General features: G+C 46.4%; 1 protein-coding gene and 3 long non-coding RNA genes across 4 annotated transcripts; 2 read left to right on the top strand and 2 right to left on the bottom strand.

Annotated features, from left to right (window-relative positions):
- Window positions 1-22,822: 22,822 nt before the first annotated feature.
- On the bottom strand, window positions 22,823-33,129 carry Gm39283 (predicted gene, 39283). Its single transcript, NR_168709.1, has 2 exons — window positions 32,787-33,129; window positions 22,823-24,737 (listed from the first exon to the last, which is right to left on the bottom strand). It is a non-coding gene; the product is annotated as a predicted gene, 39283 (long non-coding RNA).
- A 5,815-nt stretch (window positions 33,130-38,944) lies between these two features.
- Window positions 38,945-43,490, top strand: Gm39282. Its single transcript, XR_879357.2, has 3 exons — window positions 38,945-39,046; window positions 39,662-39,861; window positions 43,359-43,490. It is a non-coding gene; the product is annotated as a predicted gene, 39282 (long non-coding RNA).
- Window positions 43,491-45,321: 1,831 nt separating this feature from the next.
- Window positions 45,322-48,869, bottom strand: Map10 (microtubule-associated protein 10). The gene has a single exon (NM_028908.3). The coding sequence runs from the start codon at window positions 48,815-48,817 to the stop codon at window positions 46,142-46,144; it is 2,676 nt and encodes an 891-aa protein (NP_083184.1). The 5' UTR covers window positions 48,818-48,869; the 3' UTR covers window positions 45,322-46,141.
- A 2,694-nt stretch (window positions 48,870-51,563) lies between these two features.
- Window positions 51,564-60,978, top strand: Gm30871. The gene is made up of 5 exons (XR_388203.2): window positions 51,564-51,761; window positions 53,516-53,870; window positions 54,986-55,055; window positions 57,081-57,210; window positions 57,767-60,978. It is a non-coding gene; the product is annotated as a predicted gene, 30871 (long non-coding RNA).
- Window positions 60,979-71,830: the final 10,852 nt, after the last annotated feature.

The raw sequence follows: 71,830 nt of genomic DNA, 5'->3' as shown, positions 1-71,830 counted from the left end.
GCTGACCCACACTGTCTACCTACCACAGTCCTGGGAATGATGTGACCTCATTACACCCTATAAGAAGAGACACTGTCTGCCTGTCTAGGGTTAGAAGGCTTGATCCCCAAATCTTCTTTGTCTCTCTCTGTTTTGGGGGCTTTCGGTTTTGTGACACAGTGCTCAGCGATGTGATTCCAATTTGCACGTACTTAACGAGATACAGAGGCTATTCGGGGTGAAACTTCCAAGCCTTGACCCTCAGCATTCCAATTTGCACAATAAATTCCTGATAAAATTTCAAGCTTAAGAAATCACTTAAAGAATTTATGCTGCCCATTAGCTCAGTTCTGTCTGGGTGCTCTGCTCCCTCCCCGTGCCCTTGTCACAGTCCCTCATCTTGTCACAGACTTTCCTGGTCACTTAAGTTCTGCCCCGGCTCCGGTGTGACCTTGGCAAGCCCGGGTACCTCCAAGCATCTCACATTTCCCTGTCTCTAAAGTGATGGTATACTTTGCCACGCTGGGATTCCTGAGGATATAGTCATCTCTTCAAACTGCTGAGCAAGATGTAAGTACCCCTAGAGTGTCAAATGACCAGGGCTCAGCTTGTCTCTCCGTGGGGGCCGCTGCCAGCTCCCTGTCCCTTTTAATGGACACAAACCATGGAGATGCATTTTTACCAGCTTTGGGTTTCCTCTAGGCTCAGAAGCAGTATGTGAACTTCTGTGGATGGGCAGTTCAGGACCATGTGGCAGCTTGCACGCAGTGTCTCTGCCTATTCACCCTGCTGACCACTTCCGGCTTGCCCAGGTTCTCCTGGGTCCTCACTTTCTTAGGAATCCCTCCCTTTACCTCACTAGGGAAGGGAGCCCCTTATGCTTGGCAGGAGTTCATTTGACAGTGACCCTTGAGCTCCTTCACTTTCTCTTACCTTGCTCCCTCCTTGACAGGAAGAGATGTCTGACTCAAGGGAGAGTAAAGCCTCCTGGGAGGTCTCACCAGACAAGAAGAAAGAAAACATTGAATTTCTCCAGCGCAGGACGTGGACTTTCCATCCCGTCTCCCCAGACTCTCTTTTCCTCCCATAGAAAGCTTTTTACAGGCCAGGATATGACTCAGTCATTGAGCACCTACCTACCTAGCACACACAAGACCCTGGGTTCTACCCCCATTGCCAAAACAACAACAGAACAAATCACATCACAATGACCTGGGGCTACAGTCCTTGCCTGAAAGCACGAACCCTGAGTCTGATCCGCAGAACCCATGAGAGAAGCTAAGTATGGTGATATGCACGTGCTGGGGAGGCAGAAATAGGGAGTTCCTGGGCCTCACTGGACAGTCACCCTAGCCCCATCAGGAAATTCCAGGCCAGTAAGAGGCCTGCCTCAAAAAACAGGGTGGACAGCCCCCGAGGAATGGTGCCCAAATTATCCTCTGACCTCCACATGCACGCTCACACATGGCCTTCATCACTATTTCTTAAGGTTCTATTTACATTTAGTGCATCAGCAGATACATACTACGAGCAGTTTCCCCATATCTTACAATGAATCCACTTGTTTGTGTACAGGGAGGGCAACCTGTATAGGCATAAAGAATCCGGCTTGTTTTTATGCCTTCCCAGATTCTAACCAGGAGCCCCTCTCAAGATGCTCACTTCAAAGCAAGGACTGGCCTTTTGAACAGCAGCTACCATAAGCCCGATAGGGTGGCCCCACAATGCAGCCCAACATCAGTGAATGTGGAAATGAGCATGCTTACGCCCTTGTTATGGCCCAGTGCTTCCAGGGCCTGTGGAGAGCTCCGGAGAGCTCCTGACAGCTTCCTGATGCTTTGATGTACCCCATGACAAATGCACGGTGGGCTCTGTGCCCCGGTTCAAAGTTAAGCAGTCCTATTTAATTGGAGCAAAGGCCACTTTACAGGAGAACTGAACAGGAACCACATCACAGTGACCCCTGAGTGGCAGCCAATACCCATGAGCCTCGTGACAGGCACATTGGCTAATGATCCCCCGGCCTCACTGTGAGCATGCAGATAGATGTGTCTGCAAAGGGGGAATTGTGTTTGCCAGAGGCTTCAGGTCTGGACTTTCTCTTTAGCTCTTATTAGATAAGAGCTCAGAAACTGAAGGAACAAAACATCCACGTCCTGCCTCCCAGGTGCCCCACATTCCCACAGGGCCAGATTGTTTCCTGGCTCCCTTCGGCTTCCTGGAGATGAGCTCTGTCTTGGTCCCTCTCTCAGAGGGTTAGCAGAGCCCCTGTCACAATGGCCAGACTGTGTGCACTGGGCCCATTCCCTCTGGCTGGCATTTACTGTCTCCATGTGGAGCAGAGCCAGGTGTCAGAGCTTTCAGCTTAGCCCCTGGGCGGCTGTAATTGTCTATGGTCCTGGGGCAGTTGCTGTTCTGCCAATCTCGTGGGATGTTGCTTTTGTAAAACCCAGCAGATAGGTTGGGGAGATGGCTAAGTCAGTTAAGTGCTTGCTAACCTCGATCCCCAGGCAAACATAACAGAGCCATGTGTGATGCTGTCTGTCTATTCTCCCAGCACCAAGGAGACATGAGGACCTCTGAGGAGTGGAGGTGGGATTTCTGTGGCCAGCCATTCTCTCCAAACCAGTGAGCTTCAGGTCCCAGTGAAAGACCCTTCCTCAGAATACAAGGTGAATGGCTAAGAAAGAGTTCCCATGGGACATTGACCTTGAACCCACACGTATGTACATGTATGTGTTTGTATACCAAAATATATATACATAAATACGCACACTTCTGCAGGGGTTTCTCCAGCCCTTGCATCTGAGGTTTTTCTCGTAAGAATATTGCTAGGGATTTAAAAAAAATGCCAGTAAGTATCAGCTTCCCTTGCCTTAAGACCTAAGGTTCAGTCTTTGGTACCCTATAATGTAATGATTTAAAAACAGCAAGCTTGGCACCTACACGCCACTGTTGGCTGTCTCCGACAAACTTGAAGCTGTTTCAGAATCACAGTTTAAAAGTGGCTATCAGGGCTGAAGAGATGGCTCGGCAATTAGCACTGGCTGCTTTTTCAGTGGACCCAGGTCTCATTTCCCAGAACCTGCATGGTTGTGCATGAACATCTGCAACTCAAATTTCAGCGGGTCTCATGCTCTCTCTCATCGGCGTCCATGTGCACTAGGCGTGCATGCGGTGCTCATTCATATATACCGTCGTCAAAACTCTCACCTGCATAAAATAAAAACAAATTAGAAGGGGCTATTGTTTTCTTCCTTCTTTTCTCCCACCCCCTTTCTTTTAGTTTTAAGAGACAGGGTTTCTCTGTGTAGCCCCTGGCTGTGCTAGAGCTCACTCTGTAGACTAGGCTGGCCTTGAACTCAGAGATCTGCCTGCCACTGCCTCCCAAGTGCTGGGATTAAAGGTGTGTGCCATCATCATCATCCAACAGAGGAGCTCTTCTTAATCATAGAGTTGCCTCATATTCCTTGTTTAGACCCAAAGGTGGAGACATTGAAAAGAGCTTCTTTTGAGTGATAGAGAAAGCAAACAAGGGCTTGAGGGGTGCTAATTTGTCCTCTTGAAGCAAATAAAATATATAACTGTTTAGAAGTGCTACAAAGGGAAAAAAAACCATGGAGATGGTACATGGTACTGGAAAGCACTTTTCACTTATTAAAAGCCATTTAATCTGCTAATGAGAGAGCTGTGTGGTGGCTGTCCCTGTGACTGACAAAGCAAGGGGAAGGGGGACCTAACAGGTGCCACTGTTGCCTAGAATAACAAATTAAGCACCAGGACAAAGGGGAAAGCCAAACATTTTTTGAATTTACCATAGAAAGGGTTTTCTTCCTCCTGCCCTTCTTGGGACATGCCTTTCCCATTCAGGTTCATTCAAAATTAAGTTGTACTTTTCCTCCCCTTAAATTCTGATTCTATTCCCCAGATGGCCACACAGAGCTATTCATCTGGCTGCCACAGTTCCTGGTGAGGTTGCCTTTGCCAAGATGCACAAGGCACCAGGTACAACTTATTAACCGGACTCCAGCGTCTCAGCCTCCAGGTTCTGATGAAGAGCAGCTGGATGTGATCTTAGGAACTCATTGGCTGAGTGTCCCTGCAACCATACAGCAGCAGAGGTGAGGTGTCATCCACATACTGAAAAGTGCCACCTTCTCACCCACCGTCTGCCTCTCACCCAATCTGGTGCTAGGAAGCATCAGGTGCTGGGAGATTGTGTCCCCTGAGTCTCTATGCAGCGAAAGGCAGGATGATTAGTTTGGAAATAAAGGAGGCCCTCCTGGGTCTGACTTTTCTCTTGCTCCCCTTTGGACATTATTAACTAATTGGAGCTACAGTCCCTTCATGAGAAGCTGCTTGTCATAACGAATGTACTCTACCTAAGTCCAGCCTCCTTGTGTGCTATCTGTGAGGTGCTTTTTGATGGATGTTTGAATCTCTGCTAGTGCTCCTTTCTCCAGCTGCAAGCCTGCAACAATGTATCTAAAATGTCTCCTCTTAGAGGATAGAATTCTTCAGATAAGATGAAGTAACCTACCAGCCCAGACTTTTCCTAATATCTAAACTCAGTTGCAGATCAAACTTCTACCCTCTCTCCTGTCTGTCTCTCCTGCTAATGGAGGCTGCATCTATTCCAGTTGTGCTATGCAGTCTTTCCCATAAGAGCCATCCCCTCGCCTGTAAACTCTTTCTCAGGAGAGAGCAACACTGCAGGTCTTCTTTCATGGCTGCTAGTGAGACTCCCTCCTGAGCCAGACCCAGTACCAACAACCATGGTTTCCATGCCGTCTGGAACCTATACACGACTAGACTACCTCTCCTGGGGCAGGAAGCTGGAATGGAAGGGTAGATGCTTGAACAAAAGAAATGAGGAAGAGATTGGTGTGCCTTCACTACAAACGTCTTTACCAGCACACACATCTGGACAACTGGGAATAGAAGTGATGCTTTCTATCACCTGACTGTCCCCAAACTTGGCTTCCTCCAGTCCATTGAAGAATATTAGAGAAAGATCCTGGTTTTACATATCTGAGGGACCCTGGCTCCGCTCTGCTCCACATTCAGGATTCTGTGTACTGACAAATGATGTGCTGAATGAAGCCACATGACCTCTTTGCCCATGTCAGTAGCAACCTGATTTGCTAATGGTCTACATGAGTCATAGTGGCCCCGGAACCAGCTAGACACAAATAGGCCTTCAGGAAGCTTCTGTCCAGGAGGAGGACATAAGGTGGGAGTCTCCAGGGAAACAGGACGAGTCAGGACATGTTTAATAGTAAGAAACTCACATCTGCTGGCAGTGCCCAGGCCACAGTCTCACCTGCTTGCTATGGTTGAGGAAGGGTGGTAGGCCAGTGACAAAATGCCTGACAAGACCCAACTTAAGAAAGAGAAAGTTTGTTTTAGCTCACAGTTCAAGTGTATCACGGTAGGAATAATATGGCTGCGGAAGTGTGAGGCACCTGATCCCATGGCGTCTGCAGCTACGAAGCAGAGAGAGATGAATGCTGGTGTTCAGCGCATTTGATTCTTTGTATTGAGACCAGGACCTCAATCTATGGGGTGTTGACCCCACAGTTAGGTTCAAGAAATTCCCTCCCAGTCTTGCCCTGACAGAGGCCTGTCTCCTGAAAGAGCCTGTTGAGTTGGCGGGATTAACCATCATTGGTGGTTTGTTTGCAAAGTACTCAGTTCATTTGGGAATTTACATTGAGTGTAGCATCCACATTGTAACTAGCTGGCTCTGCAGTGCTGCGAACTGCTCACAATCTCAAGGTTTCATGCTGGCCTGGGTCCCTCCTCTGGAAGCATGAGGTGAGGTGGCCAGACACTGCCCACTTCAGGGTTACAGTTAGGTGCCCAACTCGGAAGGGCTCCCAGGTATCACAAGACTCTGTCTGTCCCCTCTGGGGAGAGGCAACATTTCACTTCCTACCACCTGCTTTTCCTGACAACTCAACAAGAAGAGGCAAAGCCAGCCCCGCCTTCCCATCCTCCTAAGAGAGTGTCTAGTACTGGGGCCACTGCCACCATCCTTCAGCGACACAGAACACCAGCCTCTTCCACTTCTTCAGGGCGTACTCCAAGCCTGCCTTGCCATCTTGGGGCTGCATCCAGTGTCATGGACGGAGCATCTCCAAGTTCTCCACTTGTCCAGAATGCAGGTGGCCATTGCTGGACAACCCAGCCCCTCCCGAGTTATTCCTAATATAGATTATATATTGGCTCTGACCCTCCGGAGAACCCTGCTGATGCAGGGGCTGGCTGAGAAAGAGGGAAAGCTTCTACATGAGGAGGGAGAGGAGGCCAGGTCTGTGCTATGAGTGGATGAAGCACGCATAAGCCCTTAGATGGATTGCCCTGTTTCTAAACCACAACACCCAAAGCCCCTCAGATCCAGGGAAACTGGGAGAGCTGGCTAACCTGCCTCCCTCCCTGTTCCAGGAACTTCCTATTAGCCCAGAAATTTGCTCTGCCAGCAGATTCCAGGTCCTTCCCACTAGAGCCTTTGCTCTAGGCTTTCTGCAGAATCTGAACCAGCAGCTTGAGTGTCTTCTAAGCTCTTTTCTTTTCTTTTTTAGATGTATTTATTTATTATATATAAGTACACTGTTGCTGTCTTCAGACACACCAGAAGAGGGTGTCAGATCTCATTACGGATGGTTGTGAGCCACCATGTGGTTGCTGGGATTTGAACTCAGGACCTTCAGAAGAGCAGTCAGTGCTCTAAAACCACTGAGCCATCTCTCCAACCCCTAAGCTATCTTTTCAAGATGCCCCTAAAGTTAAACATATGGAAATCCAAAATGCCAGGGAGAGTTGGGTAGGGGTGAGCACACAGAAGGGCTGCCAGGGTCGCCATACCAGACCTCCTTTCCTCATCCTGTGCTTACATGTTAAACACCCGCCATGAGTCATTCCTTCTACAAGGAGACCGGTCCCTTATCTTCAGTGTGGCACACATGCATGTGCGGTGACAGATGGACACTGAGTTCAGTGTGGGGAGGTGATAACAAACAGCTTTCAGCTCTGGAGACCTCCAGGCCTGTTGGGAAGGATGCTAATAGCTTGTACCTGCCTTTGCTGGAAACAGGAAGGCGGCCTCAGCTCACCAGGTTTTCTGAGGCATTGAGATAAGCTGGGATTTAGAAATGTATGAAATGTGCCTTAAGGTGCTATATACAATTGAACACACACACTCCACACACTGAGGTCTAGCTTCACAAGAGAAAAACAATGCTACCTAGGGGTCACGTTTAGTCCATGGGTTACCTATGTTCACCTGTGTGCTCCGTGGTAATAAGTCACATGACAGTTGCAACTTCCCATCTTCTCCCATCTCTAACCTGTGATGTTGGCATCTTAACATGTTATGGCCTCTCTGATGATGCCCTTGCCATCATGTGAGGCTATGGGAGGCCTCCCTACCTAACCTGCCCTTCAAGTACTCTCAGATATCCCTACCTGGGCAAGGCTGCAGAAGTTTGCAGGAATAGAGTAGAAGACAGCCTTATGTGGGTTCCTGTGGTCGCAAGGCTAGTGCTTTGTCAACTGGGCTAGCCCAGCCCTAGATGTCTCTTACACTGCATTCCTGCCCACCACCGTGGGGCCCAGAACCACAGTGGAAGGTGGAAACTGCTGATCTGACCCCAGTATACTCCTCCCCATCCTGTGTGACTTCAGGGGGACAGAGATGCTGTGTGCAAGATCTCAGTGTCTGTGGGAGACCAACCAAGCCCAGCCTTTCTTTACATCGCTACAACGTTTACAAAAAGGCTTCTTTAGGGTTTTTCATTGTTCTAGACACACACACACACCCTTTTGAATGTGTACATATGTATGGTATACATGTGTGTGTATTCACATGCATAGGGTACACCTGTGTGCATGCATGTGAAGGCCAGAGGTTAATATCACGGGTCTTCCTTCATTTCACTATACCTTGTATATGGAGTCAGAGTCTCTTACTTAAGCCCAGGACTTAATAGTTCGGCTAGTCTAACTAGCCAACGTGTTTCAGGGACCCCTGCCTTTGCCTTCCCATTGATGGGATTATAGGCAGATAATCACACCTGCTTGATATTGATGAGCATGCTGGGGTCTAAACTCCAGTCCTCACACTTGTATATGGCAGGTGCTATACTCACTCAGCCATCTAGCCAGTCCTAAGTAAAGCCAACTTTTTGTTTTGTTTTGTTTTATTATTTTATTTATTATTTTATTTATTTATATGTAAGTACACTGTAGCTGTCTTCAGACACACCAGAAGAGTGCATCAGATCCCATTATGGATGGTTGTAAGCCACCATGTGGTTGTTGGGAATTGAACTCAGGACCTCTGGAAAAGCAGTCAGTGCTCTTAACTGCTGAGCCATCTCTCCAGGCCATAAAGCCTATTTTTGACTGAAAAGTTTTAAATTACCAAAAAGAAAATAGAAAATAAAATCTGCATGGGATTACAGCCTCTAAAGGAATATGTCTTTAACATTTAGGCAGGTGTTCTGTGAGAAAAATATGGGTAGGTATCCACATATAATACAAATAATATGTAATAACATTTGCACTAGAAAAAACAGATATGTATGTATATAAAAACAGTAACATAATGTTTGATACATATAGTAAATATATCTAGTTACAAAAGTAAGTATATTTCACTAAAAATATCGGTAGAGGGGCAAGAGAGATGGTTAGGAGCGCCTGTTTCTTCATCAGAGGACCCAGGTTCAGTTCCCAGCACTCACGCTGGGTGTTCCTAACCAAATGTAACTCCAGCTCTAGGAGATCCAACACCCTCTCCTGACCTCCATTAGCAGGGACACTCACGTATACAAACACACACACACATGTGTTAATATGATTAAAAACCAAAATAAATCTTAAGAATAAAACTACAAGCAGGTATCTACTGTCCATTCTGTCCCTAGAGAGATGTGGTATCGGTCGTAAACTTTGATGTGTGCAGAAGCCTAGGGGTGTGGCTCAACTGGGAGCGCTGAGCACACCTGCAGCCCTGGGTTTGATTCTAAGTAGTGTTAAACCAAGCATGGTGCTGACTATGCATAATCCCAGCAGCTGGGTAGGTGGGAGCAGGAGGACCAGATGCTCCAGGTCATCCTTGGCTACGTATCAGACTCAATAGCAGCCTAGGCTACAAGAGACGCCACTGAAAAACAGAGAAAACCTCTTATCAGCATCACCTGTCAATAAAAAGCCTGTGGCCAATGAGCTGAGACAGGAAATAGGAGGTGGGACATTGGCAAGAATGGAGGATTCTGGGAAATAGTGAGAGGCATGGGAGATTCACCTGGAAAACACCGAGGAGATGGATGTAAGCCAGCAGGTAGCTGAAGTCAGGATAGAATAAAGAGGATTCACCCCAGACTTGGACACATGAAGCTGAGGACAGGCAACTAACCACCCGGAAGACACAGAATAGTTTGAATGGGTTTAATAAGTTACGAGCTAGTAAGGGAAGGAGCCAAACTTACGGCCTAGGCATTTATTAATAAATAATTAGTCTCAGAGTCATCATTGCAGGAGCGGGGGCAGGAAAGAAGAAAAACGGATTTATTTTTTACAAAACGAGAGAAAAAAAAGCAAACCTTTGTTTCTCCAGGACAACACGATGTCTCAGTTCACCTGTTCTCTCCACAGAACCTTCCTGGTGACTCTGAAGAAGAAATTATGAGGGAAGATTAGTGAAAGGAGTTTAACCCCTCCCCTAACCTAGTAGGTGGAGTCCTATCTCAGGCTAAGCTGCTATAAGAGCACAACTTCTGGCTGCAGAGCTCATGGAAAGCGGGGCTCTAAGGAGTGGTCTGTTTTCTGTTACTACAATGAAGTACTTGAGGCAAGAAAATTATAAAAATAAAGAGGTTTTGTTAACTGACAGATCTGGGGGTGCAAGAGCCATCTCTGAGGATGAATTTCTTGCTGGTGGAGTCTAGAAGCAGTGAAAAAAATGATATGGTAACATACAGGGAGGGAGTGTGTGTGTGCGCGTGCACACATGTGTGAGTGTGTGAACATGTGTGCAAGTGTGTGTGCATGTGTTTGTGTGCATGTGTGCTCACCCTTGCTCTTGTGCATGAACATAAGACAGCAGCAGCTCCTCCCAGGCTACCTATGAGGCAAGACTAGAATGCTAGTGTTCTAGAGCGCTGTGCACTGTGATAGTTAATAGTAGCTGTCACCTAGGCAGGATCTAGAGTCATGATGGAAACAAACATCTGTGAATATCTGTGAAGGAGTTTCTAGATTAGGTTAACTAAAGCGGGAAGACCCTCCCTAAATTCGGGCAGCGCCATCCCACCAGTTGTGGCTTGGATGTGTTTATCAGAGCAGAGTGTCTGTGTGACTTTACCTTTCTTTTCTTTCTTTCTCTCTTTCTTTCTTTCTTTCTTTCTTTCTTTTTTTAAGGTTTATTTATTTATTTTATGTGTATGAGTACACTGTAGCTGTCTTCAGACACACCAGAAGAGGACGTCAGATCCCATTACAGATGGTTGTGAGCCACCATGTGGTTGTTGGGAATTGAACTCAGGACCTCTGGAAGAGCAGTCAGTGTTCTGAAGCGATGAGCCATCTCTCCAGCCCCGCTCTCTGCTTCTTGCTTGTGGGTGCCATTGACCAGCTGCTTCCCATTATGATGGACAGTAGTGTGAACCTGTCCTCCTGGAGTGACGTTTTGTTACAGCAGCAGGAACAGTAACTAATAGAGCTGTCATTGTTGCTAAGAGAAGGTCTCATCACACAGTCCAGGCTGGTAGCAACTCTAGGTCCTTCTGCTTCTGCCTCCTGAGTGCTAGGATTGCAGGTGTGTGCTACCACTCTGCTCTGCGTCATGGACTGCCTTAGAGTGTGAGCCTGAAGGAGAATGATTGGGGGTGCTGAGTGGCTGTCTTAGTCAGGGGTTCTATTGCTGTGATGAAACACCCTGACCAAGAAGCAAGTTGGGGAGTAAAGGGTTTATTTGTCTTACACTTTCATGTTGCCATTCATTGTTGGAGGAAGTCAGGAAAGAACTCAAGCAGAACCAGAACCTGGAGGCAGAAGCTGATGCAGAGGTCATTGAGGGGTGCTGCTTACTGGCTTGCTCAGCCTGCTTTCTTATAGAACCCAGGACCAGCAGCCCAGGGATAGTACTGCTCACCCTGAGCCAGGCCCTCCCTCATCGATCACTAATTAAGAGAATACCTCTCAGCTGGATCTCATGGTAGACTTTCCTCAACTGATGACTCTAGCTTGTGTCAAATTGACACACAAAACGAGCCAATACAGGGGCACTCTAGCAGCCATGTCTTTCAGAAGTACCCAGATGTCTGACACTAGGAACAACTGTTGACAAGATGGCCAGGCAAGCAAAATGTCCTGACAACATGGAGACAGCCTGTGCACCAAGCCCAAGGTCATCTGCTGGTAACTAAGACACTGGATTCATGGTCTTCCTCTAACTGCAGCGGTGGACCCCAGGGACCAGATAGTTCAATGTCCACTTATGTGATGAATGAAATATCAGAGTATGGAGTATTCCTGTAGGGTCAATATTTGTCTGTTTAACCTATAAAGCAGCTTGGCTTTTTGGACTTCTTCCTGCGGTTTTAATGCACCATGGATGACCAGGGGATGGAGCATCTCTTGACTAACCTCTCAGCAGAGGGAAAAATAAATGAACCTGAACAGTAGACAGCTTAGCAGTAGAGTGGTCCATGAACCCAGTGTAGACAGTGATGGACACTCTGTCTTAGTTAGGGTTTTACTGCTGTGAACAGACACCACGACCAACCCAACTCTTATGAAGACAACATTTAATTTGGTCTGTTTTATACATTTGAGGTTCAGTCCATTATCATTAAGGTGGAAACATGGCAGCATCCAGGCAAGCATGGTGCAGGAGGAGCTGAGAGTTCTACATCTTCATCTGAAGGCTGCTAGCAGAATACTGACTTCCAGGCAGCTAGGATGAGGGTCTGAAAGCCCACGCCGACAATGACACACTTCCTCCAACAAGGCCACACCTCCTAAGAGTGTGACTTCCTGGGCCAAGCATATTAAAACCACCACACACACTAAGCCATGAATCCAGCATAAACAGTGTTGGACCTATGCTAAACTGTGAACTCCACGCAGACAGTCGTGGACACATGCTAAGCTGACAAGGAGCATAGGTCTTTGAAGATGATCCTATTGTTGATCAATTGCAGTTCTTCAGAACTAGCAAGACCACGAATCCCTAGTGAGCTACCGGTAGTCCACTGTGACTTGAGTTGTTCTGAGCAATCCTGGGCCTCAGTCTTCAGCCTGCTGGGCCTCTCTCTCTGGCAGCCATCACTTCTGGACCCTGATCTCTGGCAGCGCTGGTTACGGAGATCCCACGGGACACCAACTGCTACTCTCTATGTCCCTGCACAGCGTTTCCCAACTCTTTCTTTTTAGGAAAGACTTGCTTACTTTTATTTTATGCATTTAAGGGTTCTGCCTACCTGTATGTATGTGTACCATGTAAGTAAGGTGCTCAAGGAAGCCAGAAGAGGGTGGCAAATTTTCTGAAGTTGCAGTCGTGAGCCTCCATGTGGGTGTTGGGAAGCTGAGACTTCTGCAAGAGCAGCAAGTGTTCTGAATGGGCTGTGCCACCGCTCTGGCCCCCTCAGCTCTTTCTGAATTGCCTGGAGAGGTTGGGCAGACATCCAGGTTTCTTTCCCATCTCCCAAGAGGCTATCTTATTGGCATACGGTGGCCTCTGGGCACTAAGAGCTGCAAATGCCCCTAACAGAGATGGAGCCTGAGGTGGAGTTTGTAAGTCCTAAGGACTGAGGATCTGCAGGTGCGGCCGAGTGCAGGTGTTAGGAAGCCTGCTGACCCTACCCACTACAGCTGCGGCATTCGGACTGCACGTTAATCGCCTTTCCCAGTGCCTCCGTGAACGATTCCCCACACTATTGGCAAACATCCTCAAATCCTTCCCAACAGAACAAAAGCAGAAAATTAGAAAATTACAGTCCCTCAGGATTGTTCGGTAATTCCTATTGTAATTGGGGTACAATTGTTCAATTTTTTCTGTATGAACCAAACAATCTGTGTGTGCGCCCTGCATTTGAGACTGAACTTGCGTATTCAGTACGCTGCTAAAATGATTAATTGTATAGTCGTTCTGCTTCTAACCACAGCCAGTTACATGTTGAGATGAAGCTTTGAAGGTCCACTCACAGCCGTCTGTTGGATCATATTATTCTTTAATAATGTGTAGCAACTCTTGTGTGCATGTGTATGTGAGTGTGAATGTGTGTGCACGTGTGTGTGTGTGTGTGTGTGTGTGTGTGTGTGTGTGTGTGTGTGTGTGTTTTAAACATCTCCCTTCAAAATAGCTTCAAGGAAAATTCCTAGACGGGGCTATCAAAAGGCCCAGTCACTCTTCCTGCTCGGAGGCCATGCATTGCTGAGCACTGGACTACTTACTGCAGGGGCTTGCCTTTTGCCACCAAATATTTCAGAGCTGTTTGCAAAAGGAAGGGAAGGAGGATCTGAAAAGGGGGAGGGGTGAGCAAATGGAGAGAAAGATGGATGGGAAGATGGATGGGTAGAAGTCAGGAAGGGGGAGGAGCTGAGAGGGAGGGAAGGAAGGAAGGAAGGAAGAGGAAAGGGGGAAGGGAAGAAAGGGAACAGCAAAGAAGGAAGGTAGGGCAGAAGAAAGAAGGAGGGAGGGGGGAGGGAGGCGACCTAGCGAAACTTGTTATTATGACAGGAAAAGTGAACGGTAGCTCACAGTGCCTTCTTGCTCTTTCCTTTCCCATCGTCCTGAGACTCCAGCATTTCCAGGAAATGGATTCACACTGAGATACACGGAATCAACAGCAGCTGCGATAAAGCCCTTCTAGTCAGACACACTAGGCAAAGCCTAGATTCCGGCATGCCACATACAGCAGCCACTCAGTGTGACTGCAAACCAGAATTGGGTGTCAACACAACAAGAGGACTTGCAGGGCAGGGGTGAGGTGGGCGACACTCTGTCTCTGGGCAGTTAGTGCCTTGTGGTTGGGTGGCTTGGGAGCTGCCTGTGAAGATGCCTGATTTGTAACATTGTAGTGGAGTCCCTTTTGGCTGTCCGTGGATGTGCCTGCTTGCTACACTTGGCTCTTCCAGCACCTCGTCTGCCTGCACGCTGCCACCCTTCCCACCTCGCTAATAAGGGACTGAACCTCTGAACTTCTGAACCTGTAAGCCAGTCCCAGTTAATGCTGTCCTTTGTAAGAGTTGCCTTGGTCATGGTGTCTCTTCACCCTAAGACAGGCCCTTTGTGATATACGAGATCTCTATTTAATGACGCCTTGCCTTGCCTTTCTTTCTCTTTCTTCCTTCCTTCCTTTCTTCCTTCCTTCCTTCCTTCCTTCCTTCCTTCCTTCCTCCCTCTCTCTCTCTCTCTCTCTCTCTCTCTTTCTTTCTTTCTTTTTTTTTTCATAACTTTATGAAAGAGGTGCACCTTTAGGTGATCTTTAGCGTGTTTTATGGGGAAAATAAGCCTCATTTTGACACCTCCCAGGTTCCTGATTGAGGATTAGAATTTGGATGTTGTCTCCTTTTTCCTGGGGCGGCAATAATAGATTCGACAGTGACCGGCCAGTGGGTTCTGAGACACAGTTGCTGATGGAACTCTATAACCAAGTGTTCTCCCACTAATAGTCCAGGTTCTTGTCCTGGGACTTAGTGACACTCTCTTTTTCTGGGTCCACTCAAAGCCACAACTGAACCATTGTTGGGCCATGATATCAGTCTGTCCTCCAGACAGCTCTTAGAGAATGCTGAAGTATGATTTTCATTGTTCTCTTTCCAAGCCTTTTGCCTTTGTCTGTGTGTGCATGCATGTTTATGAGTGTATGTATGCATATACGTATGCATGTGTGTGAGTATATGTGTATACGTGTGCATACCTGTGTATGCATGTGTCTGCATGTGTTCATTTGTCTATGTGAGTGCATGCCTATGAGTACATGTGTGTGTATATGTGTGTGCATATGTGTATATGCTTGCATGTGTGGGTGCCTGTGTGAGTACATGTATGTGGGTATCTGTGTGAGTGCATATATGCGCATGTGTGTGTGTGTGTGTGTGTTGCATATGTGCATACCCACAAGAACCCACAGAAAGGTCAGAGGTGAGTTCTACCTTTTTGTTTGTTTGTTTTGAGACAAGATCTCTTACAGGCCTGGAGCTATGCTCTGTTGGCCAGGCTAGCTGGCCCATGAGCTCCCAGGGATCTGCCCACATCCACCTTCTGTCATACCACCATTCGGAGTGCAGATAATCAACACTGCACCCGTGCTTTTACAGGGATCTGGAGAAGCAGACTCACGTCTCCACACTCGTGAGGCGAGCCCAAGCCATCCTTTTAGCTCGTGCATGATTTAATTCTGTCTCCAGCTGAAGTGGCAAATCACACGTTAACCACACGACTCAGGACTGTGCCACACAATAATTCCAATCTATCTTCCATATGGGTATCGTTTCCAAAGCCTCCATCCTCCATCCTCAGAAACAGACCTCGTGTCCAAGAGCAGGAGGACAGGCATGTCATTCACAAAGCATGCTATCAGGGAACTCTCTCCAAGTCATTAACCGTGTGACAGCCCACCCTCCACTTCACAGTTCACTGGCTGTGGGCTTTCATATGGGGTCTGTCACTTACACTACTCCATATTAAAGCTTAATTGAAATTTCATTCCTTTACAGCAAGATGCCAGCTTAACAGATGGCCTCTAATTGTTATGTCCACATATTTTACGTTGGATGCTGTTGGAGTTGATTTCACGCAAATGCTATTTGTTTAAACGCTGGGTCGTTGAAGGCTTTTCTTTCACACTAAAAACCTTATTGTTTAATGGGACTGTAAAATCAGTCATTAAAACTAATCAGTTAAAATTGAAAACAATGACTCCAACAATCCGACAAAAATGGAAAGAACGATTAATGGTTCGAATCTGTTTTCGAGGAGTGTGGGACCATTTGTACAGAAACATCTCGGTGGATATCTAAGAAGAGGAGACACATTAAGAGCCACACGGAGTGAGGAGCATGTGAAATGATCAAACCCACGCCACACCCACAGTCACGCCCCCAAGTTTCAAAGCTTCATTAATTGCTCTAAAATCCCTTCCGTGCTTCCCTTTAGTTCTGAGTGCACAGTCTGGGTCCACAGAACTCAGCATCCTTTGAGGTGAGGTTTCTCACTCTTGAGACTGGAGGGGCTTGCAAGACATCAGAGGCACAGGACACAGAGAGGAATGTCACACCACCCCCACTTCAGATCGCTGGAATATTAAGACGATGGCATTTGATCACTTTGCATTCTGCTGACGTTAGCTGTAGATCCAATATCCAGAGAGTCCATCAAAGGAATTGAGTACCAAGATGGCTTGGCTCTGCTCAGCCCGAATCCCTCCTTATCCCTCCCGGTGACTTAGGTTCCGCTCAACCTTCCCCGAGCCTCCCCAGCGGTTTCAATCACCCAGTGATGTAATTGTTCTTTTTCCCACTTAAGGTCATTCCCAGAAAAGGTTTGAATAGAAGCTGGGGAGATTGCTCTCTGGTAAAGTGTTTGCTGTGTAAGTGTAAAGACCTGAGTTTGGATCCTCGGAACTCACAGGAAAGCCAGGCAGGACCATGTACCACTGCAGGACTGATGAAGCAGGGACAGGATGCAGAGACAGGCAGATCCTGGGTTTTGCAAACTAGCCAAGCAAGGCAAAACTGTGAGCCTCAGATTCAGCGAAAGATCCGGCCTCAACAATAGAAGATACCCATACTGTCCTCTGGCCTTCACAGGCACACAGCCATAATTACACGCCTGCATACACACACTCACACACACTCACACACACACACATTCATGCTCTCACACAATTAACTTCTAAAATAGAAAAATGCTTGCACAGACCCACTCAATTTCATATAGAAATGACTCGAGAATGCAGCTTCCACAGGGCCATTTTCACTTTAGCAGAAGCCCACAGCTTTCGGAGACAAGACTGTGTTATTATGAAGGGTTGGGTATGGCAGGGGATCCTGAAGTCTTTAAAGCTGTTCCATTTCTTGGGCAAAGGACTGGCTCAGTGGGTGGGTAACAGTACTAGCCGCAAAGCTTAGTGGTGGGAAATCAATCCCTGGGACTCACTTCTACAAGTTATCTTCAGACGTGTACACACACACACACACACACACACACACACAAATAACTGCCACCCTGCAATTAACAGTAAAGGAATAAGTTATCTAAAGCAAATAAAATTTTAAAAACTTAAATTAAATTAAAAATAAAATTAAAATGATATAATAAGATAAAAGTATCCTTAGACTTTTCTTAAATAAATAAAAAAATGAACAAAACACCTGGAAAACCGAAGAAGGTGAAGAGACCACAAAAGGTGTAAGAGGGTCTGTACCAGGGTTCTTGGACGAGACAGTCACCAAGTGACCAAAAAGACAGGGGCCAGGCACAGAAAAATTATTTGAAAATGTCAGCCTCTCATAAGAGCTGGGAAGCCTGCTGGGTCACTGCTACTGCAGTCTGTCCACCAGTATGGCTTGAGTGTGCAAGATGCTAGATCAGCCCAGAGATAGGGGAGCGAAGGGGAGAGACCAGGAGGGGAGGGAAGGAAGCAGGGACAGCAGGGGAGGGTGGGGGAGAGAAGAGCTTCATCTATGAATCTACCTTTCCTTCGCCTGCTGCTAAACCTTTTTGGGGAAAGATTCTAAATGTCTACAAGTCTTGCTAATGGCCTTATTTATGAGCCACACTGAGCACGCTCAGTACTCCCTTCGGCCATCTTTGTCTTACAAACTAAACATACCCAGACACTTCCGGCTGGTTAGCTTTCCTTCTTGAACTGAGGGTGCTCAGGAAGGTTCAGAGGACATTCTGCAAGCTCTGGAGTGTGCCCATCTCTAGAGTGCTTTTCCATATGAATAGTGTACGTACTCTCTATTCAGTGAGACTTCTCAGCTCAGGGACAGCCTTATTTAGGAAACGACTCCCATGCTTTCTCTCTTCTGCTGCCCTCAACGACCCCTTTTCCACGGACTTACATCTTGGCTGTATTTCTTTTGGTCTGTACTCTGCCTGAGGCAAGTCCTCTGAGTTGGGTGTGTGTGTCTGCTTATGCAGAGTGGTGAGTTGGGTGTGTGTGTCTGCTTATGCAGAGTGGCTGAGGGAGTCAACCCTAGTGACCCTTTCTCCTTTCTCTGTCCTTGCGGTCGGTCGTAGGCTCTTCCCAAGAGGAAAGACAACCACACTTACTTTAATCATTGATATAGTCCTGGCATTCCACATGAGGCCTGGAGCAGACTCTACACTCAATAAATATTTATAAATAATAGTGAATAGTTTCAGAATTACTAAAGTATTCTAACACAGTCAACTATTTTAAAGAAGGAATAGTCTTTCTTCATTGTTGTCTTTAGGTCTTTTATTTAGAAAATACTTGGGGCCTTTTAAAGCTCTCCATCTCATTGTTAAATTGATTCAGAGACCTAGGGAAGTGAGCCAAATCTATATTGATCAAGATATTATAGATAAAGTCAACAATTCTTAAAATCACATTTCCTGACGACAGAGCCTAAGAAATTTCCTCATAGAACTGACAGCTCTTCATGACAAAGGCAGAGTCCACATTGTTAGCAGGAATCATCCCTGCTTGTTGGTGTGTAAGCTGCTGGGCAGACAATGGGGGAAACTATTCAATGACATGGACACAAATAAATCAGCTGTTTATCCTACACTCAACGTGAGCCAAACCCGGGACTGAGCTGTGGGGATGAGGAGGAGCTGTGGGAATGTGTGACCTTAGAGAACATAAGATGACCACTGAAAGACCTTGCTAGAATAGCATGCTGGGGACTTCCGCTAGAAGGTTGTGACTAACACTCCCTTCCTGCAATGACAAAACAAGCTTTGCAAGAAAGCTCCTACTTTAAGGTAGGTGCAGATAATGACCAAGAATGTTTCAGTTCCCCCTTCTGGTGACTAAGACCTCACCTCACCCATGGCCATTAATATTGCTTAAGGAAGGTCACGAAACAATTGCCAATCCGGAAGGGAGAGGCTAATTACCATTTCTAAAGGGGGGAAATCAAAAAGTCTGCCCTGGCCAACAATGGGCTTAAACCAACTCTTATTGTTATCAAGTCCTACCCTTAAACTATATAAAAAGTGTGTGCTTAGGAGATTGGGGTTGACTCTGCCCAGATTGCAGGACAGTGTGGCATGCCAGATCAATAAATCTCTTGCTTAGTGCATTGATCTCCGTCTCTGTGTTTCTGTGAGTGGGACATCCAGGACATAAGGCTCTTCAGGTCTTACAGAGCCACGGTTGCAGTTCTCCAAACCAGGAAAACCATGCAGCCTCCCAAGTTCAGAAGAGAGAAACTGTTGTATTAGCATCTTATCTAAGTCCAATAAAATCAGAGAGTCAGACTGGATGGAGACCATTGTCCCTCATCACTGATCTTTCCACTGCCTGCTTCAAATGTGTGGCCCATGGAGCTCTGAAGAGAGTCTAAAGAAAGGGTAAACACCCCACTACAAACCCGACTTTTAATGTTATTATTTGAATTTTATGTGCCTTTATCTGTCTACATGTACATCTATGCACCACATGTGTGCCTACTGACCAAGAAAGCCAGGGCAAGGCGGTGAAATCTCTGGAGTTGCAGATAGTTGTGAATCACTTTGTGGTGCTGGGAACCCAGCCCAGGTCCTCTGCAAGAGCAATAAGCACCCTTAGCCTCTGAGCCAGCTCTCCAGCCCCACTCACTGTTTTGAGTTAGTCATTTCTCTTGAACAAATATTCAGGCTGTTACTTTTATTCTAGACTTCGGGGGATGGGGGATGGCATTTCCCTGTTTGGAAAGTAACTTTTATTCACCTTTTTAAATTGTCATTTCAGGGGCTTACTGCCTCTGCTAACTTAGGCCTAGACCTGGAAGCTTTTAGCCTTCATACAATCTTATCTAGGCCCAGAATGCTTTCAACTTCTGAGACTTAATGCTGAATAAGCTCACCCCTTCTAGTTCTTTCTGAACACTGTCTGACTGGTTCAACTCCACTATTCTGGCTCAAACTCCTTGACAAGGTGAGAGATTCAATCTGGCTTCTCTCTTGGCCTCTGACTTTTTGCTCTGCTTGGCCTCAAACTAACTCTGGCAATCTGTTCTAATCTTCTGGCTCCTTCTCATTCTCTAGCTCATTTTGTCTTCACCTGTGTACAGCTTGTTCTCTCTCTGCAATCTGTCTCTCTATAACTGTCCAGGTAAAACTCTTCAAGTAGCTTCCCCCTCCCCCCTCTTGTGAGAGTTGGGATTAGTCTATTTTGTCAAATCTTTCTCTGGTTCATCATTTTGTCTGCCACTCAATTAGATGTCACTTTCAAACATGGGTGCTTCCATCTACAAACTAACTTTACCTTCTTTGTTTGGGATTAAAGATATACAATAAGGGCTGAGTTACACTAAAACTAGAAACAGTTTTTTTTTTTTCAATAAATCACACAATCTTGGGATTCACAGTGTGATCAAATACCCTGCAACACCCATTAATTCTTGTTAATTGGACAGGTTTCCACTCTTCATGCCTCCTTACAGCATGCCCAAAGATTTGCTTTTATGTGTCTTAGCATCAGCAGCTATGGAAGAAGGAGACCCAGCTCCATGCTATTGGCTGTAGCACCCTAACAAGTTCTGCTTAGAGGCCCCTACTGAGGCAGAGTCAAGATTCAACTGCAGGAAAGAATTGCAGGATGAGCCAGTGGGAAGCAGAGTTGGTTGCTTATCAAGAAGGAATTTTGACCTAGAGTTAAGCACAGGCAATAATGGATAGAGCACACCCGAATGTGGACATAGGCTTCTCAAGAATCATTTAAATATCTCACCAATAGTTGCAAAGTCTTTGGGTCATTGGTTGGGTTAACAGTTTCCCACATTGTTCTAGTTATCTTTTGATTGCTGTGATAAGACAATGGCCCAAAAACAATTTAGGAAGTAAAGACTCACACACCCTGATCACATCCATCTCTGAGAGAGTTCATGGAAAGCAGGGCAGGACCCAGAGGAAGGATCTAAGAAGAGACCACGGAGGGATGCTGCTGACTAGCTGGTTCCTCGTGGCTCACTCGCTTGCTTGCTTGCTCGCTCGCTTGCTTGCTTGCTTGCTTGCTTGCTTGCTTGCTTGCTTGCTTATATAACCCAGGAGCACCTGCCTGGGCGTGGCATCACCCACACCAATCAACAATCACGAAGGTGCCCCGCAGTCTTTCCTACAGGCCAATCTGATTTCTTAATTGAGGTTTCCCTTCCCAGATGGCCCAAGTTTGTGTCAAGTTGACAAAATAACTAACCAGCACAGATATCAAAAATATTTGCAAATGAGATTAGATAAAGGTTTTACAACTTAGTGGCATCAGGAATAATCAACCCAGTGGGAAATGGGCACAGAAGTTGAGTGGCCATTTTTCTAGAGATTCTGATAGGAACTTGAGAAGATGCCCAGCGTCTGTGGTCGCTACAGGACTGCAGCCACACACCACAGCTGTGGTCACTACAGAGCTACAGCCCCACATCTCAGCTGTGGTCACTACAGAGCTGCAGCCCCACATCACAGCTGTGGTCACTACAGAGCTGCAGCCCCACACCACGCCTGTGTTGCCTTGACCCCATCTCCTCCCACTTTTGCTCTTGCTTTATGAACCTGGAATACTTCAGCACAGTGGCTCAAGCAGGACATGGCTCAGGGGTTAAGAGGCTCTGCTGCTCTCACCACTGAAGGAGTTTAGTTCCCATAACCCACACTGCATGACTCAAAACCATAGGAACTTCAGCTCCAGGGGTTCTCGCTCCCCCTCCTGATCCCCACAGGTATCTGTACAGACATTAACACTACTGTGCAGGGGGCATGCATGTACACACATACACACAGACACACAGACATTCATACACAGAGAGACAGACATATACACAGAAACATACACACACAGACACTCATACACATACACATATACCACACACACATACACACAGACATTCATACACACAGAGACACACACACAGACATTCATACACGCACAGAGAGACACTCACATACACAGAGACATACAGACACTCATACACATACCCACATACCACACACACATACACATGCCACACACACAGAGAGACACACACATACACCACACAGACACACACACAGACATTCATACACATACACACGTACACCATACACACACACACACAAACCACACACAAATAAACACACACATACACACAGGCCACTACCACAATTTCTATTTCAAGCAGTCAATTATCTTTGCGGCAATTAAAATGGGAAGAAATAATTTTCACACTTTGGTTTCTATTACATCACCAGTCGATTCCTCTGTGCAGATCTCAGTTCCTGCCTGGCTTTCCTTCCTTAATGAAATATCTCTCAGAGTTCTTAGAGAGCAGGTGTGCTGCTAATGAAGTCTTTCCAGTGTTTTCCTGAAGATACCTCGACACTTCTGTGCTTTTACCAGCACATATTTCCGCACTGACATGTTTTCCTCTCAGATCTTCCAAAGTCGCACTTCATCGCCGTCTGTTGTGGAAAAAAAAAAATCCCACAACTCTGTGAGTGTGTAATATGTTCTCATTTTCTTTTCTTTGGCTGTCTTCAAGAATTGTTTCTTTATGCTTTATTTTCAATAATTTGTATATGACCCACCCAGGTGTGTGTGTGTGTGTGTGTGTGTGAGAGAGAGAGAGAGAGAGAGAGAGAGAGAGAGAGAAGAAAGAGAGCACTCACACATGAGAACAAGTATAGGGACTTCTCCGTGTTTTATTTATAGTGCTTGCTTTTCTGAACCCTCATTTAAAATTTTTTATTTTTAATTATGTGTATATGGGTATGGAGGTATGTGCACATGAGTGCAATTTCCTACAGAAGCCGAAAGAGGGCGCTGGACTTTGTAAAGCTGGAGGTACAGGTGCTAAGACAGGAACTCTGGTGCCCCTGACTGCCAGGCTGTCTCTCTAGCCCCTTTAGAAGGGTTTCAGGTTTATATTTTATATCTTTCATCTCACTTTGGAAAATATCAGCCATTATCTCTTCAAATACTCCTTTTCTCTCCTCTGAGATTCGGGATGCTCAGTACAGCTGCTGTATAGTTTTATTATTTGAGAAATCATGTCTGTTACATGGTATTGTTTCTATTTGCCTACCTTTAAATAATCAGATAACCTATCAGTTTTATCGGCGAGCCCATTGAAGACATTCCTCATCTCGGCTGCTGTACTTACTTCTGTAACTTTCATTCTGTTCTTCTTATAACTGGTATTGATCTGCTGAACTATGCAGGTCCTAAGGCATGCTGTAGCCTTGTTTGGAATCACTTATTTATTGGTATATAACTCTGTGTGATAGTTTTTGTAGCTCATTTCTGCCATGCACTGTTGATTGACTGGCCTCTTGATAATAGGTTGTTTTCCTGTGATGTGTGTGTGTGTGTATGTATGTGGTGTGTGTGTGTGTGTGTGTATGTATGTGGTGTGTGTGTGTGTGTGTGTGTGTGTGTGTGTGTGTGTATCTTATAAGTTTTCTTTGAAATTCAGACATCATTTGCACATGAAGCTGGAATAAGCTGTATTTGTGCCCGGAATTGAGCTCATGACTTTTAATGATGGCTCTTTCCAGGGGGAGCTGGTGCAAGTTAGTCACTGATGAGCTAGGCTTGGGATAGTTGCTATGGTTTCTGCTAATGCACCACAGATACTATTCAACACTGTTGTGTGTCAGTCAGAATGGTCTTGGGCTGTGCAGGCTTCCCTTCCCCCTACTCCCGGTCTACCCTCATCTGCATTTCCAGTGTGTCCTGCCTTCCTGTAGTCATATTCCTTCCCCGTGGTGGATTGCAATGGCATGCCCATGGTACCTGCTTGGCTTTCCAAGTGATGCTCTGTGTTGTCCTAACTTATCTTCAGACCAACAAAGACCCGTGTCACTGGGCCACAGTTACAGATGACTTAATGACACTGAGCCCCTTCCTCTCTGTGGCAACCACACTGGCTCTGGGCATAGTGAGAAGACATCTCCAATGGTGTCTAGGATGGAATCCTTCTTCCCCATAAGTGTAAATCTTGCCTTCTCTCTTTGTTCCAGCTGAGATGAGCCTTCTCCAAAGGCAAGACAAGAGCTCTGCTTCCCCTAAGTCAGCCATGTCTCCTGTCCGTGGGAGAAATGGGGCAGAAGGATCTAAGCCAGAGGCACTTCCTCCTTTCCTACAGCAGGGGCTGCCCACTCTTCTGAATCTGCCGTCCAGGGGATGCAAGTCCTTGCTTCTCCATGTACTGGCTCTTCCCTGTGGTCCTCAGGAGGTCTGTAGAGATGAGGCCATGCTTGCTTCATGTAAATGCTTCTGTGTCCAGGTTTCTGGACTTCTCACATCCAACTTTCAGAAGAAACCCAACTTTAGACACATCTAAGGCAGCTGTGGTTCCTCACTCACAGGTAAACTGGACTCAGGTGGGGCACATTCCAGTTCCCCAGTGTTTCAAGAAATCTGTAGTTCTGTGACTCCAGCTCTCTGGTAGATGAGGTAAGTCAGGACCCTATGGTGTGTTTATCTAACTCTTCCATGTTTTAGGGAATGGACATCTTCCCTTCTAAGTTTCTCCACTCTCAGGACTGCAGTCTGTCCACATCTCGATAAGCTCCCAGTGTCCTCCTGGGATGGGACCTGATAGGAAGGAAATGAAGAAACAAACAAAGAATACTGCTATTGATTTGATGACATAAGGTGATTCAATAACAGAAAGTAGAGACTGTATCATAGAAATATTACATATGAGCTAAGCAATGCAGTTAAAGTTAAATAGGAAAAAAAATAAATGAAAGTCAGTTTTTTAAAAGTCAGTTTGGATGTTGTCTTAGTTAGGGTTTTACTGCTGTGAACAGACACCATGACCAAGGCAACTCTTATAAGGACAACATTTAGTTGGGGCTGACTTACAGGTTCAGAGGTTCAATCCATTAGCATCAAGGTGGGAGCATGGCAGCATCCAGGCAGACTTGGGTCTGGAGGACCTGAGAGTTCCACCTCTTGTTTCAAAAAGCAAACAAGAGAATACTGGCTTCTAGGCAGCTAGAATGAGGATATTAAAGCCCACGCCCACAGTGACAAACCTACTCCAACAAGGCCACACCCACTCCAACAAGGCCACACCCACTCCAACAAGGCCACACCCACTCCATCTCACTCATAATAGTGCCACTCCCTGGGCCAAGCATATGCAAACCATCACAGATGTTTAGCTGTTTAGCTGTTTCTCCAGTGTGCTTCTCTAAGGGCAAGCCCCACTGCTCCATAAAGCAGTCTCGGCTGAGGGCTCTGGCCAGAGAGAGGAGCTGCTGCTGGGAAGACAGACAAGGCTGATTTCTGCGCATGCCCCTCCCATCAGGATACAGTACTCTTTCAGCATAGGATGACTATCAGTAAAGTGCTTGCTGCACAAACATGAGCATCCCAAAACTCACACACAAAAGTCCATCGTAGTGGCATGCCCTGGGAATCCCAGCAGGGGAGAACCAGAGGCAGGGAGATCCCTGGCGTTCACTAACACCAGACTTTCCTGTGAGCCTCAGGGTCCACTGACAGACCCTGTCTCAAAAAGCAAGGTGGATGATCTCTAAGGAATGGCACTCAAGGTTGATCACTACCCCTCCCCCCATACACATGGGCATGGGCACACAAACACACATGCACACAAAGATAAAATAAAACAAAACCAATGGATTATGAAAGTATTTATGTCCGCAGGATCCCTTAATTAAAACCCATTGCAAGAAGTTTTAAAAAATCAAGAGAGGAGGCCAAGGTTAGAAAGGAACTTGCCAGGGTCTGCCACTGCCAGCCAGGCTCCTGGTCCTGGTGGGGGTTTGGGGGCTGTCAGATAAATGAGGCGTGAACAGAGATGGGTTTTAAACTACCAGGGAAGAAGGATCACTGTGAGTATTGGCCATGTCCACTGAGGACAGCAAAGAGAAAGACATAGTACCGTCATCCTGTGCATCGAGGGGAGGAAGATGGCCTTTTGCCAGTGCATTGAGAAAGAAAGGAACAGCAGAAGTCCCTCCTAAGCCTGCTAAGATGGGAGGGAAGAGAGAGTCAGATTAATAGCTTGCTGGGACTCAAAGACGGTGAAATGGTTTTCTGCGTCTGCCAGTGGGAAGAGTAAGAGGCTGGAACAGATGATAAACACTTTTATCTGAGAGATTTGGACCAGAAGGAACTTTGAAAACAAGAGCACTGTGTGTTGCAGAGGGGGAAAAAAATAAAGAGGGAAAGCCTTATGAGGTCAGGGTTCAAACCTAAGACTCAGTGCCCCAGCAAGCACAGACATCTGCCTCCTCCTTGGTAGCCCAGGTCAAACCTCATCTCCAGGGTCCTCGAAAGCGGTCAGATCGCTGTCACAGACTCCCTACTTTAAGAAATGTGTGTGTTGCTGTTGACTGCACTGCCTGTGAATAAACAGTAACTGATTATAGCCTCCAAATCAATGCTTTTCACACGGCAGGTTTGGCCTATTGGCGTTAGCAGGCCATGTGATCAAGTTAGCACATCTCAGCCAGCATTGAAAATAATCAAATAGTATGCAAGGACTACTTCCAAAGCATATCCGACTTACGATGGGTGTTCATGGGATGGGGAGATGACCCCATACAGCACCTGAGTTCAGATCCTCCACACCCATGTCAAAGTTAGATGAGGGGAGCTGGGGTCCGGGGAAGATAGAGTGACCCCTGGGGCTCAATGACTAGCGTGTGTAGTCAAATCAGTGGGTTCCAGGTTCAGTGAGAGACCCTGTCTCAAAGGATAAGGTAAAGAGCTACTGAGGAAGACACCTGACATCAACCTCTGGCCTCCACTTGCCCACACACAGAGGCACATGCACGTGCACACAATGTGAACACACAGTGTTGTGTTCTATAACCGTTGTGTTTATGGGGGTGAGCGTCTGCAGGTCCAGAATCATAACACAATGCACTCTTATTTACACATCCAGAGCCCCTTCTAATTTCTTGTAATTGTTTGTACAATGAGGGTCTTCACAATTAAGTTTTGATTATTGTCATGGCTGGCATCTAAAATGTTCCTCAAGAGACTATGTGCTAAAGGCTTGAGCTTAAAAGCAACTGCTGGGCTTTTGGGAAGTGGCTGACTTGGAGGGGGGGCTCTGATTTGTAGTTTGATGGGCCTTGGAAGGTGTTGGGAATAGGCTGGGAGTGCTAGATCAAGGGAGTGGGTTCCTGCAGTGTGCCCTGGATCTACAGTGCCTCTCCTTTCTCTTCCCTTCCCTTCCCTGCTTTTGCTTGCCTCTCCTCTTCCTCTCTTCCTTACCCACCCTTCCTCTCTCCACCCCTCCCCCTTCCTTCCTTTCTCCTCCCTCTCCCAGCTGACACAGCCATGTACTGGATGTTATCCCATCCTTCTTTCCTTCATCCAACAAATGTTGAATATCCATTTTCCGCCAAGGCTGATTTAGGGAAGGAAATTCTCCCTGTCCCACATCAGCACTCAGGAGACTGGGGAAAGGGCCAGTTAGGGATGGTCCCTGGTGCTCAGGAGTCACACCCCATCTTTTCTCCCCACTGCATCGACACTAAAGCCCTCCTGGTCATCCATGCCCTCTAGGGAGGTGTCCACCTAGGCATATTGGCCGCAGATATCAATTGGCTCTGGTGGTTTCTCTCGCCCACCTTCAGCTATCTCTGTGTCACAGCAGTCCCTGGTGTGTCAGAGTTCCTTTCGTCAACTTAACTTGGTGCCCCCGTGCCTTTCCCATGCCAATTTCCCCAGCCTCCCTCCTTCCTGGGCAGCCTCCTCAGCCCACAGCTGGTCCCTTCAGCCCACTGACTCCCTGGCTCCAGTCACCAGTGCAGAACTCCCTTATGCAAAGTCCTTTCTCGTTCACTGTCCTCACGAGGAGTGTCCCAGGGAGTGTTTCCATCACACGGTTGAAAGCCTATTTCACAGTCTGGTGGGTCTCGGCTGTCCGGAGACTTTTTTTTTCTCTTTCTCTGACAGTTTTCCTTTGTTAATTGTAATCCACAGCCTCAGTCTTACCACTGACACCATCATAAATAATACTTAAGACTCGGGCGGGATCTTTTCTTTTTAACTTCTCGATAAAGTTTGGGTATTTTAAATTCTCCTCCATCCATGAGCCGTTCACGAGCTTGTTCGTTACTGAACTGCGGTAGTTATCATCTGACACACACTACTGAAAACAAGATGGTACAGGCAGCAGCTGTGGTCCAGCCTGAAGGGTGATGTCATTCTCTTGCTGGCAAAGTCCAAGGAAGAGTAACTGTGGTGGCTCTGTCCTGTAACTTCCACAAGTTGGGATCTGAGGCAGGGGTGTTGCTGAAAGCTCAAGGCAAGCCTGATCTATATAATGAGGTCCAGGCTGGCCGGGGCTACTTAGTGAAACCCTTAAACTAGAAAAAGAGAGAGAAAAGGGAACAGTTTGGCCTTTGTGAGCTGCCCCTTGTTCATTTTCCTCGTGACTTTGTTATGCTAGGAGTTTGAAAGGTCTGGGGCAGAATACAGTAGCAGAGCATGTGCCCAGCACTCAAAGGGACCTACCTGGGCTCCACCTCCAGTACCATAAAGAAGAAATGGGAGGAGGAAAAGAAGAATGAGGAGGAGCAAAACTGATAGAGCAGCCGAAGTCACTGGGAGCGTTTTCTCTGGGCTGCCATTGCCTGCCTGCTCCGCCAGCCCCTTTCTCCAGCTGGTCCCAGGCAGGAGATATGAGGGATGAATATGCAGGTTGTGCCCTGACCAGATAGGAAATGAGCTCGTGCAGAGGCAGATCTTTATGGCTTAGCACTGAAACTTCACCAGGACAGAAAGGGTCTGTGGTTGTGGCGGGGTACATCAGCGCTGAGTATGGCAGTGTGGACACAATCCCTGGGGGGGGGGAAAATCTGAGAATCAGATGTGCACACTGTGTGTCAGAGGGAGGGACGTGTGCAAATGCCTCAGGCAGAAATGGGTGTGGATGGGATGTGTGCAAATACCTCAGACAGGACAAGGAGAGAGAATATTGCCAGTAAAAGCAAACACATGCAAGGGAGCAGAGTCCTGGAGGGAGCTCAGCTCAGGGAAGAGACGTGCAAGGGCAGGACTTGTGTAAGTGCCGGGCACTCAGTGAAATGCTCTGTGTGTCCTAAGGGTTCAGCCCAAGCCCTGTAGCCTGCAGGCCTCTGCAGTTGGTTTTATCCTAGTGGTGGTGGTGGGGTGTCTGGGTCCAGGGTTGCTCTAAGGAAGTCTTTTATGAAGGTGGATGGAAGAGAGCATCATGGGGGCAAGGCCATCGGAGATCGCAGCCATCCTGCAGACTGATGGGTCCATACACACAGACACAGCCGCCCTTGAGAAGGAGAGGGGTTTTTATATCTTTAAGAAACATAATTGCTTCTTTTCAATAGGGCATCTTTACAGTGGCTGCTTGAAGTGTTCCCACTGATGTGTTATTTCACTAACACTGTACATACGGCTTTCTGTATATGGCGGCTTTTTACTTAATTGGCTGCAGTAGTAGGAAGTATTGGGCTTCACGCTGACATTTTCCACACATCCATACAGCAACGCAGGTCAGGATGTAGAAATCTCTAGTGGTCTTTGAAGGCCCATGTCAGTCTCTCCTAAAGTGATGTTTTGTTTGTCTTCACTTGTGTAATGATGTTCCTCCACTCGTGTGGAGCTCACAGGACAACTCTGCGAGTCAGCTCTCTCTGTCTTCACACGGGTTCCAGGGACTGAACTCAGGTCACCAGGCTGGGGTCTCTCCACCCACTGAGCCACCTTAGCATCTCCACTGAAGGGTCTCAAGGGGATCAGAGCATTCTGATGTGTGTGTATGTGTGTGTATGTACTTCGAGTAAGAAATGTGTATACATAAAACACATCTTATGCAGGGAACCTTTTCTAACAGGGGTGTGGGTCTCTGAAGACTTCATTCACTTCCAGTTAATGCTAATAGTTGTCAACTGTTTTAGGTCCACCATGATATGCTCTTAAGGTGTATGTGTGTGTGTGTTTGTACGTATATATGTATGCATGTATGTATGTTTGTATGTATGTACATTTGTATGTTTGTATGTATGTATGTATGTACATTTGTGTGTATGTATGTTTGTATGTATGTGTATATGCGCGTTTTCTCTTCGTTTCCTGGATTATCAGTGACATTGAGCATTCTGTTCTGTTTATAAGTCACCTTTGTGGGTTCTTTTCCTGGGTGGATGCCTCTGTCCACAGATGTGCTATCCAGAGGCAGCACAATACACCGAAGCCAAAACTCTGTGTTGGCTTTTCTAGCAATGATACTGGCTACAAACACCCTGTACTGTTCGAGTTGTGGCTCCACATCCCTCCAAACCTGTTGGCTCACAATGGGGACTTCACTTTTATTCTCTAGAGCGTTATCATTATAATTATTACTATTTATTATTATTCTCTCTCTTTCTGTGGTGTGTTTGTGTGTATGTGTGTGTAGCGTGTGGTATATGTGTGTGTAGTGTGGTATGTGTAATGTGGTGTGTGTGTGTGTGTTCGTGAACATGCAAATGGACTCTACACTGGGCAGAAAAGGGCCCTGGAGTCCCTGGAACTGGAGTTGTAGGCAGTTGTGATCCAGCTGACCTGAGTTCTGTGAACTGATATCAGGTTTTATGCAAGAGCCATGCATGCGCTTAACCCCTGGGCCATCTCTCTAACCCTGGGATTTCACTTTCAATAGGTAACTTTGCGGGCAGCTGTCTGTCTGTCTGTCTGTCTGTCTTTCTGCCTGCAGTATAAATAACTTGACTAATAAGTCAACACCTCAGTGTCTTCCTTGAACTTCCAACTCAAACCCTTTACTGAGCATGAATTAAGGAGCATGAAAAGGGCTTACCAAAACAGAATAATTCAGGACTTGGAAAGAGCAAAGTTGTGAGGTTTGTATATTACTCTTTCCTTCCTTCTAAGAACTTAGACCAAGCTACATTGCTACATCGGTGTGTTAGCTAGGGCTGTATTAAATAACTTGCCTGTGTGTTCTTGTTTATGCAGCTCTTTTCTTCTTCTTCTTCTTCTTCTTCTTCTTCTTCTTCTTCTTCTTCTTCTTCTTCTTCTTCTTCTTCTTCTTCTTCTTCTTCTTTTCTCCTTCTCCTTCTCCTTCTCCTTCTCCTCCTTTGTCTTCTTCTTCTTCCTCCTCCTCTTCTTCCTCCTCCTTCCTCCCCCTCCTTCCTCCCCCTCCCCCTCCCCCTCCCCCTCCCCCTCCCCCTCCCCCTCCCCCTCCCCCTCCCCCTCCTCCTCCTCCTCCTCCTCCTCCTCCTCCTCCTCTTCTTCTTCTTCTTCTTCTTCTTCTTCTTCTTCTTCTTCTTCTTCTTCTTCTTCTTCTTCTTCTTCTTCTTCTCCTCCTTCTCCTTCTCCTTCTCCTCCTTTGTCTTCTTCTTCTTCCTCCTCCTCTTCCTCCTCCTCTTCTTCCTCCTCCTTCCTCCTCCTCCCCCTCCCCCCCTCCTCCTCCTCCTCCTCCTCTTCTTCTTCTTCTTCTTCTTCTTCTTCTTCTTCTTCTTCTCCTTCTCCTCCTCCTCCTCCTCCTCCCCTCCTCCTTTTCTTTTTCCTCCCCTCCCCTCCTTCTTCTCCTTTTTCATCTTTTTCTTTTTGTTTTTACATTGGGTTAAAAATTAATTTCCTTTTACTTATAAACTAGAAGCATCCTGTCTCTGCAGCCTATCTCACAGACCTCAAGTTTGTAGTTGCCAAATACTTGAGACCCAGGAAAACCAAGCAAGCTAGGTAGAATCCTAGATTTCAGTGTCTGAAACCTAAGGTTAGCTTAGAAACAGGAGATCAGAACCCTTGCAATGCTTCCAAACAGAAACAACCTGCCTTTGTCTCCAACGGCCAGACAGAACATTAATATGCTTGGCTTCCACCCAGGACTCTCAGGGCAAGCGCATTCTGGGTTAGATTCCTTGAGTGTTATTAGGTGCTAGGGAGGTAACGGCTGGAACTTGGGAGATTATTTTCTACAATAAAAGAAAAACCTGGAAGCTTTTAGAAGATGAAATTTGGAGAAATTTCCTGTCTTCTTAGAAAATATATGTAATTTAAATCCCCATACAGATAAAGCTCTCAGAGGAAGGTCATCGTGCGTTTAGCTCCTTGAAATAAATGTTCAGTTATTAGGCAAGACAGAAGGTCAGGCCGACCCCGAGTTCCAGATCATTCATTCAGTCCTGGCCCAGAGCGGATGTTACTGAGACTCTGAGATGCAACATGACTCTGAGACAGCAGAAGGGGCCTGAGGAGCAAACACTGAGAGCTTCACTGAGAAAGCTGAGTCCACAGATAGCACTGAGGGGCCACAGTGTGGATGTGGGCTGGGTGTGAAGTCAGAGTCTCCGGTGTGGAGCTCTCTGCAGATGCTGCATCTCTATTAGGCTGTGTGACCTTGACCACCAACTCTATTAGGCTGTGTGACCTTGACCATCTGAGATGTGACTGTGGAAGGACTGACTCTTCTGTGTCCTGAGACAAAATTAGCTCAGGCCATCTTAAGCCCTTTAATGGCTTTCCAATTACCTTGACTTTCATATCTGACCTCACTTCTCAGAATGCCTCGCTAAGCCTCGCCGACCCCTAACCGTTACCAATTCCAAACCTAAGAATAGTGTGAGAGCATCTGAGATCTGCAGAAGAGATGGCTCTGCTTTGAGGTGGGCCACCTACCTGTCCCCGGTGATGTCATCGAGGTTCATAATCTTCCTCTGTTCTGTGACCACAAAACCTCACGTGCTCCTCCACAGCAAGTCATGTCGTTAAGGACGCTGGAATCTGTGTTCCCGAGCAGAAGTTGCTGCTTTTTGAATTAACTGTAAACTGCAGAATCATTTCCCAAAAGCTCCGAGAGCATTTCGATTGATTTAGGATGCATTGATTTGAAGAAAGTTGTGCTGCAATTGCTCTGTCTTCTTGTCCCCAGTCTTGTCACTCTGCGTCTGTGGACTGGTGCACAAAGGGAGAGTCGCTCTTCTACCCTAGAGACTCAGCTGGCCTCTGGACTTGCTTTGACAAACAAAATGAGGCCAGTGGAAAGACAGGCCAGTCCCTAGGCTAATGGCCAGAGGCTTGTCCCCTCTCAGGACCTCCCTGTTCCAACCAGGACTGGCCTGGCTCTTCTGTCTGATGCTGGAACCCATCTGATTGGGACAGTGTACGGTTCCCTCCTGACCTACAGCTGACCCCAGGAGCACGTGCCCAGCCTTCACTTAACTTGGATGCAGGCTCTCTAGGGACCCAGGCAGCAGGGCAGAGGTTTCTTGCTGATGCCTGGAAACTTGAGCAGGATTCAAGGATTGCCACTAAGGACAGACAGATTCTTACAGCAATAAAAGTAAAATAAAATAATAAAAATGACAAGTTCACTTGTAAGAAAAAGTGCCACCTAATCCATTAGCAAATAAAAGGAAGCCCAGCAGCACAGTAGGACCATTCCTCACCAAAGCAGCACAGTAGGACCATTCCCTACCCAAGCAGCACAGTAGGACCACCCCCCACCCAAGCAGCACAGTAGGACCATCCCCCACCCAAGCAGCACAGTAGGACCATCTCCCACCCAAGCAGCACAGTAGGACCATCTCCCACCCAAGCAGCACAGTAGGACCATTCCCCACCCAAGCAGCACAGTAGGACCATTCCCCACCCAAACAGCACAGTAGGACCATTCCTCACCGAGAAGATATGTGAAAATAAATGTAGCCACTTATCCTCAGGGCCTATACCTCATGGAATGTTGAAACACCATGGCCTTTTTGGCAAGCAATCTGGTAATCGAGCTCAAAAATTGTAGTGACAGTTGTTGCCTTCCTTGGATTTTATTCTTGGTGTGTTTGATATATATGTATGTTTTGTATACGCATATGTGTATGCAGGTGTGTGTGTGTGTGTGTATCCACCACTGAGATGAGACCTCTTACTGGCCCTGGACCTCACCAATTCCACTAGGCTGGCTGGCTACTGAGCCCCAGGGGTCCTCCTGCCTCCAGCTCCCCAGAACTGAAATTACAAGCCCATACCATTATTTTGGCTTTTGATAAGTATGCTGGTGGTTATAACCCAGCTTTCTATGCTTGCCTGAGCCACCTCCCCAGCACCCTTGGCTTTTATTAATAAGATTTATCCAAATATGTGATGGCTCATTAGCTTTAACTCTAGTACTGACAGGCAATCAATTTGAAGGTTTCTCAATTGATGGGGTTTTAAAAAACCTATTTAGATGCCAGACATGGTATATACTTTTAATCTCAGCATTTACAGAGGCAGGTGGATCTCTGTGAGTTCAAGGCTAGCTTGGTCTACACAGTGAGTTCCAGGCCAGCAGAGGGTACATAGTGAGATCTTGTCTCAAGAAAATATATTTAGGTATGCCTGTACAACAGGACACTGATTGGTCAAGCAAATTATGGTATTTATACATTTTGTATGGAAAATTTTTTATATTCATATTCTTCTTAAATAGGAAACACAGCATGTTGGATATGCATGTAGAGACTGTGAAGACAATACATGTATTCCATATGTTAGTTTCTGCCTTTGGGGATGGGATTATATATTAGCTATTCTCAGTTTCCATTGATGTATCTGAACCACTGAGTTTAAATTCTGAAGTTATTGGGTTTTTTTTTTACAGTAACTATTTAATTATCTATTCATTTATTTATGTGGATATGAGTGTGTCTACCTGAATTTATACATAACACATGCACGCAAATACCCACAGAGGCCTGCAGGTATTGGGTCCCTGAGAACTGGAGTTGTGGACAGTTGTGAGCCTCTTGGTGTGGGTGCTGGGAACTAATCCAGGTGCTCTGCAAGAGCAGTTGATGCCTGTAACTGCTGGGCCACCTCGCCAGCTCTTACCCTGTTTTACAAGAGAATCTTAAAGTCTTTTACTAGGTACACTGTTAAACTAAAATGACCCATTTGATTGCAAATGCAGTTGACAAAAGTTCTTTCTGAATAAACAGCTGTGTTCTAACTTTAAGTCAACACACGATTTCGGAATCCCACCCTTCTTTCTTTGTGAAGTCAGAGGGAAGTGTTCCCCATGTTAGGGGTGGCTTGGACATGGAAATAAGAAACATGCTTTTACTCTTTCACATAGATGTTTGACTGAACAGACTTACAGTATGTCCATCACATCAAAGATTGGTTTCCTCCATTCATTCTAATCAAGAGAATCTTTCAGACCTTTGTAAGAGGTCACCAGGTAAAATAGGAAAGACAAACATCAATCAAATGTCCACTGTGTACATGAATTACTTTGGTTGAAACTGAGAGGCTTACAAATGCAAGAGTCATTTTTATTTCTAATTGTGTGTGTCTGCACGCATATGTGTATGTGTTCACGTGTGCATGCATGTGTGTGCATGTGTACATACACGTGTGTGCACATGTGAACCTGTGTGTATGTATTCGTGTATGTGTGTGTATATGTATTCCTGTGTGTGCATGTGTGTATACATGTGTGTGTGCACATGTGTGCATTGTGTGTGCATGTGTACACATGTATTCATGTGTGTGCATGTGTATGTTTATGTTTGTGCATATGTGTGCAGGTATGTGTGTGTGCATGTGTATGTTTATGTTTGCATATATGTGCATGTGTGTGCGTGAGGTCCTATGGGTATGAAGGCCAGAAGTTGACATTGGGTGTCTTCTTCCATTGTTCTCCGTCTTATTCCTTGAGACGGGATCTCTCATTGAACCTGGAGCTCATTGACTGGACTAGGCTCACTAGCCAACAAGGTCCTTGGATTCTCTCCTGTTTCTACCTCCCCATCACTGGGATCACAGCTGCCCATCCTGCCCAGCTTCTCACATGAGTTGGTGCTGGAGATTAAACCCATGTATTCATACTTCAACAGTAGGCACCAATGACCAGTTTCCCAGAGCCTACACTCCACGGTTTGTTTTAGAATGGGTTATGGTAACTGGGGCTTGGGATGTGTTTGTGGTGTGGGATCTAGGGATCTAGGGTGTCCATGGCAGTCTTTGGCCTACGTTCCCTTCCCAGGAAAGAGGGAGACAGAGCAGAGTCAGTGGGTGTGTGAGCTGCATGGCCACGGGACCCCACATGAAGTGGGTAGGTGTGGAAGCTGAGAGCTGTTTGGGATGTAGATCTTCGCTGTATGCCCAGGCCCACAACTGGGAGGAAATGGAGCAGACATCCAAGTCACAAGGTGGGTTTCTGAAGGTGACGGAGACTTCCCGAATGACATGAGGGAGCACAAAGTAGCTTAAGGATGTCCTTGATTTGGAAATGTTTTTCTTCAGAAGCAGGAGTGATTTAAATCTTGTAGGTAGCATGTCAAAACTCCCCATAGATGAATGCACATTTGTAACAAGGCTATGAATAAATGTTTTGATATACTGAAAAAATTAAATTAAATTAAAAAGTGGGTTGTGATGGCTAGTTTTGTTTTATGAGACAAAGACTCAAAAGTGATGGCTCACTTGAAACTCGCTATGTAGACTGTGTTGGCCTTGAACTCAGAGAAAGCTGCCTTCCTCTGCCCCTGGAGTGCTCCCATAAAAGGCTTGAATCACCATTAAGCTGCAAAATGGCTGGCTATAATTGTTGACTCGACACAATGTATCATCACCTGGGAAGAGAGTGTCAAAGAGGGATTATCTAGATCAGGTTGGCCCGTGCACATCTGTAGGTTATTACCTTGATTATGTTCATTGAGATCAGATGATCCAGCCCACAGTAGGCAGCACTAGTCCAGAGGCAGAAGATCCTGGGCTGCGTGAGTAGAGAGCATATTGAGCACTAGTATTCTTGCCTCCACTCTCCTGCTGTTCTTGGCTGTGTGCTATGTCACCACCTGCTTCGAGTTCCCATCTCGAATTCCCCACGGAGATGGACTGTATGTAACCTCGAATTCTACACTGAATAATCCACACTCCACTCCCTTCAAGTTGTTTCCTTTGAGGTATTTCATCACAGAAATAGAAACGAAACTAAAGCATAGGTTTTCTTATATAACTCGAGAGCTCAATAATTAGCATTTCTCAGATGCAAACCTAGACTCAACCCCGACCAGGACCCAATTTTCTTATTTTCCTCTTGGCGTTGGCCCCATCTCCAGGGAACTCCCTCCTTCAAGGGCTCCCAGGTGACTTCCAACGTCCTTCATCACTTAAACCCACTGAGGTGGAGAGAGGCTTAAAAAAATACTTCCTGAAGGGGACTCACATGCCTTCCAATCACTGTTCCCCGGGAAACACAACTGTTGTTAAATGAGGGAAGGGAGTTACCCTCACAGAATCATGATGCTCAAAAGGAGGGGGCAAGGGGCTTCCCCAGAAGAGAGCCACTGAGGAAAAGCAAAAGAATCCTGGATGACAGGACGCAAAGAGGCTCACCTTTCAGAAGTCCATAAGATGAAGATGAAACGAAGATCATCACAGATGATAAAAGGGTTGGAAGACACCCTTGGCCATGGCACTCCTGGGCAAGCAGTAAGAAACCACAGAGATGAAAGGACTGCAAGACTGAGAGCACATACCGCCTGTCAATCACAGATGCCCCACGGGGAGGACACGTCAGCGTGACTGCCAGCTTTCTCTTCAACAATGGCTCTAAAGCAGGGTCTCTTTGCAATTGCTCCTCAACCCACACTTTCAGGATTCTTGTAATTTAAAAAAGTATTTTTATTTGTGCATGTGTGTGCACAAGCATCCAAGGAGGCCGGAGAATGGGGTCAGAGTCCCTGGACCTGGAGTTACAGGTGGTTAAGAATCACTTTGAATGAGTGCTGGGAATCAAACCCCTTCTCTGCAAAAGCAGCCAGTGCTCGTAGCTGCTCTCCAGCCCCAGATTCCTGAGTTTTAACTGCATCACTTGGCTCCATTGGTCCCTGGGACTTAGACTTGGGGTCTAAGGCTTTGAAATAGTTTTCTGGGATGGAAATAAAGGTAATAATTTGATTAGCATTTGAAAGGCTTTTCCGTTGGGTTTTCATGCCTGTCTTTGTTTTTCTCTTCCCTTTTCTTCTTGAACCTATATAATGGAAACCATCTTTGTAATTATTCCCAAGCGCTGAAACTTTAATCTCCATCGTGTAATTGAAATTTTCTCTGTAGCAAAGTGGTTTTCTGAATCCTCAACAAATGTTGGTCATTTCCTTGGGAAAGGGGCAGGGGGGAGATGTGTGTGTGTGTGTGTGTGTGTGTGTGTGTATGTATGTGTAGTGTGTGGTATATAGTGTGTATGTGTGGTGTGTGCATGTGAGTGTGTGTGATAAATATATGTGTGTTTGTGGTGTGTGCATGTGTGTGTGGTATGTGTGTGAATGTGTGAGTATATGTGGTGTGTGTGGATGTATGTGTGTATGCAAGTGTGTGTGGATGTGTGTGGTTGTGTGGATGTGTGTGTGTGATGTGTGTATGCATGTGGTGTATTGTATGTTTGTGGGTGTGGTGTGTATGTGTGTGTATATGTGGTGTGTGCATGTGAGTGTGTATGTGTGTACGTGTGTACGTGTGTGATGTGTATGTGTGTTTGTGGTGTATGTGTGGATGTGTAGTGTGTGTGTAGTTGTGTGTATATATATGAGTGTGATGTGTATATGTGTGTGGTGTATGTATATGTTTGTGTGATGTGTGTATGTATATGGTGTGTGTGTGTGTGTGTGTGTGTGTTTGTCCATCCTACAGCTGTCTCCTCAGTTTTGCCACCACTTGCTGTGACCCTTTTAAGGATGCTCTATTTGTTTCTGTGACTATTTAGGTACTCATGCATTAAGTGAGCATTTATTGAGTGCAATTGTGTGTCCTAAAGGAAGCACCCAAGCACAAAGTGGGGTGGAGCAAGAGAGAGAATGATGATTACAGCACAAAGGGAGAATGCTCCCGCAGAAAACTGGCAGAGTTGCTGCTTGGTGGAGTGGCGATCAGGCTTTGCCCCCGTTGGTCTTGGGACAGTGAGTAAACACAGACTTGCATTTTGGGAGGGTCATCACTGCCTCTTATGCTGTCCTCAGGGAAGCAAGGTGACTGGGGCATGCTAGACCCATGTGCAAGAGCCAGGGAGAGAGCTGGGCACAGAGTGTTTAGACAGAGGGCTGGGAGAAGCAGGTTCTGAGGGTGCAGAGGAGGAGAGGAGCTGGCAGACTGCAAGGTCAGCAGTTAGGAGGGCAGAGGAGGGAGGGTGAGTGGGTCTATGCTGAACACAGCCCTGTGGTTGGGGGGCAGGGAGGGGTGGTGGAGACATACACAGAGGTGGATCTCCTGCATAGAAGAGCTAAAACAAAAGCCTCCGTGACTCTTTTGCTTTAAAATGTTTATCGTGAAGCTTTAAGCTCACACAGTCATAAAAGGAAAGGCACTCAACTTTAAAATGTTAGGAAATAGAAATCCACTTGGCATCTCCAGCCGCATAAAACCAGATCTGCAAACACTCAAAACAAAGATGTCCACTAGAAAGCATCACAATCCCAAGGAAAAGTCTCCAGCCTTCAGTGGACATGTGCGGGGACAGCTGAATGAACAGGAGGGAGGAGGGCTGCAGAGACAACCAAACACAGTGCTCACTGCAGGGACTTGGAGCAGACACTGAGTGCACTGAGACACTCGGTGCAGGCCCTGAGTTTGGATCCCCAGCACCCAGCACAGCCAGGGTAGTGCCGGACTGTAATCCCAGCGCATCTACAGCGAGGTGGGAGACAGAGGACAGGAAAATCCCTGGAAGCTCCCTGTCAGGCAAGCCTGGAACAAAAGAGATCCTGCCTCAAACAAGGTGAGGACCCACACTTGAAGTTTTCCTCTGACCTCAATGCCTGGGTGTCTGAACATGCACACACACACACACACACACACACACACAAACACACACACAAACGCACACTCACGCACAGCACATGCAGGAATGCAGAAACACACATACATGAAGAAACACTTGTCAGGATGAGTGAGGATTCACCCGTGACCATGGTATCAGTCACCATCAGAAGTCTCTTCTTAACAGACTACAGAAGAAAGGGCACGTGATTAGGCCAGGATAAACAGAAAGGAGCCTGATAGGCGTAGCATGGATTCATGGCTAAGACATATATTCAGTAACAGTTTAAATAGTCCTTGTTGTGAAGTATGTATCCATTGAGCACCTACAGTGACACTGTACACAACCTGGAGAGGCCTGACCTGCGAGCAGTAAAGAATGACACCTCGTCTACCCCAGGGAGGTGGAACACAGAATTACTGAAGTCAAGTGTCCTGCTTATGCCAGGCTACCTAGAACTCTAGTGCTGCCTATCTCTGCCTCCTGAGTGTTGGTACCAAAGGCTTGTGTCACCATGTTTGGTCCATTAAAAAAACTGATCACATTTATTTATATGTATGTGTGTCCACATGCTATGGACATACATGGTGGGGGGATCAGAGGACAAGTTATGGCAGCTCTCTCTCACACACACACACTACTACTACTACTACTGCTGCTGCTGCTACTACTGCTACTACTACTGCTACTACTGCTACTACTACTACTGCTGCTGCTGCTGCTGCTACTACAGGATCTCAGCATCAGACTCAGGTCATCAGGCTTGGAGGCAGGCACAGTTACCACTGAGCCATCCCACCGTTCTCTCCATTCTTTTTGTTTGTTTGTTTGTTTTGGTTGTTGTTTGTTTGTTTGTTTGTTTTGAGACAGGGTTTCTCTGTGTAGCCCTGGCTGTCCTGGAACTCACTCTGTAGACCAGGCTGGCCTCAAACTCAGAAATCCACCTGCCTCTGCCTCCCAGGTGCTGGGATTAAAGGCGTGCGCCACCACCTCCGGCTTCATTCTCTCCATGCTTTCACACACTACTTACTCAAAGGCCACGTGCCTGACTGTGATCTCTGTGCTGATCTCTGTCCTTGGTGGTTTGGCTCCTGAAAAACACTGGTCAAATAAACATGCTGTGCCCAACCCACTGTGCCCTCTCCTGTCCCCTGTCCTGTGTAAAATGAGGCACAGGGGTTCATAAATTGATATACTTCAGAGGACATGATCACCTACAGAAGAAAAGTAGAGGGACTCTACCGACAGGTCCTATGAGCAGAAGTGTCCAGGAAAGTTATTCGAATTGAAATCTCTGTAGAAAGCCAGCATATTTCAATTAAAATAATTTAAAGACATATACTAACAGGGCCCATTAAGAATAGCAGTGAGGAGGCTGGAGAGATGGCTCAGTGGTTAAGAGCACTGACTGCTCTTCTAGAGGTCCTGAGTTCAAATCCCAGCAACCACGTGGTGGCTCACAACCATCCGTAATGAGATCTGATGCCCTCTTGTGAGGTGTCTGAAGACAGCTACAGTGTACTTACATATAATAAATAAATAAATCTTTAAAAAATAAAATAATTAAAAAAAAAAAAGAATAGCAATGAGGGATGAAGAGACAACTCAATGGTTGAGGCCAGGCTCTTGCGAAAGTAACTGTAGGCTTTTCCTCCCAACCACTTTGTTCCTAGAAGTAATGACTCTGAGCCCTCTTTTATATGAATAAATGCCTAGGCTAGTAACCTTGGCTTTGTTCCCTGACTAGCTCATACCTCAACAATCCAATTTAGTCTAGTCTAAGCATGCTATATGGCTGGTTACCTTCTCAGTTTTAGACTTCTGTCCCTCAGAGTTCCCGGGTGACTCTCCCACATCTGACTATTTCCCAGAATTCCCTTCCCCAACCCCCACTCTGTGCTGGAACTCCCATCTCCTATTCCCTGCCTCAGCTCATTGGCTAAAGGCGCTTTGCTGCTGTTGTTGTTGTTGTTGTTGTTGTTGTTGTTGTTGTTGTTGTTTAATTGACAGGTCCCCAGAATCCATGATCTGCAGTTGACAACTACCTGCAACTTCAGCTTCAACTGGTCTCATTCAAATCCTACTTGGGCCCCATTGGGCAACTACACTCACGCATACCACATACACTCACGCATACCACATACACTCACGCATACCACATACACTTAGTATTTCTTTAAAAATGGCAATAACAAAAAAAAAGTTTGAAAAGTAAAAGCCAAAGGAAGAAAACAGCGATGAAAACCATTCACTGCCACCGGGTGTGGCGGTGCACGCCTTTTACCCCAGCCCTGGGGAGGTGGAAGCAAGTGGGTCTCTGTGAGTTCGAGGCCAGCCTGGCATAGATAGTGAGTCCCAGGCCAACCCGAGCAATATAACAGAGACCCCTTAAATCCCAACACCTTTTCTAGCAAATTACACAATTGCCCAGGCCCAGCTTTTCTCTGTTGTACTCCATGTTTGGCATCTGCCCAACTTGTCCCATGTCCTAACCCTGCTCTCTATCCCTGCTGATGGGACCTGATGTCCCTCTGGGCCTGCTAGAAAGCACCACTTCTTACTTGGCCAGCATCAGTCACCTTTGTCAGATCAAGAGGATTTTGAATCTGTTCTCAGCTGTGCCTTTTAGTCACCCGTAAGCTGTCTTTTCTATGCTTGTTCTCTTCCTTCTTAAAAATTGTATTTATTGATTTTGTGAGGGTGGGTTGACGAGAAATGAATGCAAGGAGGCATGTGGGTGAAGGGCAGAGGACAACTAAGGGAAATTCCTCAATTCTCCGGTTAATTCTTAATGTCATACCTCTCCTGCCAAGTTCTATGGGATTTGAGGATGGACTATAACCTCAATTCTCTAGTGTGAGAGCAAAACTCTCCTCAGAGTTTTCTGTTTCTGCTTTTTATAATGAATATGTACACTTAAGCACTGTTTTAAAGAACAAGGAGACATGTCTCCCACTTAAGGTTTGGCACTGTAGCTCAGAGACACTCCCCTCAAAGTGTACTTGGCATGGGCAGGTCTGGGAGAAAGTCAGGCAGAGAGAATGTGTTGTTTGGTCCTTGACCAAGTAACTTCTCACTGAATTGTTTTGGGCTAAAGTGAGAAACATCTCACAAGTCCTGGCAGGTAGACCACCTTTCTGCTTTGCTCTGTGCATTTTAATGCAAATGAACACACACACATACAGCCTGACCAACCACTCTTTGGAGCCAAGGACAGTTTACCTTAACATATTTAAATACTGTTGGAGCCAAGGACAGTTTTCCTTAACACACTTAAATACTGTTCATCTTGTTTCTGTGTTGCTTTGTTACCACATTTCTTCACCTTGCCAATAAAAATGTGATAATTAAGAAGTCATTTTAAATTTCCAGTCTTGACCTGTCCGTTCGTTCGTTGCAAACAAAAGTCTAGTCCCTAGGTCTAATTCTGTAACAATTTACTCTTGTACATGCAGAAAAAACACAAGTCAAGATGTGAGGGGCTAGCTCTCAATAAGCTGTGTGAGCGAAGTGCTCTTCATGACACGTGCTCTTCTTGCCTGAAGAAGACACCACCAACAGGTATGTGAACTAGGGGAAGGGAGATGGGTGGTGTGCCTTGTCCAGACCTCTGTGAATTTGTCTAGAAAACAGTCAAGATTTAACACTGCCAGCTGCTTCCTGAGCTGCAGACAGAGCCAGGACTAACATTGTCACTCACGTTCCTTCTCAATCCTTGTCCCAAGGGCTGAGTGTGTAGCTCAGTGACAGTATTTGCCGGGCATGTCCAAGGCTTCTGGGTACCATGTTTAGCAGTGTTTAGATCCAGTCACATTCACCTCTGTCATTGTCTTGATATCCAGTCCATTTGAAAAGCTGTCCTGCTCTACTGTGAAATGAGCCTCCTTAATTGTGACCCCAAAACTAGATTCGATATTTCAGTAGTTTTAATCATGTAAGATCAATCAGGCTTTATAAAGAATACAAACTATGGAAGGATTTTAAAAAACTAAGCCCAAAGCTAAAAGAATTAAAACACATGGCCAAAATGGGGGATAGGCTGCAAAAGGTGGTATTAAAGGTAACACCACCTTCCTTAGAATGCAGCTGTGAGCCACAGTTTTACACCAGCCTCCTAGGAGTAGCTCAAAGGAAGCTGATCTGGCCCTACCCTATCCCACTTGGTAATGGGTTTACCTTGCACCTGGGAAGTCATCTCCCTCACCTAGTCTCATCACAGAGGACTTAAATCTCAAATAATAAACACTGACTCTAAAGAATGCTGACTGCATTAAGTTACTTCTTTGTTCCTATGATAAAGTATCACAACCAAAACAATTTAAGGGGGGTCTCGTGGTGGAAAAGACATGGGGAGAAGCAGGAAAGCATGGTCGTGGGAGCAGGAAGCTAGTTTGCCACATTTTTTTTATCCACATAGAGGAAGATAGATAGATAGATAGATAGATAGATAGATAGATAGAGAGATAGAGAGATAGATAGAGAGATAGATAGATAGATAGATAGAAAGACATATGGGACAAAACTATAAGTCCTCAAAGCCCCCAGCCCATGCTGTGATGTACTTCCTACCAGCAAGGCTCTACCTCCAAAAGGGTTACATATCCTCCCTAAACAATGCCACAAACCAAGGACCAAGCGTTCAAGCACACCAATTTATGGGGGACACTTCTCTCACTGTTGACAGATCTTCTAATACTTATAGTTTCATCTTGTCCATGAAAAAAACTGTCATTAAACAATTTACACAGTTCATGTTTGAGTACCAAGCTATGTCTTACAAAATCAAAATACAACACACATTTTATGTATTTAGACAAAGAAAAATCAAGTCTGTAGCCATGAAAGTCCTTTTGCATTTCCAGACTTAATTTCTGAAATTGAATAGTTATTTCCAGTATTTTACAATATTCAAAAGCCACAACTACTTACTGGTGTTCACAGAAAACCCACTGCCATACTGCACCTGTCTCCCATAACTTGACTATGTACTTGGAGTTTGAGTCTCTCTACAATCTGGAACTTCTCTTGTGCAACACATGTCCTTTATACCAGACGAACATAAACATCAAGACAGTTTCTGTCCCAGGAATGTCAGGCTCATTCTTATTTACTTTTATTCACAATGACCCTTAAAGAGAGACTCCTCATTATAAGTCTTACCTGCCATCACCATCACTCGGAACATGGCCACATAGCTATGTAATTGTTCACAGAGAAAGGGAAATCAGGCCTTTGCCTAACAGGTCCCAGAACATTTGCATCATTAAAAAGTCTAAGAGTTAAGAGTGTGATACAACTGTATGAAAATACCTACAGATATCAGAACACATAATCAAGTCTAAAGTCAATGGAAATCATTCAGAACTGATGACTAGGGCATATGGAAACAAGCTCTCCCACATTAAAAATAAACACCAAACAACCTGAAAACACAAGTGTTTATTAAATACACAGAAGTATTTAACCGTAAATCAAGCTCCTATTTGTGGAAATACATGAGGATAAAGCCTCATTTTGTTCTCTCCAAACCCTAACCGTGAGAACACTTGAAAGGTGTTTATACTCAGCAAAAGTAAAGCACTACTCAAACATGTCTCTATTAGGAAGTTTCCATCCTTCTTGTTAGTGTTAGTACTACAGCCTATGGTAGGCTTTTTAAATGCTAAGGCATTTGTTCAGCAACTTCATAAAAACCAAAATAATATTGGTGTGTAAAACAGGACAGATTCTCTTATCAAAAAACATAAGCTCAAATAAGTGTTCATCAAGTAAGAGAAAAGGGAGAGTAAGTAATAAAAGATCAGAATGTTATGAAAGTCTGTAAACCAAAAGCTCTTAGCGGCAGGGGTAGATCACAAATACATTTTGGGGTCTCAAGCTCTAACACATCCATCTGTTGCAAGATTTATTCCCATTAAGAATTGGTGCTAAACTTATTAGCAAGCCCTTCTTTTTACAATGGTACATGAAATGCCAACTTAAGAATAATCTTTTCTTCAAGACAGGTATGATTGGAGAGTATAGACATTTAATCTTAAGCATTTTACAAAGGAATCACTCCTAAGCCTAACAGTGACTTCAGAGTATAATCAGTTTGTAGGGTAAGAAACATCAATGATAAACTATTTACATTTCTTAAGAACTACCACATACATACTAAGGTTATGTGTGAGTTATTACAACTCTGCAGTAACAGCACCCAGCAGCTATAGAACTAGTTTTTTAAAATAGCATACTTTCACACTGTGTATCCTGGAAGTTTATTTATTACTAACTCGCAGATGTCTTTGCACTGTCTGGAGATGCGCAATGAACCAAGGCCATCTTCTTCTTCTTGGAAATCAGCTAAGTCACTGTCATCTATGGCCTTGAGTTCTAGCTCAGACAAATTTGATGGCTCGTAAGAACTCACTTGAGATGTCCTTGGTGACTGGCTCTTCTCAGATGACTTGTGACCAGCTCTTACTTTAAGTTTAGTGGAGCTGTCCCGTCCTTTCCTCATGACTTTTGAACTACCTGGATCTGCCTGGTTTTCCTTTTCATTTGTCCACTGTGATGAAAAGTCACTGGTAGAGAGACTGGATGCTTCCTCCAGACTATCATGAATCTTCAGTGCACGGGATCTTTTATGAGAACACACTGGTGAGCCAGCAGAAAAGGGAGGGGTGAGCACAGAACTCGAGTCACTGCTGTTTTTCCTTGTGGACAGCCTTGCCTCACTTGACTTGCTTGCCCGTGAACCCTTTTGCACATGTTCTACCCCTGTGCTGCTGTCGGGAGCCGGCAGACTTCTGCTGTTATTCTCAGTTGTGCAGAAATCTTCAGAATAACAAGGGCTGGTGAACCCATCCCGATACAGTAGTTCTGAGATGCTCTCGCATGAACTTTTTCTACTGGTTGGTCTATTTTCACTTGTATCAGCAGCACTTATGGCTTTGACTTGCCTACCATCTTTCCCCTCATCCACAGTTTTGTCAACAGTAGGTTCCTGTAGGGAAAGCCCTGGGCTTGGGACTTTGTTTTTCCAGTTTCCCCCGAAACTATTTGATCGAAGAGATCTTTCTGGGGTGACAGAGCCTGCAGGGCTCACGGGTGCTCTCAGAGCAGTGACAATGGTTCTGTTTTCACTCTGGTCAACCATTTCTTGTTTCATGGCATGGCTCTGTTTCACTTCTTTAGTTGTGCTTGACTCATCAAAGCCTGCCCTGATTTGCATTGAAGTATCACTACCTTCCTCAAAAGACCCAATGGAGTCTAAAGATTCATCCCCGGGCAGCTGTGGTGGCAACTGGCTTTGAACTGCCAAGCTTGGTAGTTTCCCATTAGAGTCTGTTGGTGTATCTGCGGGCAGCTGTGGTGACATCTGGCTTTCTGCTGCTGAGCTTGACACCTTCCCTTTCCAGGAGGGGATTCGCAACTTTGGCCCCACAGCTTGTATCTGTGACCTCCTGTACTGTTCTCTCTTTTCATGTACAACCAGCATGTTGGGGTTTGTCTGCTGTAAACGCAGTCTCAGTGTATTTGTTAAGCCATACAGCAGCCTCCCCTTTGTAACCTTTGGTGGGGGGCTGCCACCGATCTTTGGATGTTTTCCTTTAGGGTTCTTTTTAGACTGGGGATTCACCAACTTTTCATTTTCTCGCACAGAAAGCTTGTTGCTCTTTGATTCCGACGGGGATGTGGACTTGGTGGAAGGGTCTGGCCCCTTGTCTTCACCTCTGTACAACCAGGCTAAATGGGGATGCACCTGGGTGGGGCTTGCCACGGGCTGGTTGCACAGCAAGGACAGCTCAATCAATAAAGCATTCAATAGTGGCAGCTGTCTTATAGCATTGACTGGACTTTGTTCAATCTGAGGAGGACACGGAGCTTCGTTCGCTTCTCCTGGACCCTGAGTCTGAGGAAGATTTGGAAGCACAGGAGGGCTCTCCTGCACTGCAGCTCTTGTATGTTTCACTGGCCTTAAGGGAGGACTTACGAGTTTTGTTTCGGGAAAAATGTCATCTAGATCCTCAGGTTCATTTCTCTGAGGCTCAATAGTGATTTCAACCCTGGCTGAAGGAGTCTTTTCCTGAGTCAGGTGAGTGTAATACAGTGGAGGAGGGCAAAATGTGTTGGTTTCAAAGTCCAGTTCTGTGACATCCTGACTGACAGAACTGACAGTTTTCCCACTGGGAGCGGGTGAACAAGGGGCAGAAGCCATGTCCCCAGAGCTAGCCTTACTGTGTAAGACCGCTTCTTCCCAGGACTTCTGGACAACTGAGGCGTCTGAGTCCCCTGCAGACCAGCTGTTGGTATCCTTGGCACATGGCTCTGAGCCCTCCAGAAGGCGTGCATTTGAGACACACTGTAGACATCTGGCAGAGATGCCTTTGGTGCATGGCTTCGAGGTCTCCTCGGTTCTTGGCTCTGACACCTCCAGGGCTTCGGAGTCCAGGATACAAGCAGGGCTCAGAGGGCCTCGCAGCTGCGGAACCCCCGGGGAAAAGCGTCCCAGTTCGGTCAGGCGATAGAAGAGCGCCAGCTCCCCAACACGCTCGGCCTCTGGCCCGCGCAGGGCGAATACACCTCGCTGGCCCAGGGAGGGGACCAGCAGGATGTCGCAAGCTCCCACCAGGCCGGGCGCAGAAGTCGGGCCCACGGGCAGTTGCAGCAGGGCTGCGCGCAGACGCGGGCGCCGCAGGGCGGCAGGGTGCAGGCGCAGTAGGCAGGCCTTGCCGCGCCCGAAGCTGATGGCGCCGCGCTGGGGCTCCGGGCCAGGAGCGGCCGGCGGGAAGACGAGCAGCGGCGGGAAGTCCAGCAGGCGAAACGCCACAGCCGGGCTCGCGGCGCACGGCGACAGCCCGGTCTCCAGCCGCACCCAGTCCACGAGCAGCTCCAGCGAGAAGAGCCGCCCGGCCGCCGTGGTCGCCATTGCTGTTGCCCCGGGCGACGCCGCCAGCTCGCTCCGCCAACCGGAAGCGGGAGCGAGGGTCACGTGACCGGCCGCGCCCTCGCGAGACTTGACTTCCGGCCCCGAGTGCTCTTGGGAGTTCTTTTGCCTATGGGGTTTTGTCGGAGCAGCTGCGTGATGCTGAGGGAGTAGACGCGCTCAAGCAGCACTCTCTCTAAATTTTATATAAATGAATATAATTTCTATTTTATATTTCATCACCGCAGGTCCTACGTCTTTAGGGATCACGTACCGGAAGTAAATGGGCCGCCCTGCCCATTTAGGCCTCAGAGCCTGCTGACCACTGCTCAAGTCAACCTTTTTTGTGGTTGCTGTGCATCTGTCAGAGGCTGTAGCTTCTGTCACCGGCTCCTTCCTCTCTTTGTCCTCTCACACAATGACCACTAGTAGGCCATCCTGCCCTCACCGGACTTGTGGCTTCTTGAAGCCTCAGGAGGTTTGACCTCAGCTTCCATCGTGACCACCTTGCATCGCCCAGGTGTAGGGGAACTCTCAGTGTATTGGGACAGTGCACCCTAACACCCACCAGAGCCCTCACCTCCCACCCTGACATCTGACCACCCTGGTGTGTCTTCAAAAAGACTCTGTTATGTTAGTTGATGCAGAATTCCCTACGGATGGGAACCCACTAGCTTCGGGTCTTTACTATATAATATGAGGGGCCGGGGGAGAGGGATCATGTACTATCCTAAGGTATTGAAAATGATGGGTCAGGGCTGGAGGTGCAGCTCAGTGGAAGAGTGCTTGTTCACTGCATACAATCTCCAGTACCACCGCCATGAGAGCGGAAGAAGTGATTGGTTCAGTTAGTAGGCAAATGGCATTGGTACATATGTCTGGGAGGAGCGGTGAGTGAAAGTAGTGTCTGCCACTGGAGATCTGTAGTGCACAAGCTACGCACAGAGGAATTTAGCACCAGCCCATTTTACGATTTTACATCTCAGATCCAAGTTCAGAAGCTCCACAACTTCCAGGGTGTCTCGAAGATTCCCAACCCTGGTCTCTCATATAAGACGCAGATCAGGAGTCTCCCTTCCTATTTATTTGATCTAAGTCAGAGCTCACAAAGACACGTTGTGTTGGTCTCATGTTGTGGGTGATTCTGAGGCAGACACAACCCTTGTGCTTCTCTCTCTCTCTCTCTCTCTCTCTCTCTCACACACACACACACACACACACACACACACACACACACACACACGTCACTGTCTCACTGTCAGGATGGTAGCACAGTCACAAGGATAGAGTAGAAAAACACATATGCAGTCATATAGTCCTGGCTCCCTCAGTTACACCATCAAGGGAAGGAGGGAAGCAGGTGACCAACTATCAGCTGTGATGCTCCACCCTCCACAGGCACCAAAATATGCTGGGTTCTTACCAGCTTCTTGTTGGTCTTAGTCCTCTTGGTAACCTCATCAGTTAGGTTGCATAGCAACAAGTGTTCAAGCTGCAATAGATGTTAGATCTTCCTGTCTTTAGTTAAGTGTGGAAAACTAGCAGCATCCATGTCAAAAACATGGCTCAGGGAACAAAGACCATCAAACACTCAACAGCAGAGAGGCAAATTCAGGGCCTCTCTGGAGGTTTATTCTGTAGAATTCACTACAGCAGTAAACAGTTTATTCTGTAGGAAAATCAGCCTGATGTTTGTTTGTCTTTGAGACAGCAGGGTCTCCTTTGCCACCCAGGTTTGATCTTGTGATCCACCCATCACAGCCTCCAGTGCTAGGATCACAGGCATCAGCCCCCAAACCTAGCTTGGCCCAACCTGCAGAGATGGGTTATATTTACAGGTCTGTGTGCCTCCACAACCCAATTTCAGGTAATGCTGGGAATGGAACCTAGAGCTTGTAGTATGGTAGGCCATGCTCACCCACCGCGTTACATCCTCAGCCAAAGTCTTCATTATTGCATCTGTGAAGAAGTATATGAAAGTTCCTGGTATCGTTTTCTTTATGATTGTGTGTGTGTGTGTGTATGTGTGTATATGTGTGTGTGTGTGTGTGTGTGTGATGACTTGTATGTCACTGTGTACTGACATACTGTTCACGACACATGTCTGGAGGTCAGAGGATATCTTTTGCGGTCTTCTTCTACCCTGTTGAGGTGAGCTTTTCTCTTGTTGATTATACAATACCACATATTCCTGACTAGCTGACCTGTAGGCTTCCAGGAGGCTCTCCTGTCTCCACTTCCCATATCACCTTAAAGAAAAGGAATCATACCCACTGCTTGCCTCTCTCTCTGAACCATCTTGCCAGTCACCATGGTGTTATTTTCTGTGCTTGTGTGAGTGCTCAAATATTTACATGAAACAGTAGTATGTTTGTTTCACAGGCTTCCTGTCAACCACAAATGACAGAACATCACACACTGGAGGGAAGTGCTGTCAAAGCCTCCCAGGGCCTTTGATGATTTTAATGGTGTGTTGCTGGGGGGAAGCCTTTATCTTTTCCTGTGTGTGTGTTCACATGTGTGTGTACGGCATTTGTGTGTATGTATGTGTGTGTAGTTCATGGGGAAACAAGACCCCCCCCACACACTCTCGGTAATAAGTCAGGCATTAGTGAGAGCAAAGGGGAAGGGACCCAGTACAGAGAGAAAGCAGTGATGGGTGTGCTCATTTAACAAAATACAGTAGTTGAATTATTTTTTTAGATCTTATGCGTATGAGTGTTTTGCTTTCATGTAGGTCTGTGCAAGAATTGTATGCCTGGTACCCACAGAGATCAGAAGAGGGCATCTGATTCTCTTGAACTGGGGTTACAGATGCTTGTGAACACCAGGAACGGAACCCCAGGATCTCTGTAAGAGCAACAAGTGCTTTATCTGCTGAGCTATCTTTCCAGCCCCTGCAGTCCTTGATCTCAAGAAATTCCTGGCATGCTATTCTCACGGTCTGGTACGTGTCACAATCTAGCATAGCTCCCTTCCCCAAGTCCCCATCTTATTGGTTGGCTCTTCATGGTTATTCAGTGCCACATACTCCAGACTATCTTCAGACCAAAGCCTTAGTTAATGAATATTTGGGGGCTTGAGACCACCCCCCCCCCCACCCTCTTTATTCACTCAAATAGCAGACAGCCCAAAACTTCCCATCTCTCAAGTGTTGTGAGACAAGCAGGAACCTGAGAGCGGTTAGAGAGCCTGATGTCTCCTGCTCATCTGGACTCTGATTGGCTGTAAGCACACCCACTGAAAATGGACCGGAACAACGTAACTTTGTTCTGAGATGGGATATTCACTGCTTCTTAGGACAGGCTAGCTGGCCTCCCCCCAGCTGGGCTGTGCTGTGATCGCATTGTGCTGCCCAGGCTATCAGTTCTGAGAGAGTTCTGAGTTCTGAGAGGCTCATGCAGCAAGTGCTTTACCTACTGAGCAATGCTCTCAGCAAGCAGACATTTCCTTTCCCTGCAGGAGCTGGGAAGTTCTGGCCTATCCAATTGTGCTGACTGTCCCAGGTAGCCACTTCCTAAAGGGTGTTTGTAAGTAGGTCGCATATAAATAGCAGGCGTGCTATTTATAGATCTGAAAGGCCAAGCGTATCTGGAATTCTTGCTCATTTCTCAGTGCCAGCCACTTGAGGAAGAGGGGTCGTTCTGGGTAAATATAGCAACAGGAGCCCCCACTCCAGCTCTCCCCTCTGATGCACAGGCAGTCCTTTGATAATACTTCCCAAACTTCCCACCAACTATTTTAGGTTGATAGCTGCAATTTGCATTTAAAAGTTTATCCTCCTTTAAAAGTCTGCACGTGTGTATTGAGACTTATCCAGCTGGAACTTCAAACAGAAATTTGGCTCAGTCAGGCTTTACACACAGCAAAAAGTAAATGCTAAGCACACAAGGATTTTAAATAACAATGGCACGGAACAATCTCTTTAGCAGTCTGAGACCTCAGGCCAGGCTAGGCCTCCTGCCTCTATCTGCCCTGGCTGATCCTGGTTCCCATCCCACTTCCTGCAGGGATGGGAACTGGTGTCCCTCCTCCTCCTCTCTGCCCATCTCAGCTCTGATCTCTTCAAGTCTCTCGGCCTGAACGTGGTCTTTCTTCCCTGTTATACATAACTGCCTCTCAAAGGGTTTTTCTGTCTTCTTCTTAGAGCATGCCCTGGTTCTCCATGAGCCCCTTAGCATAATGTTCTCCCTTTCCCTTCATATACCTGCCCTCACCTCCCTTTTTTCCTTAAGTGTATGTACATGTACCTGTGTGTGCAGGTGCACACACACACACACACACACACACACACACACACACACACACACGTGGAGAGCAGAGGTCAGCCTCAGGAGCACTAACAACCTTGAGACATGGTCTCTCCATGTCTAGGAGCTCACGGGATCGTCTGAATCAAGAGTCATGCTGGGTAGCACAGGCTTGCTTCAGATGAGCAGCGAGCCATCCTGCCTCAGAGTCCTAAATGCTGGAGTTGCAGGCACTACCACGCCCAGCTCGTGGTTTGTCCCTTTGTTTTTTGCTGGTCTACAGCAGCTAACCCACTTAGTGAATGAATGAATGAAGAATGAAGTCTTTTGTGGGACTTGCTAAGTAAAACACAGCAGTCCAGAAAATATCCCAACTTACAAATTTGAAACATTAAAAAGGACTCTGTAATGCCTTTCAATTTAAAATGTTTTTTTTTTTTTTTTTTTTCAGAATTGGGTTTCATAGAAACCCACAGTACTTTCAAGAATGCGCGGGCCTTTTCAAAGAGGCCCTGCTGAATTCAACTGACCTTTAGCTTTTGCAGTTGTTTTGACTGGATCCAGGGCCCAGGGAGAAGGATTGAAGCAAACAGGGTAAACACCCCTCCTTGGCTTGTTTCTCTACAAGCATGCTTCTCTATAGAATTTCTTTTCCATCAAATACCAACAGTGAACGGCTCTGAAGGTGCTTGGTGCCTGTAAGACAGCCAGAGGTGAGGCTGCGAAAGACCCCATCAGGAAACTCTGCATCTTTGAAATTATGGTTCTTAGCAGAAGCCCCTGTGAAGGGAGCCCTGTCTGCCCTGGTAAGAGCACAAACCAGCTTGCTGTGGTCCTTGGTCCCTGACTCGGGTTTTCCCTCCTTTTGAATCCTGGGTTCTGGTTTTTGTTTCCCACCTCCCATCTGCATTGCTTGCCATACCGGGCAGTCAGTACTGAGAACCCACATGACCGAGGTTGACCATGGCCTCATCTCCCAGGCCTTACAAGGAGGGACATGATCACATCTTCCATCCATTAGATAGTGACCGACAAAACACCAGGAACACCCGAAGAGAGAGAAGAGAAACTGGCATGCTGATGGACTCCTGATGGGAGTATAAAATGCCCCCACTGCCGCGGAGATGAATTGAGGTGGGGGTGGACTGAATTTTGTCCCTCAGATTGCACACACTGAAGTACGGGGTCCTAATGGAGTGGGGATTGGTGTGTGGGATTAAGACATGTCTCTAATCCAACAGGACTGGCTTCAAAAGAGAATGCAAGAGAGTGTGTACAAAATTGGACATATAGATAATGGCTTCCCTACCCCCACCATGCTCAGCCATGCTGTTGGATCCCCACTTACCATACTCCTCCATGTCGGTGGATCTCCCTGTCACTGTGTCCATCCATGCTGATGGGTCACACCTCCCCCATGGCCCTTCATGCTGATGCTCCCCCTCCCCCTCCACACCCCTCAGGCTGATGGGTCACCTCTACTCTTCCATGCTCCTCCATCTTCTCATCTGCCTCTTTTCTGTATCTCTTTAAGGCACTCACAGCTTATTTTTCCGGCTCCTTAAGCCATTTTTACAAAACCACTAATTTTCATTTGTTTGTGGATGAACCTTCCTCCTCTCAAATAACAAAACGTGTAAGGATCTGCAGACACCTCTTCTGTAAGATGAGACTTCATTTTCTCACACCATTAGAAGTCTTCCCATCCTCACCTTGAAGTCATATTGCTCATGAATATTCTTGCATAAATGTTTTTGTTATTTTTTTAACTTCCTGATTCTCCCTGGGGAAAGTTGTATCGTATGACCTACTTTTAAGCACTTTCCCCCCCCAATAGTGTACATGTTCTGACGAAAATGTTTACCGTAAATGTGAGTTGCAATGTAGATTTCTCACAGCTTTTTTTTTTTTTCTTTTTCAGATGCCATCTTACTGACTGCTTAAACCTCATGGTGCACAAATCAGGAATTCAGAAGATTTGTCCTCAGCTGGTAAGTCAGGGATGACATGGGACCTTTGTCACTTCCATTTCCAGGCTTCCTCTTTATTTTGTTGGTACTTTATTTTTTAAACAGACTTTTTAAAAAAAATTTTTTTTAAAACAGACTCACTGTGCATTCCAAGCTAGATACATACTCCCCGCCCTCCAGCCTGAGCCTTGCAAATGCTGGCACAACAGTGCTGTGCCACCACAATGAGCTCTCTTCCTTGTTTCTATTATCTCTAATAAACTCCACAGCGGACTCCTAATCGGAGCCAGGAGGTTAGACTGTCCAAGCTGTTGCTTCTCTGAAACCCCTAGGCACCTTGCAGACTTCATACGCTGAACGCTCCAGAGACTGCACCAAACAATGGCTTCGGCAGCTTCAGTGGGTTTCCATATTTAAGGGACAGCCAATGCAGAAAGCATTTAAGCTGAGCAACTAAATGATTAGTCAAGGTATTGAAAAGGTCAAGTTTAACCGTGTAAAGTGAATGCATTTGCATAAACGTGGGAGTTGCAAACCCCTATGAAAAACTTCCCACTTTAGAATTATCCTTTTTGGATTCCCTGTATTGTTTTATCTGTGGTCTTGTTCCATTTTTCAGGAACTGAATTTCTGATTTCTGACTCATGCAATAACATGCTTGGTGCCATGGTAGAGTTTGTCACCTCCCAACTGAGATGAGGTCAGGTGCTGTCTTTGCTCTGTGAGTGCTGGCGTGGAGCAAACACAGCAGGCGGCCCTGGTAAGAAGCCAAGCGGGAGTGTGTCTGCAAGTCCATCTCTGCACACCGAGGAAAGGAAGGAGAATGTTATCATCCCACAGTGCACGTGGTCCCCCCAGCACTCACAGGCTGGAATATCACTTTCCAGGTGTTGTATATTCCATAGTCCTTAGAGACAAATTCCAGTTCCCTGTTCCGAGCTCCTGGTCCAAGCAGCAGACATCCTGTCTGCAGTCCTCAGAGAGACAAAACAGATAGTAATTTCTAACTTCCTTGTAGCATTTTCTCTTCTGTTAAGTAAAATTGCAGGTAAGTATTCTGCCATATTAGCCCAGGACACACAACTCCTGAGAGACCAGAGTTGTTCGGTAGAACGATTCAGAAGAGGACGGCGTAAGTTCTGCCTGGGGCCGAGCTGACCCTCGGGTTCTTATGCTCCAGGGTCCACCCTGGCCACAGTGACTCACGAGATCACCTTACTTCACAGAGATGATGTGAAAACCAACTGCTAAAGGGTGGGAAAGACTTCAGTTCCCTGGGAACGGATGGATGGTAAAAACATCAGTGATTAATGTTACAGCAATTAGGGTGGTGTGTTTCTGCCAGTGCAAATCATATCCCGGTAAATATTAAAAAGCAGTGAGTTGATGAGCAAATAGAAGATTCACCCTTAAAAAATCTCCAACAGACCACCTTATGGTTTTCAGTATTGGAAGGGGTAACGCCTTCGCTGTTGTTTAATTGTGGCTGCTGTCATTATGTCTAGTCAGCAAAACTGAGTGCCGTGGGAGGGTGTGTGGAGCATTTTATAGCTGACTTACTGCAGGCAGCTTTCTTTTTTTTTTTTTTTTTAAGATTTTTTATTTATTATTATATGTAAGTACACTGTAGCTGTCTTCAGACACACCAGAAGAGGGAGTCAGATCTTGTTACGGATGGTTGTGAGCCACCATGTGGTTGCTGGGATTTGAACTCTGGACCTTCGGAAGAGCAGTCGGGTGCTCTTACCCACTGAGCCATCTCACCAGCCCCCGCAGGCAGCTTTCTTGTTAGACTTTTTTTTTTTTTTTTGCTTTGTTTTGTTTGTTCGTTTAACCATCGTTGTGTGAGTACAGGCACTTGCATTCCATAGCACACTGCAGGCCATAGAGTAACTTTGAGCATGATTTCTGGGGATCCGACTTAGGTGGTCAGGCTTGCAAGGTGAGTGCCTCTGAACCATCTGGCTGCCTTGACTCCTTTTTGGGTTTTACATAGGGTGACAAGTGAATGAACCTTCCTCGAGCCCACTGACCTTTGTCTGTCAGTTCCAGGTTCCCACTGACATTCAAGAAGGTAACGCCAGGCTCTACCATCTAGACACAGAAGCAAGATGTTTGGCCGCCCAAGCAAATTGGAGAGGAGCTGTGCAGCAGGAAGTGAGAGCGTTTGGTAGAGGTATATGCCAAGAAATCCTGGAGAGTCCTCCCCCTCCCCCCAAAGACCCTCTTTTAAGACTCATAGGAGTCTCTGTGGGGGGAAAATGTGCTGTGTCTCACATGGTGATGTTTGCCAGTGGTAGCCAGTGAAGGGCATCAGCAGCAGATGGAGGCTGTTGGGGGTACGGAGGTTCAAAACCTACCTCATCACTGGCTGTAAAGCCCAAGTCTAAATTCAGTACCCCACCTCACTAATGGGATGTCTTTCTGTGCCTCCATTTTTTTTTCACCTACAGAACCAGAGTAGAAATATCCATAAAAGGGCAATAATGAATTTGATTCACACATTAGAACAAGTGGCAGGGCACCCACAAAAGGCCAAAAAGTGACTGCACCCAAGTCTAGCTCACTAAACCAGGAAGCTTATTGGGGTTACTTACAGAAACGTGGTGGGTGACTCCAAGTAATGCTTATAGGCCATGAGGAGGGACCTTGCAAGTCTTGTAAGCTTCAGGGCCTTCCTGGGAGTTGACTTATTTTCTTCTGGGGCCTTAATGGAGTGCTTCCCTTGACAGGCAGTGGCCACACAACACTGATGTGAACACTGGTCTGTGAGTAAGGGAGGTGCTTCAGAAACTTTCAGCGTGAAAGCAATGCTCCAAAGGCCACTGGTGGAAAATGTCTCTTACCCAACTGCGCCCAAGGGATTCCGCTTGGAGTCATCCGTGAGTGGGACAGCAGAGTCACGTCTGGCTACTGGGGAAGCGGCAGGGTTGTGCAGCCTGTCAGTAGCATTCTCACGCTTGGGCAGCTGGAAATCACACTGGGCCTCAGGGTCAGACCAGCAGGGCCATCAGCCCTCCAGGAGCAGATGCTGCCTGGGGAGAGGGGCCAGCTGCTGACTGGAGACAGTGCCTGTGAGGGAGCAGCAGCAGGCAGAGTGTAGTCCCAGGAATCATCAGCTTGGTGGGAAGCACCAGAGTGACATGCCCATCAGTGTCCCCCAGCTGGCCACCATGATCACCAGGTGCCAGTTCCCCAGGAGGGCTGTGGACCTCAAGCCAGGTGGCTTCCGAGATGTGGCAGGCAGATTCTAAGCAAGTTGGCTGGGACTGAGGCTATCAATCCATCCTTGGAGGAGGATCTGGATGGCTCACTTCCTGCCTACTATAGTCATCATGGGAGGATGCAGACTAAAGGGAGATGAAGTCCCCAGAGAAGCCATGACTAAGCTGCAGGGGCAGTGGGACAGGGGACTTCTCTTTGTCTGTTAGCAACCAGACCAAGATCACACTTGGGTTCTTGTGCCATCATTTTTTTAAAAATTGTATTTATTATTCTTTGACAATCTGATGCATGTTTATAACATATCCTGTTCATTTTTACCTCCTCCTACCATCCCCTCCTATTTTCATGTCTTTGTGGTTTTTTGTTTGTTTGTTTGTTTTGTTTTCTTGAGACCCACTGAGTTTAATTGGAGTTGTGGGCTTGAGGATAGGTGAGTGGCATTTACTGGAGCAGAGCAATTTACCAGTGGTTCCACCCCGGAAGAAAGTGGCTTCCATTCCCCAGCATCCATTAACTGCCAAGAGCTCCTCAGAGAAGGGTGGAGCCTCCTGGCCCCTCCCTTGTTCATGATGGAATGTTGTTAAGACTCAATGGATCAGTAGCAGTTACCACCTCCTGAAACTTTTTTTTTATTTATCCTATTTTATGTGCATGGGTGTTTTGCCTTCGTGTATGTCTATGCACCAGACGTGTACAATGTGCATGGAGTTTAGAAGAGGGTGCTGTATTCCCTAGGACTGGCGTTTGGGTGGATGCAACCTGCTACGTGGGTGCTGGAAGTTGAAACTGGGTCCTCTGAAACTGGACGAGAGCATCCAGGGCTTTCAACAGCTGAGCCATCTCTTCAGCCCCTTATCCATGAATTTTATTTTTAATCTACCTTGTCCTTCTTAAATATATAGGTTTATGTTGATGTGGGTATACGCGCGCGCGCGTGTGTGTGTGTGTGTGTGTGTGTGTGTGTATGTGTATACTGAGGCCAGTAAACCATTTTTGTGTGTCCTTCCTCAGGTACCTTCCATCTTTTCTTTTAACCCTGAAACTCATCAAATAGGGTAGGCTGGCTGGGGATCTGTTGCGTTCTGCTTCATTGGTGCAGGATTACAAACACTTAAAAAAAATCAACAGGTTTTAGATCAAACTCAGTTCCTCAACATTGCAAGGCAAGCTCTCTACTGAGCGAGCAATTCCCACAGCTCTACCCTGGCCCTCTCGAGTCCACCAGATACTCTTGGTAACCCTGTCTAGACAGCAAAGGGGCTTGAATATTCACAAAGGACTGGCAGGAGACAGGCACCTGCTGAAAACCACAGCTCCTCCTCCAGGAGCTGCTGTCCAAAGGACACTGCGTCATACAGACAAGGGGAAGGAATTCTAGCATTGAGCTCCAAGGATGAAAGTGTAGCCAGAAGAAAGATAAGTCAACACAATCTCTCAAAGTGAACTGCTTGGCTCCTTCACAAAAGATGATGAGTCCGGCCAGTGTAACCTAAAGTAGTCACATTAGTAAAATCCATAAAGTATCAAACCAGGTAGGTATATGGTTACAACAAGAAAACAGAACGAGAAATGTATTAATGAGGGACTTAGTGTGGTGCTAATGCTATTGACAGCTCCATCACGGCAACAGCATGAGTCTGGCACAGACGCCACACAATCATTGTTCTTAAAGTTGGCATGCCACCCAGGGCTGTCAGATAGATCACTTAATTCTGCTACAACTTTTCCCTGGTCAACCCAGTGTGAAACATTTAATTATGCCGTGCACTGCTGCCTGGCAACCCATTAGGTCAAAGTCATGGCTTGCATACAAAGTCTGTTCTCTTCTCTGCCATAGATACCGCAGGAGTCAATTCCCTTCTTGCTGGTTGTTCTAGGCTCATATCTGTGGCTGTGACAAATACTCTGACCAAAATCAACAGTGGGGGAGAGAGTTGATTACTTGTAATCCTAGGCCACAGTCTGTTATTGAGGGGAAGTCAAGGCAGGAGCTTGAAGGTATGCCTGCTTGCCCGATGTCACCCACAGCATCGCCTCTGGCCAAGGATTCACTCTCCACAGCCAGTGAAATGTGTCAGGGACCACTGAGGATGCTACTTGCTGGCTGGCTCACAGGCTGGGTGATACTCAGCTAGCTTTCTTAAACAGCTACCTGCTTAGAGAATGGTGCTGCCCATAGTAGGGCTGCAGCTTCCTATACCAGTCAACAATCAAGACAACCCCACTCCAGACAAGGCCTTGGACAATCTGAGCTAGGCAATTGCTCAATTGAGATTCTCTTCTCAGATAATTCTAGGTTGTATCAAATTGACAGATAAAGCTAACCACGATGCTAATACACCCTTTTGTTTGTTTGTTTGTTTCTTTTGAATGACTGTCCTCCACCTCCTGAACAGTGGCCAACAACCAAGTGTGGGCTCTCCCCCTCTCAAGTAGCCATTACTGGTCTGGGCCCCTTGTAACACTCATTTCCTCTGACCACGTGGATAGGATCCCACCCCCTGTGCTGTAGTTGGGATCTCAGTATCTCTCCAATGCATCTGGTCAAAGACTTGGTCCTCAGGTGCTACTGGGAGGACCTCAGGTCCGTGGTGTGGGGGCCTCAGAACCTGTAGAACTAGGAAGCAGAACAGACTTTCCTCAGTTAGATTTGGTGACTCACACCTGTGACCCCCAACTCTCAGGGTAGAGACAGAAAGATCGGGAGTTCAAGGTCACCCTTACCTTGGTAGTGAGTTCAAGACCATCTTGGGGTACATGAGATCCTGTCTTTAAAAAACAAATAACAAAAGCAATACCGGCATCTCTTATCTTGGTAAAGCAGTTGTCTTGGGTCTTGTTATTGCCATGCAAAGCTACAGGCCCACATTGTAAACATGGTACTGACACTACATGGCTCCTCCATCCGCTGAAAACGCTTACCAGGCTGTGGTGAACCTGAGCTCTGATGTAACATCTGTCTCACAAGGAACTCCCTCCCTGCTGAAGGAAGCTTGTGACAGTCCACACACCTCAGGCAATGCACCTGAGAGGGAACTGTCTCTGAGACTCAAGTGCTGTTCCCTGGAATCTATCTGTTTCTTAGCAGCCTTGTGAAGGATGAAAGCTCAATTTCAGATGGTGTAAGGAGAGAACCCTGGGTATGTCCAGTTAGATGGTTCTCAGAATTCACTTCCTTAGATTGTAAAGTGATTTGCAATTAGGTTTAGAGCCCCTACCCCACCCCCACATCCCTACACACAATTCTAAGAGCAAAAGGACAAAGTTAAATGTCTTCATGTAATAATTTTAGGATTTTAAAAGACGGTCTTATGCCCTGTGTTAGGGTTGGGGAGACTTTTCAAGAATATACCACAGGGTTAAGACAGGGTTGTACCAGAATGGCAAGACATTAACAATTTGGAACTTTCCTACAACTAAAACCTAAAGCCAATTTGGGGCATTCTAAGCACAAAGTGACTTTAACATTAACCTTAAATTGAAGTTAACTTATTTGTGGTTATAAGATATTTCAAAGCATATAATATTTTATAGAAGTGGAAGCTATTAACCCCACTGACCTTGGCCACATAATAGCTTGAGGATACATCTAGCAGGACACTGTAGCAATGACAACCTGGAGTTAGACAGCGGCTGTGCTCTGGTCCGGTTCCTTGTCTGATCATGGTTGAGTGAGCCGGACTTTCTTAAATAGGTTACCTCAAACCAATGTGTGTGTGTGTCTGTCTGTCTGTCTGTCTGTCGTCTGTCTCTGTGTGTCTGTTATGTCTGTAGTGTAATGGAAGTTCAGACAACCCACTGGATCAAGGAAACAGGATACTAACTCATCTAAGGATGGTGACAATTTACTGTGTGCTCAGCCCTACAAAGCACAGTAAACTTTAAATGATCCACAGTGAACCTGACACACAATCATCGCCGACGTAATCTCATTAAGATTGTGAGGTTCAGGTATTTAGAGGTTGTACTGGCTGGTTTTGTGTGTCAACTTGACACAGGCTGGAGTTATCACAGAGAAAAGAGCTTCAGTTGAGGAAATGCCTCCATGAGATCTAGCTGTAAGGCATTTTCTCAATTAGTGATCAAGGGGGGAGGGCCCATTGTGGGGGGGACCATCTCTGGGCTGGTAGTCTTGGGTTCTATAAGAGAGCAGGCTGAGCAAGCCAGGGGAAGCAAGCCAGTAAAGAACATCCCTCCATGGCCTCTGCATCAGCTCCTGCTCCCTGACCTGCTTGAGTTCCAGTCCTGACTTCCTTGGTGATGAACAGCAATGTGGAAGTGTAAGATGAATAAACGCTTTCCTCCCCAATTTGTTTCGTGGTCATGATGTTTTATGCAGTAATAGAAACCCTGACTAAGACAGGTCATTGTTTTCAACGTGAGTTTCTTCTTTTGTAGATGCAAGACACTGCACTGGGGTCGTTGGTGTTTAAGAAGTAACCCGTGCCCATACCTGTGTCATGCACATGCCTCTCATAGAGTGCAGTTGGATATTTCACCAGTTTCTTTACTTAGCAGGATGGCTCTCTGCCCGACCACCTGTGGGCTTCCATAGTCATAAGAGCATACTGTGCTCCGTAATGGACAGAGCCAATGATTTACCCCAATGAGGTCACCTCCCATAAAATATAATTCAGTAGCCTAGAAATTAGTATTTTTCAGTGAAACAGTCAATGTTGACATTTTTCATATTTTCATTACATTTATTCATATGTATGCATGCATGCATGTATGTGTATATGTATGTATGTGTGTATGAATGCATGTATGTATGCATATGTGTATGTATGTTTGTATGTATGTGTGTGTATGAATGCATGTGTGTATGTATGTATGAATGCATGTATGTATGCATGTGTGTATGTGTGTATGTGTGTATGTATGTGTATATGAATGCATGTGTGTATGTATGTATGAATGCATATATGTATGCATGTGTGTATGTGTGTATGTGTGTATGTGTATATGAATGCATGTGTGTATGTATGTGTATATGAATGCATGTGTGTATGTATGTGTGTGTGTGTATGAATGCATGTATGTATGCATGTGTGTATGTATGTATGTATGTGTGAGTATGAATGCATGTATGTATGCATGTGTGTATGTATGTATGTAACTTGTACAAGTCAGTCCTCTCCTTACACCATGTGGGCCCCAGGGAATTGAAGTGTCACCAAGCTTGTCAGCAACTGTCCTTGCACCACTGAGTCTGTCAGTGCTGGACACGCTACATTTGAGAAGTGTTTTATTTTCTCCCTTGCAAGTCTGCGCCCTGCAACTTCTTTGTTGACCTTTGTGAGTTGAAGAACCTAACAGGTAGCTTCCAGGTGACAAGGATTACTGTTCAGGTAAATGCAGGCTTAAAGGAGCAAGATTTGATTTCTGTGACCTCAGTCAGCTCTGATGACTGGGCCCCATGACTAACTGTGTTCATGGTCATCTTTGGCATATCTACTGCCTGTCTTGTGATAGAGATCCCTGCATAAAACACCACTCAGAAAAAGTGAGGTTCACCAACCCAGACACCCAATAAACTCCAGATGATGGTATAAAGATTTCAACATAACTATAAAAGCATAAACTTGCTGATTATGTGAAATTTTTGGAAATGTTTAAAGAGTACAACTACAACTGATGAAAAACAGAAAAATAAAAATTCTCCAAAGAGGCTCTAAATATGCATTATTTATATCTCATACAAGCTGCTTGATCTCACCAGTAATTACAGAGCTAACCATTAACGTGAGGTCATGTTTTCTCTGTAAATGGCCAATTAAAATAAATTACCCAGAGTGGGTAAGGAAAGGAGCAAGCCCACCTTGTGCACACGCTTCAGGCAAGGTTCTTGGCTCATCGTTGGCATTGCCTAGGGACAGCATGCCCAGGGTCGGGTTGTGAGTCTGCTTGTGAGTCAGGTATGCTACAGCTAAGATTCCACCCAAACAAAGGCGCTGAGAATCTGCACAGAGACAAGTGCATTCTCGCCAGTGTTTGTAATGAACATAACACCTTCCACTCATGTGACCGGTGGCGCCCCAAAACCCTGCTTTTGCTGGTGTGTGGGTTGGGCCACGGGCGTGAGAATGCACAGGAGCAGGGAGTATGGCAGGGGAAAGAGGGAGTGTGTGTGTGTGTGTGTGTGTGTGCACATTGAGAAGACAATGTACAGTGTCAGTTTGGGAATGCTCTCTGCCTCCTTTGAGGTGAGGTCTCTCCTTGACCTAGAACCCGCCGATTAGGCTAGTATGGCTGGCCAGCAAGTACCAGGGATCCTCTTGTCTCTACCTATCTCCAACTCCCCAGAGCTGAGATTTAAGCATGTGCCATGACACCTAGCCTGGCCTTAGGCTTACAGGGCTAGCACTTTACTCAGTGTATTAGTCAGGGTTCTCTAGAGTCACAGAACTTATAGAGTAGTCTCTATAGAGTAAGGGAATTTGTTGATGACTTACAGTCCTACCCCAACAATGGTCAGCAGCAGTTGTGAATGGAAGTCCAAGGATCTAGCAGTTGCTCAGTCCCACAAGGCAAGCACTTGAAGAAGAGAGTGAATCTTCATTCTTCCAATGTCCTTACATAGGTCTCCAGCAGAAGGTGTGGCCCAGATTAAAGGTATGTGCCACCATGCCTGGATTTGGGACTTGTTTGTCCCAGATGACCTTGAACTCAGAGATCTCCCTGTCTTAATCTTCTGGGATTCATAGCCACTGTGCCTCAAGATCTCCATGCCGAGATCCAGGTCAGAAACTTGTATCTCCCAGCCTCAAGATCAGGATCACAGCTGAGCCCTCCAATTCTGGATTGTAGTTCATTACAGATAGAGTCAAGTTGGAAACCAGGAATAGCCACTACACTCAGTGTGCTGTCTCTCTGGGCTCTAATACTTTTGTTTGTGTGGTGTGTTTTGGGGGTGGGGGGTGGTATGTGCCCACCAGAGCATGCATGTGGGAATCAAAAGACAACGTATGGGAGTCAGTCTTCTCCTTCTAGTACTAGAAGAGAACTTAAGTATCAGGCTTGGTTACAAACACTCACACCCACTGAGCCACCTGACTATGCCCCTTGGCTCCAAGGCTTTTGGCTAACTATCATCTCAGCTTCGTTCAGACCTACCATGAGAGTTAGTCAGACACCAGCCGTGCCCACTCAAAACCTGCCACAGCAACACAGAGAAACGAAACACAGGTTGATACAGAGGAGGGATTGGTTAGGCCCCCTGCAGGGAATGAACCATCAGATCATCATTGAGAAGGGCCCCACCAGCACGGCTCAGGCCTTGGTGAAGTGCTCGGAAAGTGTGCCCGACGTGGGGCTGAGTGAGGAGAGGTGACTGGAAAGAATGTGTGCTTTGTTGCTCAGCCTGCTCCAGCATGCCTGTGAGCACAGTCAGCAGGAAGACCATGAGAATCCATCTCAGAATAATAAAAAAAAAAACAAAAAACAAAAAACAAAAACAAAAAAAAGAAGGAGGACTGGGGGTGCAGCTCAGTGGTGGAGTGCTTGCCAGGTGTGTGTGAGTCCAAGTTCAATCTCTAGTACTACACCCAGCCAAAAAAAAAAAATCACAGTGTTAGTAATCATACAATAAAATGTTAATAGGGCCTGGCTGCAGATGCAGATGTGCAGCCAGATTACTTTGTTCTGGGTACTTCTCACATTCCTCCTTCCCTTTAATCATAGGTATTACTGTTACTAAAATAACATGAAAGAAAGCACCATCTGCGGAGCCAGCCCCCTTCCCAGCGTGTGCTCTAACGTGGCAGAGCTGTGTGGACTGCCCTAAGAATACAGAGCCCCACAGGCCAATACCTTCAGACCCAGACTGCTCTCTTGTATTTTCCTTGAACCAATAAAACATTGAAACCTTTCTTCCCGTATCAAAAATGTATTACAGCATCTTAATCACTTAAGAATAAAGACGTACACACGTTAAAATAAAAATCCAGCTGAAGGGTACAAAGTGTGGAAAGCATGCCTGGGCCTCACCCTGGAGCCCTTGTTCCCAGGGCCCACCCCATGGCCATGAGAGATGGCCAGAGCAAAGGAAACCCCAGTTAGCAATCAAGAGTTAGCCTGCTCTGCAACTGGTAATCTGCCTATGGGCTCCCTGAGCAGCCAAGTTGTCACCCCGAGTCTCTGGTGTAAGGGATGAGAGAAATGGCTGATCTGAATCAACACCTATCCTATGGTCTTGGTTTTCATCAGATGCACACGATGCTGGCGGAGGCCATCTCTACACTTGGAGTGACTGGGGTTTGGTCTACTTGTTCTCTGTTTCAGGTTTTTGCAGTCAGTCACTGGGTCCTGTGAGTTTCATAGGTGGAGTTCAGCCTGAAAATTATAGGTGGCAAAATAAAGACATTACTGAGAACTTCCAAGAGTGGAATTTTGTAAAACAAATCTACTAATTCATCTATGTTTCCGGGAAGGTTCTAGAAAACTTTGCTATGGCCACGGGTGTCCTCTGACCTTATAGATCCAGACAGGCACATACCTGAAACTGAGAGTTCTCCTATTTGGTTGGTCTAGATAGCTGACAGCCCCCAGGGATCCTACCTCTACCTTCTCACTGGTTGAGATAACAAGCTTTAAAGGGGAAGTGGGGAGGCTTATGCGGCAGAGCATGTTAGCACCTGAGCTAGTTCCCCAGCCTTTTGTTCACCAGGGGAAATGAGGATTGACATTAGGAGTCGAGTCCTGTACACCTGAGTTTGCAGGCAAGCCTCGCTCAGTACTCACAGTTCATATGCTTTCCTTGAGCACACTGGATCTGCCAATGGATTCAACCTCACCATACCTGGAGATCAAGAGACCCAGTGGGCCCCAGGGAGCAAGCAGAGGACAGGCACATCTTTTGAGGTAGCTAAAAAACAATTCTTAAGCATCTCACCCATGCCTCTGTGGTGTGTAGGTTAATTGAGGGAATTGTAAAACTGGGACATTGTGGGGAGCGGGTGTGGCGGCAGTCCCAAAGGCGCCAGGGACTGCAGCTAAGTCATATGACTTGCACCTGACTTCCTCATATAAGACACAAACATCTTGAGTGCTGTGCAGGTGTACCAGGATACAGGTGAATCCAATTTGGTGGAGATTTGCCCCTGCTGCCCTGATTAGCTGAAGCCTCGTGACTGGCGAGGGGGCATGGCCTGCGGTGCGTGGATGAGAGAGAGTATAAAAGGAGTGAGAGGCCCAGGGTTCGGGGGAGATATAAACAAGAAGAATCAAGACTGAATAAACTGCTGTTAGAAGGACTGGTGGTCGCGTCATTCTTGCTGGTCGAGAGCGGGCGCGACAGGACACAGCTAGCCAGAGAGACCCAGGAGGGTGCAAACATAGATCAGACTGAACCAAGCAGAAGATGGAAGGCAGACAAGGCAAAGTATGACACATAACCAGGGACAGCCATTATCTAACAGGGTGGGGCCAGTTCCAAATGAATCTGCAGACATGGGTGCCTATACATTGCTCCTAGAATCCATGGGGACTGCAGTGAAGGAGGGACCACTCCTAGATCATGCTGGGTCATAAACTTGCACCTCAGAATGCTGATGCTTTGAGAACTTTGTAAATGCTTATTGTAGGAGTCACATCTGTCGAGGTTTCATGTGAGCCTAGTGCATTACCTAGAATTTAATTTCCATCTCAGAAATACAATTGCCTTGACACACTAATTCCGGCTTTCCTTTCAAAGAAAAGAATGAAGAAACGTGTAGAATGTCCCAATTTCCTGATTCAGTGGGACATCTCTGAGTGTAGGCCAGTCCTCCTGATAGAGAAAGATTTGTCCTGAGTGTGCAGCAGCTCTCTGTCCCACGTGCAGAAGCTTGCTGACTTCATCGTACTATGGGTTCTTCCATTTAGACAAGATCCAACTGATGCTGTGAAATGTGGTTTGGTTGAACAAGATGGGTCTGCTCTAACAGGATTTGCTGAATCAGATTCAATGACCAAGGTGGGAATGAAGAAACTGAACAGTATACCCAATAGTTAGTTCTCTTCGAGAAGGAGGAAGAGGAAGAAGAGGAGAAGGGAGAAGAGGAAGAGGAGGAAGAGACTATAGGGACCAAAGAGATAGCTCATAGTTAGGAGTGACTATTACCCTTCCAGAGGATCTGGGTTCGACTCCTAGCACTCATTGCCTGATTGTAAGATCCAAGGTCCAGTGTCTTCTTTGGTCCCCTGGGCACCTGCACACACATTGCACATACCTACACAGATACACATACACACTATAAATCTAATAAAAACTGAAAATAACAAAGCGAAAGACCTGCAGAATCTCTGCTTTTCATTTTCAGTTTTATAGTGTTGGGCATCTCAAACAGTAACCTGGTTTCCAACACTGAGCCACACCCAGCTCGTTGGTATCTTTATTTGTTGTATTTACTTTGTCTTGGATTGTTTGTTTGTATGTTTGAGACAGGGTCTTATGTTAGCCCATGCTGGCCTTAACCTTGCCATGTAGCCTCAGAGTGGTCTTGAGCTTTTGATCCTCCTGTGCCTCATCCCCAGCACTGGGGTTACAGGTGTGCACCTCCACACCTGGTTTATGTGGTGCTGTGGGGATGGAGCCCAGGGTTTCCAGAATGCCAAGCAAGCTCATCGAAACAACATCCCCAACTCCTTGGTACCTTTTCAGTTAAAGATAGCAACAATATGCATGGAGCTGTGTTGGCTTTGTTGCATCAGTGAATGGGAAACCACAACATTTGACTTAGTGTGGCTGCCCGCAGATCTGATTAGGCACTCTTGCTGTCATCCCCCAAGACAAAAGAGCAGATCCGCACAGCCTGCCATCCGCTCCAGTTCCCATCATCTGACTACTTCCTCTTCCCAGCCTCTTCACTGTTTGAGTCATGGTGCATACTCACAGGACTTGTGCTTACCCCTGGGACATGCTGTCAGAGCTGTCACATTGTAGTGTTTTCTGTTTGTTCCACCTGAATCCCTGAATGCCTCCTCTCTGTCCTTCCTGGAATCTGCCAACTGGAGGTGTGTGGGGGAGCTAAATACCACTTCACATACCTGCATCCGTTCCTCAGAGCCTCACACATGTCCATCCCCAGAACCAGTTTCCTCATCTAAGCAAGGTACGCCTTTCATGCCCTTTCACAGGTATTGCGTATATGTGGTCAGCACTCTGGGTGTATTCTAAATGACTGTGGCTACAGCCGTTATTGCTCTTTACTCTGACAGCCTTTGCTCTCTGTAGGTTATGATCTTGTTCCCAGCGGGGTGAAGGGTAACAGGGGCAGGGAGAATGCTAATAAGAAACCCTTTGAAGCTGGGTGACTGCTAGTTGAAGGTGGGTGGCTCAGGAAACCCTGGAGCTGTGGACATGGTTTCAGTGGTGGGGATGGTAGCCAACGCTATCACTGCCTGTTTTTCAAGGTCTCTCTCTCTGTAAGAGCAAGCATGGTCCTGGCCCCCATGCTTCCTGTGATCACAGAGGTGGTGATGCACTGTGTTGAGCAGTACATACCTGCCCTGATGTCAGGTCTGTAGACAGCCTCCCCCACTGTCACCCCCTTCCCCCGCCACTATCACCTAATGCTTGTCATTTCAAATGGCTTTGCCTTGCTGAGCCCACCTCCTGAACTATGAGAACCTCAGGGACACTGGACTGCAGCCTTTGGAGAACCACACCATGCCAGAGCCAGCAACCACCACAGGCATTTCTAACAAGCCATTAGCCGTCTTTCCCAAAGGCTGCAGCAGGTGCAGAGACTTCTCAAGTGGTCCTGCCATAGCTGTTCTTGGCTGTAACAACAACAACAACAACAACAACAACAGCAGCAGCAGCAGCAACAACAACAACAACAAAAATGAGAAGTTAAACATGGAAATCACTCTGAAGAAAGGTCTAGAACCCTGAGTGCAAGCCCTCACTAAGATGTCTTCATGAACACTTGGAATCCTCCAAGCACACAGTCCTGACAGATGCCTCTCACTACCTCCATACAGCAGGAAGAGCTCGGTTCACCCTCCCTGCCCTTCATGGAGTTTGCAGAACGGACACAAACATTGGCCAAGCAGGAAGTGCCTGAAAACAGCTGGCCAGTATGCCATAGCCCCAGAAGAGCTCTGCTTGCTGATTGCCCAGGTTGGGGATTCCTATTAGAGCTCCTAAGGATGACTGGCGCTTCGGTGAGTCTACCTATGTGGCTGGTAGGTAGCTGGAGTCCTAAGTCAAAAGATGGTGTTCCTCCATTAAGGACAGAATAAGAGTTGGGATGGAATCCACCAAGAGAATCTGCTCTTGTTTCTAAATACTGAACATCGCAGGCAGGGTTTTGTAAAGTCTTATTTAACGAGACATCAAAAATAATCTTCTCTGCCTCATGTTGTAAGATTAAAAGAACAATACAAACATAGTGATACAATTCAAAAGCATGGAGGGATGCCAGATGTCTCTGAAATCCTGTTTTACAGTTAGTTATAGCAGTGAGTTCAGGTCTGGGGTTCTGGCTGTCGAGGAAACTCTAGCAGTATCTCAGCAACATGTCCACCTCTGCCACCACTAAGATACAAGATACAGCGTCCTCATTAGCCTTTCTCCTGACCCATGATCAGGAGCAGACATTCATTATGGTGGATCACCAGCAAAGTGCCTGGGCCCTGCCCCTGGCTTTGGAGCCTCATCCAAACATGGCAATCAGAGAGACTGGCTTTGACAAATCCACTTAAAGGTGGATTCAAGAATCAACATGTGGCTCACCAGAAGGGGTGAGAGTCTCAAGACACTTAATGTAGAGAGAAGATACTGAGTCATCACTGTTGTGAGAGTGTGTATGCCTACACCGTAACAGTCTAAACTAGTTCACACATGGTGCTCTTGAGCTGGGCCTGTGTGACTGTGTGCCATGAGATGGAACTTAGGGGTCAGAGGTCATCTGGTAGCTCTAGGTGGTACTAAGGGGGCAGTGGGTCCCATCTTTATGTAGAAGAGAGGCTGAGGAGGAGCAGGGTCTGTGTCAGTTCATCTGTTGATCGTTCAGCTCTAAAGAAAAATGAGTCCTAAAACATAGGAGAATGGATACATCTGGGAACTATATTAAGCCAGGTGACCTGCACTCAGAAAGGAAGGAAGGAAGGAAGGAAGGAAGGAAGGAAGGAAGGAAGGAGGAAGAAGGAAGAAAGAAAGAGTTGGTAAACCTAGAAAGGAGACCCTGAGAGGGTAATGGTGTTGAAGGGCAGAGCACAGCCACTCTTCTGCTCTCCCCTTCTGCTCGCCTGTGCTCGCCTCGCCTCCGCATCCGAAGGGCCCTAGGCTTTTGCTTCTGTCTCATAGTTGCTTTGTCTTATTTGATGGTGTAACGGCATCACTTGCCCCCGGAGAACATTAGCTGGAAAGTTTAGACGTTCCTCTCTAACACACATAGTCTATTTAATCTGAGATTAATGTTTTGTCTTTTCTGCTTAATGATGTTCTTTCATGTTTGCACGTGTGCTTGTACATTCTCCATTCTGTGTGCGCGCAACATCAAGTGTCTTCCTCAATCTTTCTCTACCTTATTTTCCTTAAAAAATTTGCAGGTATTGTTACTTTTAGAAAGACTTGTTTTTCT

Source organism: Mus musculus, chromosome 8 (genome assembly GCF_000001635.26).
Source record: "Mus musculus strain C57BL/6J chromosome 8, GRCm38.p6 C57BL/6J".
Classification (NCBI taxonomy): domain Eukaryota; kingdom Metazoa; phylum Chordata; class Mammalia; order Rodentia; family Muridae; genus Mus; species Mus musculus.
This window is presented reverse-complemented; position numbering and strand designations above follow the sequence as displayed.

Coding starts and splice junctions, on each gene's coding strand:
- Map10 (NM_028908.3), bottom strand. CDS start 48,817: ATGGCGACCACGGCGGCCGGGCGGCTCTTCTCGCTGGAGCTGCTCGTG.